General features: G+C 39.4%; 1 protein-coding gene across 3 annotated transcripts; it reads left to right on the forward strand.

The window, feature by feature from the left end:
- The first annotated feature begins 10,426 nt into the window (after window positions 1-10,426).
- Window positions 10,427-56,522, forward strand: FTCDNL1 (formiminotransferase cyclodeaminase N-terminal like). 3 transcript variants are annotated; one of them, XM_032638553.1, is made up of 6 exons: window positions 10,427-10,511; window positions 12,637-12,763; window positions 15,419-15,514; window positions 17,059-17,211; window positions 45,072-45,257; window positions 55,588-56,522. In XM_032638553.1, exons 2-6 carry the CDS (start codon window positions 12,649-12,651, stop codon window positions 56,022-56,024), a joined length of 987 nt encoding a protein of 328 aa, XP_032494444.1. In that variant the 5' UTR covers window positions 10,427-10,511; window positions 12,637-12,648; the 3' UTR covers window positions 56,025-56,522. The 3 variants fall into 3 exon arrangements, with proteins under 3 accessions (XP_032494444.1, XP_032494446.1, XP_032494445.1); XM_032638555.1 differs by having other exon boundaries at window positions 10,463-10,511; window positions 45,072-45,264; window positions 55,588-55,730; XM_032638554.1 differs by lacking the exon at window positions 45,072-45,257 and having other exon boundaries at window positions 10,463-10,511.
- The last annotated feature ends 15,567 nt before the right edge of the window (window positions 56,523-72,089 follow it).

Consider the following 72,089-nt stretch of genomic DNA (forward strand, 5'->3'; position numbering starts at 1 on the left):
TTCCATTTGAAGAGATGAACAAAGGATATGATCAAGGAACAAAATCTTTTAGTGTATGGATATGCTAAGTTTATCTCATGGAGAAGAGAAGGAGATTGTATATTGGGATGGGAAAAACAAATAAGAATTATAACCAATTAAACATTTTGTCTATACAATTAGATTTTAATTACATCTGCTAGTAGAAGTGCCTTTTCCATATCAGTAATCCCATGTAGGTTCCCAGCACTGCCCTGAGAATTTGATGATCCTGACAGTTTATGCTTGAATATTTTCTTTCAAGTCAGAAAGGAAAAATTCAGATGTTTGAAAAAGAGGAAGAAACTTCAAGTCTATTGTGTTTTGCATCATCATCTTTCAATTTTACTCTCCTTTTAGATTTAGAATAGAGGCATATAAATACATATTTAGGCCAAATAGCTTAGTATTATCTCAACAATTTTCAGAGGCTGAAGCTAGATATCATCATAGAATAAACTTTTTTGATATAAGAAGAAATGTGAAATGTAATTGCAATTACCCTTTTACAATAAAAAAATCTCAGTAAACAAATTTAAAAGTTTGATATCATGGTACAGAAACAAATATCTGTATTATTATCAATCTATTTCCCTATTTCTCAATTTAAAAACTTAAAAGTTCTTTTTCTTCTATATAAGATCATCAGCTTTCACAATCTTCCTTAATTTTGCAACACTTTGCTCTTCCAATACTTCCAGCACACAAGGAGCTTTTAATTCCAAGTTATAGCTGTGCATTCAAAGTGAATATTCAAATATTAACCAGTGCATTAGAATATCCTTCATTGTTGGCATTATGCCCTCCTTTGCTGACTGTACAGATGCAGATATGATGATGACGATGTAGGTATGTAGCTATTTGACTTTCCAAAAGCCAAAGGGCAGGCTGTAGTTGAAGCCAAATAGAAATTTAGGCCAAATATCAAAGTCAAAGTCAAACTTACACTAAGTCTCTAATTCAGAGTTTGGTAGAACATTTCAATAAGCAAAGAATGTCCTAATTTTTTAATAGTTTCTCTATTCTCTTTTTGTCCTTTTTGGAGAAATAGCTAGACATTTTAAACTGAAATCAGTGAATTCCTCTAAAATCCACAAGATGGTGCTATAAAGTGGCATTTAGAAAAATTTTAAAAACCATATGCCTTCTAGGTGCAATTTTTAGGCAGGACCAAATAAGTAGCATTTAATAGCATACAGTATAGATAAATGCTATTTTTAAAAAAGCAATGTAAACCAGATTCGTTGATATAAGGAAGGCATACCTTTACTCCTAATGTTGCTTTCTAATACTTTATCCCATAAATTATACTTCTGTTAACTCTGTTATTGACCTCAAGTTTTAAGACTATATTGTGAGAAGACTGAGAATTGAACTTGGATCTCACTAAGTGTTAATATGAAAAGTACCGGACTGAAACAGAGACCAGAGTTCTAATCTCTGCCCTCCACCTGAATTGCTGCCTCCAGCCATCATTCTGTCTATTCCTGCTGTTCCTAACCAAGGGCAGTTTTACCCCTGGGGACATTTGGCAATGGCTGGAGGCATTTTTGATGGTCACAATTTGGGCGGGGGGAGGTTGCTGCTACTGGCATCTAGTGGTGAGAGGCCAGATATGCTGCTAAATATCCTACAGTGCACATGACAGCCTCCACAACAAAGAATTATCCTCCGGTAAATATCAATAGTGCTAAGATCAAAAAACTTGACCTATCTGTTCACTCCTTTGTTGGTTTGTCTGTTCATTCATTAATTAGTTCATGCATTTATTCACTTATGTGTATACTTATCTACCCATCAGTCCATTAGTTCATCTCTTCTACAAATTTTTATAAAGTGTCTATGATTCAAGACTGGACTAAACTCTAGGGATTAAAAAGACAAGAACTACTTTATTCCTGTTCAGTCTAACAGGGAAAAGAGACACTTATGAAATAACAATAATATGTGATCAGTGTTTCAGTAGTAAGATGTTCTGAGAGCACAGAAGAGTATGATGAATTTTGGAGAAGAGGACAGAATTCAGGAAGGTGTCATAGAGGTGGAGATTGTTTATTAGGTGGGTGGAGGGTGGTCATAGAATAAAATTTTGAGCAAAGCACAAGCAAAGCCAGAGACATATAGTAGTTTAAATTGTGTTGGGTGAGCAGTGTACTGTTGTAGTATGAGATTAGACTGAGGAGGAGGGTTAGGAAAAGGAAAGGAGAAAAAGCAGATGGGGCCCCACTGAGAAGGGCCTTGGATTCCACCTTCCAGGCATTGATTTTTTAAAACAGAAGAGTGATATTAGACATGTGGCAATCACTTAAACTTTTTAGTTTCACACCCTTAGAGTGTTTGATGAGATAAATTTCAGGTTTCCTTTTAGCTTTAAAACTATGTTTTATAATTATAAAGCCAATCCATTAGAAATATTAAATACTGTATATTCTTTATATTATAACCATCAATAAAAATCACAATATCTATGAAGAAAATATCTTTCTTCATACACAAAATTTGTATTATCACAGATATTTACTTTCATTATGATGAACAAAATATAATATATTCCTATTAATATATTTCGTGTTTATTTTAAGGCTGGACATACTTGAGAAGATCAAGCTATCTTACAGAATATACAGTCTTCTGATTGGTTTATTCCTATATCAGTAACTACTTTAGGTTGACCCAGGATAAATTTTTAAAATATCTTTTCCACACACAACCTTCTCTATTATTTGTGCTTTTATCAATAAATTTTAGATAATCTAATTAGATTGGAGTAGTTTAACATATGTTTTATAATTTGAATAATTACTTCAAAAATGTATTGCGCTCTTTTTAAAAATTTATTTATTTATTTATTTATTTTTTGTGTGGTATGCGGGCCTCTCACTGTTGTGGCCTCTCCCGTTGGGGAGCACAGGCTCCGGACGCGCAGGCTCAGAGGCCATGGCTCACGGGCCCAGCCACTCCGCGGCATGTGGGATCTTCCCGGACCGGGGCACGAACCCGCGTCCCCTGCATCGGCAGGCGGACTCTCAACCACTGACCACCAGGGAAGCCCCCTAAATTTATTTTTTTCATTGAAGTATAGTTGATTTACAATGTTTTGTTAGTTTCAGGTGTACAGCAAAGTGATTCAGTTTTTTTATACATGTTTAAAATATATACAAAAGAATATATATGTATATTCTTTTTCAGATTCTTTTCCCATATAGGTTATTACAAACTATTAAGTATAGTTCCCTCTGCTATACAGTAGGTCCTTGTTGTTTATCTATTTTATATGTAGTAGTGTGCATGTGTTCCTCCCAAATTCCTAATTTATCCCTCCCCCCACCTTTTCCCTTTGGTAGCCATAAGTTTGTTTTCTATGTCTGTGAGTCTGTTTCTGTTCTATAAATAAGTTCTTTTGTACCATTTTTTTTAGATTCCACATATAATGATATCATATGATATTTGTCTTTCTCTGTCTGACTTACTTCAATTAGTATGATAATCTCTAGGTCCATCCATGTTGCCGTAAAAAACATTGGGGTCTTTTATGTCTTACATTGATAAATGAAGAAAACTCAAAGGTTAAGAATTGTTTGAATTTTACTTGAGTAAATTAGTAGCAATCAAGTGGATATTTGATTTACAAAATGTATTTTCATTACATATTTTTCATTTAATATTTTAACACTTGTAATATAAATTCAGCTTTAAAATATGGGTAGCTGAGACTGCTGCTACAGACCAGTTCTGTTGTCATTCAGAATTTAAGCCCATTGATCAAATGGCATAACATGAAATAAAAGAAAAAAAATTGGATGGGGGGGTGCAACAAAGAAAAATGGGCCCCATATCTAAATAAAATACAAAAATCTCCTATGAGGAACACTGCCATCCTTTTGCCCCAAATACAGAAATGAAAACACTGATGTCAAAAGTGACAGAGGCACTGAGAAGGGCAGGGCTGTATTACAGTCTTCTGAACTGGTTAATGATACAGTAACCAAGCCGCTTTTATCCTTGCCTGTTGTCTGACTATAATTGTCTACTCTATTTGATTGCATCTTCTTGAAGCCTTTTTTTCTCCTTCCCCCAAATCTTTATCTTCTGGTTTCTGTACCACATTTCCACAAGTATTAATTAAAACCCTTGATGGATCATTTCAGATTTGAATATCCATTCGTATTTATTTTCCTCCACAGAAATTACTATTAAAACCAATCCAATAATTTAAAAAGCAGAGTGCGACTTCCCTGGTGGTGCAGTGGTTAAGAATCCGCCTGCCAATGCAGGGGACACAGGTTCGAGCCCTGGTCCAGGAAGATCCCACATGCCATGGAGCAATTAAGCCCGTGCACCACAACTACTGAGCCTGCACTCTAGAGCCCGGGAGCCACAACTACTGAGCCCACGTGCCTAGAGCCCGTGCTCCGCAACAAGAGAAGCCACCGCAGTAAGAAGCCCGCGCACCGCAACGAAGAGTAGCGGCCGCTCGCCTCAACTAGAGAAAGCCTGCACACAGCAATGAAGACCCAACGCAGCCTAAAATAAATAAATAAAATACATAAATTTAAAAAAGGCAGTGTGGATTTTCCACAGTGCTTGTGTTTTGAGAGTGTCATGGACTCGATTCAAGATAGAAGGTTAATCTTCAAAAGATGAGAACTTTGTATAATGTTACAAAAAGGGTTTCAAGCCCCACAAAAGTAGTTGAAATAGTCAGTGGTTTTCAAAGGCACCTTAGCATTCAGAGAGGAGCCTTGGAAGAAGCAGTAATGGGGGCAAAGTGTAGGACTGCAGCGACACCCATAGTGCCCACCCCTAACCCCACTTCATCATAAACTCTGCTTCCACCTCTACTGTCTATTTGTTCCAGATCCAATATTGTTTGAACAAACATTACAAGGAGGTGCCAGATGATTTCTAAGGTCCCTTCTGACCTGAGGTTCTATGAATTTTTATTTTCAAATCTTTTTCAAAAACATAGAACTTCAAGTAAAAGCTGTCAGTAATAACTGAGAGGCACAAGGTAGGATAAAGAAAACATTAAAAACAACAGAACCAAAAAATTTAACTTTTCTACTTCTTCCTATGAAATTAGACATTTTCTATTTAAATGTGGTGAAAAGACACAATTTTTAAAAATTAAATCCCTTCAAACACTGAGATATACAGTAAAAGACAAACAGATCAGCAGGAAAACCTTAATTCGAACCTTCAGTTTGAATGTCCTACAGAGACAGACCTTGGAGATCTGCCCAAGAGCAGGAGAACTGGTTCTCTCCAGAAGGGGTCCTTTTCAAAGCAAGGGATGACACTTGGGAATTAGGGCATGCAGACATCACAGGATGCTTCTGTTCAGGGTCTCTGATTCCTGTGCATACGGGAGATTACCCTCTTGGTGTCAGTAAGAGTTGATATTCACTTAGATATACATACACAGGACATTAAACAACAGTAGCACAGAAGTGCCTACAAATGCACAGAGTGTGACTGGACACTACTGGACTGTCACAAGATGTGTCATTTTTCTTAATAAAAGTTGGCAGTCATCACCCCTGGTTGGATTTTTTTTTTTGCTGCATTGGGTCTTCGTTGCTGTGCACGGGCTTTTCTCTAGCTGCGGCGAGCGGGGGCTACTCTTCGTTGCGGTGCGCGGGCTTCTCGTGGTGGCTTCTCTTGTTGCGGAGCACGGGCTCTAGGCACACAGGCTTCAGTAGTTGTGGCACGTGGGCTCAGTAGTTGTGGCTCGCAGGCTCTAGAGCACAGGCTCAGTAGTTGTGGCTCACGGGCTTAGTTGCTCCGTGACATGTGGGATCTTCTTGGCCCAGGGCTCAAACCCGTGTCCCCTGCATAGTAGGCAGATTCTTAACCACTGCACCACCAGGGAAGCCCTGGTTGGAATTCTTAAGTAAATATTGATTAAACCTCATAATGCAACAAAAATTCATGTTACTTACGGGACAGCGTTTCTAAACATTCTCAGCATTTTTCTGGAAATAATAAATACATTTTGTGAATTATAATAGTTTTAGAAATAATCTTAATGTAGTCCCATAAATTAAGACACATTTTCAGCAAAAACTCCGTCTATTTTAGGGATTGCTCTTCATCTGCAATATAACTAATAGGTATTAAAAAAACAAAAAACAGCTTTGGAGAGAGGCTCTGGGAGACACTTCATTCCATTCAACACCTAGCCTCCATAATAAAGGAATGCACAATGGAATGACCACAGGGAAGGCGGTAAAGGAAAGGAATGAATTAAGGGGTGAATGGATCATAGACTTACTTTTTTGCCCATTTACATGAGATATTCCGGCTGTGCAGGAATAGAATGCATAACCAGTGGTTCCAATTTTAAGCTAATAACTATGCTTACATTGTACTCTACTGGTTTTTCATGATAAAGAAAAATAAAGAGATCAGCTAACTAGAGAGGAAGAATCCAGCCCATATTGTGTAAAGGGAAAGACATTTCCCAAATATTAAGAAGAAAACTTGTTAATTCTGGGAATTTTGCTGTTTTTTCCCCCTTCATTAAGACAAAAGTGGCTAGAGATCCATTTCCCATAATTAAAGATGTAAGGGCAATGGTGTTATTTCTGTTAGTTGCTGTAACTTCTTTGGATATCAAACTCCTTTTCTTCATTTAAAATAAATGAATAGCATAGCTTCCTCCACTCCAAACTAAATAAGGCAGCAGTGAAACCCATTTTCTATTTTAGAAAATGACTAATAGAACACATATTTCATAATGTCACATGATTCAAATAATTTATTACTCAGAAGCAATTAAAACCACTTCTGCACTTAACTTGTCCTAGAATGACAACTAAAGCCACTCTTTTTTAATTCTTCATTTATCAGACCACATTTATATGGAAGAAGAAACAAAATCTTCTCAGGTTCCATGAGGAGGGAAGAAGGCAGAATGAAATCTGACATAGTGTAAAAATATGGTGAAAGTGTAATCTTAGAAAAATTGCACAAGGAATTAGACTTCTGTCTTTTTTTTTCTTTTTTTTTTTTTTTGGCTGTGCTGCCCAGCTTGGGGTCTTAACCCCGCCCCCCCCCGCCCCCAACAGGAATAGAACCCGTGCCCCCTGCAGTGGAAGCTTGGTGTCCTAACCACTGGACCACCATGGAATTCCCTACACTTCTGTCTTTCTAAGGGAAATTCTCTACTCATATTTCCCTGAACACAGATAAATGCTAGAATATGAAAAGAGAAAAAAGATTCATTGTATTAATTAAAATGTTCTTTAAAACAGTATTTCAAAATTACACAGCACAGTAGGAAGCTTTCTAATTACATTCTGAAATGCATCAGGTAAGTAGGTAGTGAAATGGATTAAGTTAGTAAAGTTGATTCTTTTGCCTGTTCTAATAAGGGCTTGCCTTCTTTTGTGATAAGTTGGCCGAGTCTCCTATATATGAAACTCTTGAACAAACTGTAAATTATATGTATCCGCTGGCCTGGAAATTTCTACCCTTGATATTTTTGTTTTTGTTGCCCTCTCTTCTGGGGGCCAGAAGAGAGGATGCAGGCAAGGCAGAGTGGTGCAGTTTCCGCTCAACCCTACAAATCAGAAACAGGCTGGCATGAAGGGGAACACAACCCCAGGGCACGGATCAGGGTGAGGTGAGTGTGAGTGAGTTAGCAAGTGCAGGGTAGGATCCTGCTTCACTTAAAATTTTGATATTTTGTTTAGCACTGATTTCTTATTTTGTCTTAATTTTGACTTCTTACAATATTGCATTACCGAATTTTTTGGCACCCACTTATATTTTGTGCCCAAGCTGAATGCCTCCCTCGCTCACCCTAGTCCTGGCTTCTTCAAGCAGTACTGGGCTCTGCATTCAAGTACAGCCACACTATGGAGCCACACTAGAGCACAGTCTCTCCCTTTTACCCGCCTCGACTCTGACGGGCCAGTGAAGGCTTTTACAAGAGCTACGTTCTCCCTGCTTGCAAAACTGAAAATGAAGAGTACAGGAAAGTGTCCTCTTTGTCTCATAGGGAAGCTATGGGAGTGTTAGGAAGCAGTCGTCATTGATGGAACCGACACTGGGACTTTTAGCTGTTCTCTCTTCTCGTACTTATTTGTTTCTGGACAGGATCCATGATGAGTAAAATAACTAATGCCCTGAATGTGGATTTATTAGCAGGAGAAATGAGGAGTCAGAATAACACATTCACCCAAAAAGTATGAATAAATCCTTCCAAAGCATGCTAAGTTAAATAAAAATGAGAGGCTTGATATACATACATTGTAAATGTGACATAATCTCTTCTAAAGCACGAAATGGGCAAGATTACATGTGATAGAGCTAAACTAACACCAAGGGTACTTTTCCATTCTTGAAGAGATCAAAATAATACTTCCAATCTCATTGCTAAACTTCTCATCAGCCTTGCTGGTATCTGTCTCCTTGTCTTTTTTTTTTTTTTTTTTTTTTTTTTTTTTTTTTGCGGTATGCGGGCCTCTCACTGTTGTGGCCTCTCCCGTTGCGGGGCACAGGCTCCGGACGCGCAGGCCCAGCGGCCATGGCTCACGGGCCCAGCCGCTCCGCGGCATGTGGGATCTTCCCGGTCCGGGGCACGAACCCGCGTCCCCTGCATCGGCAGGCGGACTCTCAACCACTGCGCCACCAGGGAAGCCCTCCTTGTCTTTTAAAAAAAGATAATGCTTACAGTCTTCAGGCAGGGGCAGATGCTGCCCCCCTTCCAAAAGAACCCTGGGGCCCTGTTTCCTCTCCATTTGTGTTTGACATGAGTAGAGTGGAGAAAGGGACTAAAGTTTACTGAGTAACTCCTCTGTGTTGATGCTTTCGGAAGCATTATCTTACTTGATGCCCTGGCAGCCCTGGAAGAGAGAGTGGTTCTCACAAAGAGGATTAGGAGATGCAGGGAGGAAGATTTAGTCCTGGCAGGTGCTCCAGCTAGAACCATGAAGCCCCTAGGTGTCATACTGTTTTCTCTGGAGGGATATGATAAGTCTAGGTGTAATATTACTACTCTGTCTTTCGTTTTAGCAAGTCATCTCATCATAGGATTGTTGGAAGGGTGAAATACAGGGGCTTCAGTTCTATTGTCTTCCATGGAAAGAAACTTTGAATACTGCAGAACTTTTTGGAAATTGAAAGTTAAAGCTATAGGCAATAAAATTTCTTGAAAGAAGAGAAAGTTGGGGATGTTGATCTGGTTAAACAGCTCTCAAAATTATCTGCTGACATTAGATGGGTATTGGTTTTTAGGCATTAACATGAGTATAAATCTATTTTATGCATTTCTATGCAAAGTCAATAGAAAAAAACCCTAAATATATATTTAATTCCTTAGGGTCCCAAAGCATTTTGAGGATTTAAACTGATAAACCAACCTCAAAGGGACTGATTCTTGCAACTAAAACACAGACACCTCTGGGGTGAAATGTGGCAACAGTTTGACAGGCATAGCAGTAGCTTAGGCCAGAAAGGATTTATCCAATTAAAATTATGGGATGAATTCTGGCTGGCAGAATGTAATTACCAGCCTTGGAATGGATCCAGGATCCTGAGGTTAACACCCCTCCTCTTGCCAACAACCCTCCTACCTGCCAACACTCTGAGATGGAGAAGGCTGGATCTGACACAATCGCACATAATACTGTTGTGACATCTAAGTACAATGATGATGATGTGAGAAGCATCATGAACCTGATTTTTTTTAACACTCATTATGTTACTTATTTTTATGCCACATTAGGCTAGAAACCAAATGTCCACATAAATGTTAATTTCCTCAAATCTGTGTTTAAAAAGTATAATTAGAAAATAAAAAATAGATTTAAAAATTAATTTATTCTGCCAAAGTAGTTATTTAGTGATTATTTCACTTCAGGAACGAAATTGGATCAAAATGGTGACATTTAATCCTTGTTACATTAAAAAAAAAAAAAAGCAGGTCCTGATTTTTTGGAAGAGAAATGTATTCTCAAGGTTCACTGGCCTAAAAAAAAGGGAAATGCTTAATGCCTGGTTCCTACTAGCTGTAACTTAGAGTAAATGGGTATATGCTTTTGTCTTGGGGTGGGTCCAGATCATATTCGAAATCGCTCGCGGGCAGTATTTCTCAGAAGGGAATTTATTAAAGATGCGTTTGTGCGTAAACCGGAGAAAAGAGCCCCCTGCTGGTGTAGGATCAGTGGGTAATGACCTCATCATTAGATTCTAATGCCCTTTTAAAAAGTCACTCATTTACGAGAGAATTGTGGAGAGTTACAGGTTAAAGCAGGTGGGGCGGGAAAGCACTTCTAGAGAGAACTTTAAGCCCTCCGGGCCGCCGGCACGCGGTCAGGGCCTGTGGGGTCGGGTGGGAAGGAGCTGCAGATCAGAGCCGGCGGGCGGCGGGGCTGGAGCGCGCCCGGGCGCCCGGGAGGCGGGGCCAGCGACGGAAGCTGTGCGCCGGTCACGCGCGGCGACTCCGGTTTGGCGCCGTCCTACCCCGCCGCCCTCCGCGCCAGCAGGTGGGTCCCCCAAACCGCGGAGCAGCCAGCGTGGTCGCACGTTCGAGGCGGGCCTGGGGCAGCGCCGCCGCCGGCCGCCCTTCGCTCCGGGGCCCGCCGCCCGCGGACGCTGATACCTCTGCTAGAGTCTCCCGGGGCCCTCAGCGAGTCCCTCGGGTTACCCTTCGGCCCACGTGGCTCTGGGCCACCCCACACCAGAACCTGGGCGGGACCGCGCAGGGGGTCCCAGCAACGGTGTCTGCCCCAGACCTCGCACTACAGCCTCCTCGGCGAGCCTCTGCCGCCCTAAAAGTGCCGGCGGTGGTGCGTGCGCAGGACACAGGTGATGTGGCAGAGCCGTCGCGAACTGCTCAGCTCCTCAGGGGCCCAGCCGGTTCCTCCGGGGGAGGCAGGTTTTAGGTCTCTCGACGGAAGTAATCCCAAAGGTGATCGAAGTGGTGGGAGGCCTAGGATCACACTCCCTCAAACCACAAAGTGTTTGGGGTCTTGCTCGGGGTCACATTCTTAGAGGCGGAGGGAGAGAAAGACTTCCTCTTTTTACTAACAAGCCTGACTGCTTGCCAAAAGCTTGATATTGCCCCTAGTTTCAGCTTTTGCAGTGAAGGTGGATTTTTCTAACACCATCTTTGTGTGATTTAGCTGTCCACAGGGAATAAAAACGTGGAATGAGAGGATGAAACTAATCTTTTCTTTTGCACTGTTAGGGGTTGCCATAAACACCATTTGTTAAAAAGCATAATTATGTTGGGAAAGTGCCTGATGAGACAATTAAGCTACATAAACACACTGAAAACAAATGAAAGCCAGAAGACGCCCACACCCCTTGTGTAAAGCAATTTTTTGTTTACATAAAAACGAGATGTCTGAGCTGCTTTATTACAACAGTGTTATTAATGTCTACAAAATCCTAATGACCGTATTTTTTATGAATTTTCAATCATGAGATGATGGTCATGATATGAAAACCTGAACTAACCATGAAGCCCTGTATCCCCTCTTAGGTTAAAGTGATCAGGCCAACGAACAATCCTAGTGAACAGAAGCCCGTGGATTTATGCATGGAGAGCACTGTTAATGGCACCACAGCATGTTAGCTTAAACTTACGAGCTTAACGTGTGTCTCAGAGTTGGACATCATTCCCTGCAGTATCCCCACACGGAGAACATTATGTGGCACAAAATGACCCTCATCAAACATTTGCTGATCGAGTTCATGAGGTCCACATTCACTTTTAGCTATATTTAAAAGAGGCTGAAATATGATGACCTGATCTTAAAAAGGGGAATTATTTTCTTTTTGTTTTGAGATATTGAAATTTCTTTAGTTCATAGTATCATTCGGGGTATAGAAAGATAACTAGTTGAAAATGCCATTCTAGAGTACTAAGGAGAATCAAAGCAACCACCAAAACTTGTGTGGAATCATTCCATTTTCAACAAAATCAGTCACATTTTTGGCTGATTATTGAGTAACATATCAGAGTAGTCCATGTCAGCTTTCAGTTCAAGGTACAGAGTCCTGTGAAACAAGATTTTAAGCTGTTAAAGGGACTGTGGAGATCAAAGTACAAGAGAAATTTAGTCATATAGTTGTCATTTAAAGCCCCCAAATGAGCCCCTTTTGTTAGTTCATATACTGCCCATGGCATGGCCTGTAGAGATACCCTTTCTCTCTGTCAGAATAGTTTTTGTAAGAATCAGCATATTAAGTAATCTGCCTCATTTCTCTTTTCTGCATTTCCCCAGTAATCTCATTTAACGAAAGTATCATGCCTCTTTGAAAATAGGATTAAACTGTGGAAGACAATTCTTAAAAGGAGTAACATACTTTAATGAAGAAGTTTCACAGGACAGAATTCAGACTGAGTAACTTGATGGATATTTTCTAGTGTTGTTGCTATCTTCATATGTTCATATGTGCATGACCACATATACATGGTTTCCTGGTTGAGTCAATCTGAGGATTTTATCCTTTAGGTGTTACTGAGGAATGAAATAGTGAAATATTCATATTATGACTGCCTGGTTTCGAAAAAGCTATGATTTTTTTAAAAAGTTTAATGAACATGAAAATATGAATGAACTGTAGAAACCAAAATGAAGGCTTATTTTTCTCCTATTCTAGAAGAAAATTACCATGTCTTCTTCCAGACTGGGGCTCCGTTTGGCTGTCTGTTTATTAAACATTTCAGAAGCCAGAAGAAAATACATTGTTGAGAATGTAGCGAAAGCGGCTCTTCTTAAAAAAAATGGTAGGAACAACAGGCAATTGAAGTGAATATGTAGTGTTTTGATAATACAGTAATTTTTGTACTCTGCTAACAATGTCTATAGAACGCTCTTCTTTCTTCCTGAATTTCCCCCCTTGTTCTTGGGCTGTTATAGCTTCTGCAGGACTCCAGGATACTGAGATAGACGACTTACTCAGATGTGCACATATGCTCTTCTCCAAATGCCTGCATACAATCCCCAGCATATTTCTTCACATTGGAGAGAGTGTCTGAAATGCACATTATTCAGGATATTGTCAGGCTCCTGAGGAGGATATATTTACATAAAGGTTTAATGTTTCCCTTATGGGCCATTTATATGATCATTAATGGAATGAGCATAATTGTATATTATGCTTTTAATTCAGCAGGTTAAATAAAAAATAAACTTACCAAATACCAAGTCCTCTTCAGAAGCACTCCTGCCATCAAAGCCCATGCTGTCATTGCAGCATTAATATTTCTACTGCATTTTCTACGCATAAAGACTCTTAGGCAGTTGCATTTAAGTGTTGTGTGTATGATTACTCTGCGATTCAATTCAGAAGACTGAAACTCAAGCCTCCTTACTCCCTGGGCCAGTATTTACTATAAGACATACTACTCTCTCTTTTTTTTTAACCCTTGTTAAAATGTTCATGTGATGACATACAGTTCTAGACATTTGTTTTTACTTTCACACATACACAGAACATAGTGTATTTACAGACTTACAATCACTTAACTTTGTTATTTGAAACCAACAGCTTTTTGGCAACAGGTGAACGCTAGGGTCACAGCCCTAAAGCATTTGAGACAGTCGATTTTAATTTCTGATTGTCATTTTTTATTTGGTTATTGCTTTTCATGAGAGAGAAGTGTTTTCCCCCAGCCCGTTGCTAACACTGAGCACATTTAAGTTACTGTCTTGCAACCTTGAGGGAGCTGGAAATGTCTGTGAAAATTCCTGATAATTTCTAATAAGAAAGCTCCTCTGGAGTCAGTGTGCAGCTGTGCTTTTGCATTCTCTTTGCAGTAAGAGCCAGCTTGGGCCCCTCATTGTCAGATAGTACATCTAGTGGGATTGGGTGAATGTGCAGACATATTCCGTGATTAAGTGACTGGGCAGAGACATTTGTGGAAGCCACACACTGATGGACGCCTGGGTCTCAACTCACAGTTTTGATCAGCTTATTAGTGACAGCAGCTCAAACGGAATTATAGCTATTACACTGCATTACAAATACCAAACAATTTACTTCTGCTGAGGTTCATACTGACAGCTCCTCCTGCCAGCAGTAATTTTTTTTCTATATGCATGCTTAAGAAATTTCAGGAGTGTTTCATTCTTTCAGCATTTGATTCAATTGAATCATATGAAACTGAGAATAAAAGCTTTTCAGAAGAAGATTTAGAATGAAAAAATCAAATCAAATCTTTTCTTCTAAAAGCTTAGGTATGTTGAAAAAAATACATAAAAAGAGGTTGTATGATCGTGTTGCTACCCATCTTTCATAGTTTTAAAAATGCAGGGAAGGTAGCACTAGTTAAGAAAATGACCTGCTGTTTTACAAATACTTTAAAGGCATTTATTTTTAAGTGAGTGGAATAAAACTATATCATCTATATTTTTTCCAATTAAGCAATGTGAAAACATTTAAATGACCTAAAAGGTCTTATGGAAAGAAAGCTGAATTATAAATTTTAGACCTATACCAGGGCAGGTCTCTGTAGATTCTCATTTGGCTATGAGTGAGTGACATAAGTTTATCTTTTCATGTTATTAAAATTAATAGTGCGGGGCTGCTGTAAGCTCTGTAGTTGCTGCGTGTAACTTATTTTTCCTCTCCTCTGAAAAGATTAATTGTTAAGCTGCCAGGGGACAGGGCGACAAAGATATCATGGCATAGTGAAAGGTTTAATTACCGTCTGAAAACTTTTGTCCTCCACTCTGAATTTGCTTTTGTAGGCATACGAAGAACTTTTAAGGAGCCTGAACCAGGCTTGTAAACTTCAAAAATAACTAGAGGGTTATGTGTGGTTGCCATACAAGGGTATGGCAGCTTTCTCCTTCAGGTTACACATTCAAGTGAGTCACAAGCTGCTGAAGGCTGGAAGTCATTAACATCTGAAGGCTGTTGGTGTCCTTTGAAAAGGAGATGGTGGAGTCACAACAGTTTCTAATAGGCAGGTGCATGTATCCCAGAAACCTCTGCTCCAGGCACTAATTGGCCTATCCTAGTTTTTCCAGATGTTAGATTTTGATTTCTGGGTTTGGAAGGAAAAATTGACAGGGCCTAGAAGATGAGATTGATAAGGAACAGAATTTAGAGTGATATGATTTGGCGATTGAAAGAAGAGCTACTGTCTTAGACTGAGTTAAGAGAACTCTGGCAAGTTCAGAAGCAAGTGCCAGAAAAGTTCTCTCATAGACACCAAAGCCTCGTATCTGAGCTGAGCCATCTGCTTGTATAGGAAGCACTGTAAGAAGTGGATGTTACCGTCTACAAATTTCATGATTAGTCAGTGTCCCTTCAGAGGTCACCCCCCAGAATTTTTCTCTTAAACTATTTCTATTTAATTATATCAGAGGAAATAAAGTATTAAGATTTCATCACAGAAAAAAATTATTGCATTGATGTGTTGCTTTCTTTATAGGACAGAAACATCCTGAGGTATCAGTGCTCAACGTATTTTCTGATCAAGGGTACAACAGATCAGTCATTACAATAGCAGCTTCTGTTGATGAGTTAGGTAAGATTTCAGTTTCTATTTTTTTACATATGTCTTTTGGCGAAGGGTGAGCTTCAGGTACACCTGAATGCTCTTTAATCACTGATTACCTGTGTTAATCTGGATACTCCCCTCCATTACATAGGGAGTCTACCTCAAAACTGCATTTCATCATTTTTGTGAACATGTACCTCTCAAACATTTCCCATTTCCTCTTCATTAAAATGAACCTTGGGGGTCCAATATTTAATAACATTCTTTCCTTGAAGATGATCACATATCCTTTGTGGTTAAGAAAAATATCTTCATGTTTTAACCTGTGAAGTAATAGTGTTGAAGTCAGCCTTGATTTCACTGATAAGTTGACATGGAATGAAACATGCTAAGCAGTTGTGTTTTAGGTTGGGAGCCTGACATCGTGAGTTGGTCCACTGGGTGAAATGAAATGGGTTTCAAGTCTTCTGTTGTAAGGTTTAGTGGGACAACTTGAATTTGAAGTTTCATAATTGTTTAAACAAAAACCTGTATTATTTTAGTATTGCTTGGTAAAGGGTTTAAAATATTTTCTTTTTTAAAAAAAATTAATTAATTTATTTATTTTTGGTTGCGTTGGGTCCTGGTTGCTGTGCGTGCATTTTCTTTAGTTGCTGAGAGCGGGGGCTACTCTTTGTTGTGGTGTGCAGGCTTCTCATTGTGGTGGCTTCTCTTGTTGGGGAGCACCGGCTCTAGGTGTGCGGGCTTCAGTAGTTATGGCTCGTGGGCTCTAGAGCACAGGCTCAGTAGCTGTGGCTCACAGGCTTAGTTGCTCCACGGCATGTAGGATCTTCCCGGACCAGGCCTCAAACCTGTGTCCGCTGCATTGGCAGGCGGATTCTTTACCACTGCGCCACCAGGGAAGTCCTAAAATACTTTCAAATAAACTTGACTTCAACTTAGCAGATTGTCTTTTTTCAAAAGGTATATTTGTTTGGAAAACAAAGAGCTGATGGATAGTTCCCAGCAGATATAGGACCGATTATCTTCCTTATTGTTTAGCTCTCTTGCCAAATGGTCATACTGCACTGCAAATAAAAACTCAGAGTAATAACATAACACTCTGATGTGTCTATAATATGTATTTAGATAGAATAATTTAATGAAAAATCTAATTATAAGAGCAGAACTAAAATACTTATGCTTTTAAAAATTTATGTTTGTGTGTATATTTTATTATAAATTCATAAAATATTCTGAAAATAACAAGGAATTTTATCAGATTAATCTGATAAAATTGAAAAAATTTAAAGTAACCAATTGTAAAAAAAAATACAATACAAAGTTTCTTAAGACTGATAAACTTTGTATACTTCCTCCACTTTGGGGAGTAAGGAGTTAGAAGAAATGTGAAACTTTGTGACACTTGGGAGGTGGGGAGAGGGGAAATGTTGGGTCTTTCATTTTTCTTTATTTTGGATGGATAAACAATCTTCTATACATATTACAGAAAAACAACTGGTGGGGCAATAATAAATATAGCTACTTCTTTAGATGAGATTGAAAGTTTAATTTTTTTTTTTTTTTTTAAGGCAATTCCATTCTGGCTGCCTGCCTGGAGGCCTTCCAGTCAATTGATATGGAGGTTCAAGAGGGGATCCATCCTTGCCTGGGAGCAGTGGACCTGATTCCCATTTACCCTCTCTCTGGTGTTGGAGTGGAAGAGTGTGGAGCTGTGGCCAGAAGTAAGAGAAAGTTTGGGGTAGTGTGTTATTCCTTAATGGAAACCATTTTTACAAGTCAGAATAGCTTGTGACAATATAATCACTCCTCAGTTCCCTGGGAAAAGTCAACCTTGAAGAATTGTATCAACAGTAAGCTTCCATGGGTTGCAGTGGCACACTGTGTCGCTGTAACTCATCCTTCCACTTTCTACCCCATGACGCTGTGGAACACTAAATGCTGTAGGATGCAGCAAATCAACCATTGTGACCCTTGCAAATTCACGATAGACCATGAGGAGACAGCAGTAGTCTCTAATGAGTTCTTTAGACTCTTCGGGGCAGGACGATGGTGTGTTTCACCCATCTTTGTCCTATTTTCTTGAGCAGGAGTAATGATGAGGTTGAAAACCCACTTAAATGTTAACTCCTACCCCTTTTTCCTCTGATTTTTTTTTTCTTTTTTCCTTGTGCACAACGCTCTTTAAGGTTTTCTTTAGAACTGAACTGTCACATGCTTGATTTCAGCCCCATGGGCAAGTTTAATTTGGAAAATTTGAGCTATGTCACTTGAGGTGTTTTTGAATTAAGCAAATTGGGAGAAAAGAAAGACCTTTTGCCTGGACTGTCTAGCTGGTTAATTATGAGATGCAGAGACTTATAACCTTTGGGGAAAAGTCCGCCTTAGGATGACTGCAAACTTCTCTGTATGACCTCAGAAATCCTCTGTGGTGGTGCCTCACTTTTAGGTAATAGGGAAATGTCTAACATTTGGGATGTAGATTTGGACTCTAGCTGAGCTCCATCAAGCGCTAGAAATATGAAATGAGACTTGTTTCCAAAGGTGTATCTCATTCCATGTGTTGCATTTTAACATGACCTGACTGACAATCGATGGATTATTTCCCAGAGAAATCATGGCCCAAAATTTGCTTTACTTTTCATCTAAGAAAGAGTTCAAATTCAGCATGGGGGAAAATGCATTTCACACAAAAATGAAGAGTTCAGAATTGTCCAGACCAGAATAATGATTTTAATGTCTTCAAAAAAATTATGTTCAATTACATTAAATCTCAAATTAGCTAGTACATGAAGTTCTTCATTACATCAGGACTAGTCCACCCCAGATGTTTGGCCAGAGTAAGAGACAGTTGACAACAGGAGGGTCTGGACACAGTATTTCTCCCTTCCTTTGCCCTTTTGCTTCATTGGCAGCTACTGTACCTCATGATTTAAACATGGACATTTCTAATTAAATGAGAGCTCAGCTGCATTCTTGAACTAATTTATAACATTCGATTTGAAATGTAATAGCTTCAATCTTCATCTGATTAAAACCAGTCATATACTGTACATGGTTACTATTTTGATGCTCCAACATGCAGTTTTTATTTTTACATTCTCCTTTCTACACAGCTGTTCATCTAATATCACCCAATTTTTTTTTGTTTGTTTTTTTTTTGTTGTTTTTTTGGTAACAGCATGCTTAGGCATTCGTATGAGGCAGAAGTATTCATGTTCTAGGATCTCACTGTTTTCAGAACAGTGACAGGATGTTTTTCACTAGAGTAACCCCTTGTCAGGGAAACCATGTTAAAATAATAATTTAACTAACTTTCTTTGGGAGGAAGAGCAATGGAGAACATTCCAGTGACATAGAAGATAGTTGATATTGACATGTGTAATTCATGTATGTTTTATATGCAAAAATTCTGGAGAATATATATTTTAGAGCTTTTTTTTTAAAAAAAATTATTTATTTATTTTTGGCTGTGTTAGGTCTTCGTTTCTGTGCGAGGGCTTTCTCTAGTTGTGGCAAGTGGGGGCCACTCTTCATCGCGGTGCGCGGACCTCTCACTGTCGCAGCCTCTCTTGTTGCGGAGCACAAGCTCCAGACGCGCAGGCTCAGTAGTTGTGGCTCACGGGCCCAGTTGCTCCGCGTCATGTGGGATCTTCCCAGACCAGGGCTCGAACCTGTGTCCCCTGCATTGGCAGGCAGATTCTTAACCACTGCGCCACCAGGGGAACCCTATTTTAGAGCTTTTTGATAGCAGCTGGAAGCTTGCTTATTCCTTAAGCAAGGGATTCTTAAAGTGAGGTCCAAAGTTGATGTTCAGGGGACTTATAAATAATGTCAAAATCACTTGTAAGTTTTTATGATGTGCACTTGTGTATACATACATAGATACACTCATAATTTTGCATATAATTTTAGTTTAAGAACTTCTAGAATAAAGGGCACAGCAATGCAGAGTCCTAGAGGTGGAAGCAGCCTGGGCTTGAGGACCTGAAAGGACTGCAGTGTTGCTGGCTGAAACTTACAGATGGGGTGGGGTGGGAAGGTTAAGAAATGAAGCTCCAGAGGTAATCAGAGGCGAGGTCATGAAGTCTTATATGCCAGGTTAAGGTTCACACTTTATCCTAAACGCAGTGGAAACTGTTGGAAGAGTTTTAAGAAAGAAAGTCTATGATTGGCTTTGAACATTAGAAAGATAACTTTGTTTGTATGATAGAGAATGGACAAGGAGCAGGTAGATCAGTCTGGAAAGGTGATGGTGGCCTAAGATAATAGAGAATGGAGAGAATGGGGAGACTCCATAGGAGGTTGGGGTATGAGCAGTGGTATGAAAGTGTCTTCACTTACAGATGCTGCCATGTAAAAAAAGGTGACACATAGATCTAGTCTATATTTATTTAAAGCTTATAATTAAAAAAAAATGTTTTGGACTTTGGTTTTCATTTTCTATAAAACCACATTTGATCTATTAGGCTCCATTTCATTTTTATCTGTATTATGTCTCTAAAATTTTTCTCCTCCTCCCTTTTTCCCTTCTCCATTCCATCCTTTTCTCTCTCCCTTCTTTCCTCCTTCCGTTCCTCTCTTTGCTTCTTTTTGTTGTTATCAAAATGATACATGAACATGGTTAAAAGTCAAATTTACAGGGTTTGTTCCCCAAACTCTAGACCTACGTAACTTGCCTTTCCTCCTCACTCTGTATACACTTCAGTTTCCTTCTCCCCTGAGCCAAGTACTTTCAACTCTTTTATTATTTAGGATTCAAATCCAGATATCTGAATATCATACCTGTATTGGTACTTCTTGTTTTTTTAAGTTTTAGGCATTAGCTGTTGACTTCTCACTGCAAAAGATGAGAATTTAGCTTCCTTTCACCCACCTCTCACCCCCAGCGCGCACACACACACACACACACACACACACACATTTCCCACTTACTTCCGAATTCTCCCTCCTCACCATATAGTTATATCTTGGAACAGTATTTAGTGGTCACATTATTATAACTGTGTAAACATTATTTATAATGAAGCATTTAGAATGTTATTATTTTACCCTTCTCTACAACTTTTTCTTTTTGCTGCAATTGATCATTATCTTTTTGATTGTTTGCTTACTTTTTTATATACTTACCACTGGTTTAACCCCACACTCTGTCACTAATGACATCTCTCCATGCATTCAGATAGAACACACCATGTATTGACTGTTCTATAAATTTCATCTTCTTAAAAAAAACCTATCTTTTAGGGGAATTCCCTGGTGGTCCAGTGGTTAGGACTCTGCGATCTCACTGCTGAGGGCCTGGGTTCGATCCCTAGTTGGGTAACTAAGATCCCACAAGCCACACAGTGTGGCCAAAAAAAACCCCAACTTTCTTCTAGAACTCTCTGATCTGGTTCAGTTAGGACGATTTACTCTCAATTTGTTGAGGATGACTGTCATCATGGCATCTCCCATTACTTTTTTCCTGGGTGTTCCCTTCATCTTTCTCTATTTTGGATCCCCTGGTTCCTGAATCCCATATCTTCTCTTTTTTTCCCCCTTCTTCTATGTCCTTGTTTTGGTGGAACATATCCCCTACTAGCTTTCCAAAAAAAAGTGGGGTGGGGGCAGGGAGAGTACATTTTTGAGAACTTACATGTCTGAAAATGCCATTATTCTACCTTCACACTTAACTTTTAGTTTAGCTAGGTATAGAATAATAGGTTAGAAATAATTTTCCTTTATTTTGATGATGTTGTATCAATTCTCATTTCCATGTTGCTGTTGAGACTTTTGAAGCATTATGATTCCTGATCTTTGTATGTGACCTGTCACTTCTCACTGGAAGCTTGTAAGATCTTCACTTTGTTCCTAGTGTTCTGGAATTTCTGTGATGTGCCTTTGTATACGTCTGTTTTCATTCATTATGCTGGATAACTGGTAGGCCCTTTGAATTCTTGAAACTTGTCCCCCAGTGCTGGAAGTTCTCTTGAGTTATTCCATTGATATTTCATTTTTTTAAACATCTTTATTGGAGTATAATTGCTTTAAAATGGTGTGTTAGTTTCTGCTTTATAACAAAGTGAAGCAGCTATACATATACATATATCCCCATTTCTCCTCCCTCTTGCATCTCCCTCCCACCCTCCCTATCCCACCTTTCTAGGTGGTCACAAAGCACCAAGCTGATCTCCCTGTGCTATGCGGCTGCTTCCCACTAGCTAGCTATTTTACATTTGGTAGTGTATATATAAGTCCATGCCACTTTCTCACTTTGTCCCAGCTTACTCTTCCCCCTCCTTGTGTCCTCAAGTCCATTCTCTACGTCTGCCTCTTTATTCCTGTCCTGCCCCTAGGTTCTTCAGAACAATTTTTTTTTTTTTTTAGATTCCATATATATGTGTTAGCATATGGTATTTATTTTTCTCTTTCTGACTTACTTCACTCTGCATGACAGTCTCTAGGTCCATCCACTTCACTACAAATAACTCAGTTTTGTTTCTTTTTATGGCTGAGTAATATTCCATTGTATATATGTGCCACATCTTCTTTATCCATTCATCTGATGATGGACACTTAGGTTGCTTCCATGTCCTGGCTGTTGTAAATAGAGCTTCAGTGAACATTGTGGTACATGACTCTTTCTGAATTATGGTTTTCTCAGGGTATATGCCCAGTAGTGGGATTGCTGGGTCGTATGGTAGTCCTATTTTTAGTTTTTTGAGGAACCTCCATACTGTTCTCCATAGTGGCTCTATCAGTTTACATTCCCACCAACAGTGCAAACCCTCTCCAGCATTTGTTGTTTGTAGATTTTCTGATGATGCCCATTCTAACTGGTGTGAGGTGATACCTCATTGTAATTTTGGTTTGCATTTCTCTAATGATTAGTGATGTTGAGCATCCTTTCATGTGTTTGTTGTCAATCTGTATATCTTATTTGGAGAAATGTCTATTTAGGTCTTCTGCCCATTTTTGGATTGGGTTGTTTGTTTTTAGGATATTGAGCTGCATGAACTGCTCGTAAATTTTGGAGATGAATCCTTTGTCAGTTGCTTCATTTGCAAAAATTTTCTCCCATTCTGAGGGTTGTCTTTTCATCTTGTTTATGGTTTCTTTTGCTGTGCAAAAGCTTTTAAGTTTCATTAGGTCCCATTTGTTTATTTTTGTTTTTATTTCCATTTCTCTAGGAGGTGGATCCAAAAGGATCTTGCTGTGATTTATGTCAGAGAGTGTTCTGCCTATGTTTTCCTCTAAGAGTTTGATAGTGTCTGGCCTTACATTTAGGTCTTTAATCCATTTTGAGTTTCTATTTATGTATGGTGTTAGGGAGTGTTCTAATTTCATTCTTTTATATGTAGGTGTCCAGTTTTCCTGGCACAACTTATTGAAGAGGCTGTCTTTTCTCCATTGTATACTCTTGCCTCCTTTATCAAAAATAAGGCAATCATATGTGTGTGGGTTTATCTCTGGGCTTTCTATCCTGTTCCATTGATCTATATTTCTGTTTTTGTGCCAGTACCATCCTGTTTTGATTACTGTAGCTTTGCAGTATAGTATGAAGTCTGGGAACCTGATTCCTCCAGCTCTGTTTTTCTTTCTCAAGATTGCTTTGGCTATTCGAGGTCTTTTGTGTTTCCATACAAACTGTGTGAAAAATGCCATTCGTAGTTTGGTAGGGATTGCATTGAATCTGTAGACTGCTTTGGGTAGTTTAGTCATTTTCACAATGTTGATTCTTCCAATCCAAGAACATGGTATAACTCTCCATCTGTTTATATCATCTTTAATTTCTTTCATCAGTGTCTTATACAGGTCTTTTGTCTCCTTAGGTAGGTTTACTCCTAGGTATTTTATTCTTTTTGTTGCAGTGGTAAATGTGTTTCCTTAATTTCTCTTTCAGATTTTTCATCATTAGTGTATAGGAATGCAAGAGATTTCTGCACATTAATTTTGTATCCTGCTACGTTACGAAATTCATTGTTTAGCTCTAGTAGTTTTCTGGTAGCATCTTTAGGATTCTCTATGTATAGTATCATGTCACCTGCAAACAGTGACAGTTTTACTTCTTTTCCAATTTGGATTCCTTTTCTTTCTTTTACTTCTCTGATTGCCGTGGCTAAAACTTCCAAAACTATGTTGAATAATAGTGGTGAGAGTGGACAGCGTTGTCTTGCTCCTGATCTTAGAGGAAATGGTTTCAGTTTTTCACCATTGAGAACAATGTTGGCTGTGGGTTTCGTCATATATGGCCTTTATTATGTTGAGGTAAGTTCCCTCTATGCCTACTTTCTGGAGGGTTTTTATCATAAGTTGGTGTTGAATTTTGTCAGAAGCTTTTTCTGCATCTGTTGATATGAACATATCATTTTTCTCCTTCAGTTTGTTAATATGGTGTATCACATTGATTGATTTGCATATATTGAAGAATCCTTGCATTCCTGGGATAAACCCCACTTGATCATGGTGTATGATCCTTTTAATGTGCCGTTGGATTCTGTTTGCTAGTATTTGGTTGAGGATTTTTGCATCTATGTTCATCAGTGATATTGGCCTGTAGTTTTCTTTCTTTGCAATATCTGTTCTGGTTTTGGTATCAGGGTGATGGTGGCCTCATAGGATGAGTTTGGGAGTGCTCCTCCCTCTGCTATATTTTGGAAGAGTTTGAGAAGGATAGGTGCTAGCTCTTCTCTAAATGTTTGATAGAATTCGCCTGTGAAGCCATCTGGTCCTGGACTTTTGTTTGTTGGAAGACTTTTAATTACAGTCTCAATTTCAGTGCTTGTGATTGGTCTGTTTATATTTTCTATTTCTTCCTGGTTCAGTCTCGGAAGGTTGTGCTTTTCTAAGAATTTGTCCATTTCTTCCAGGTTGTCCATTTTATTGACATATACTTGCTTGTAGTAATCTCTCATGATCCTTTGTATTTCTGCAGTGTCAGTTGTTACTTCTCTTTTTTCATTTCTAATTTTATTGATTTGAGTCTTTTCCCTCTTTTTCTTTTTTTTTTTTTCCCTCTTTTTCTTGATGAGTCTGGCTAATGGTTTATCAGTCTTGTATATCTTATCAAAGAACCAGCTTTTAATTTTATTGATCTTTGCTATTGTTTCCTTCATTTCTTTTTTATTTATTTCTGATCTGATCTTTATGATTTCTTTCCTTCTGCTAACTTTGGGGTTTTTTGTTCTTCTTTCTCTAATTGCTTTAGGTGCAAGCTTAGGTTACCATTGATATTTCTTCCATTTTCTCAATTCTTTCTGGAAGCTCCATATTTGAATATTGGAAGTCTTGTATTGGTTCTCTACACTTACTTTCTCTTTTTTAAAATCACTTTATATTTTTATAATAATTTCTTACAAATTTCCTCTACTTTATATCCCAAGCCTTCAATAAGTTTTTCATTTCCTCTATATTAGTTTCCAAGTGCTTTTACTCTCTGAATGTTCATTTTATTTTTTTATTCTAAATAATGTCCTGGTCATGTCTCATGAATACAGTGTCAGTGAATAATTTTTTTTTTTTTTTTTTTTTTTTTTTTTTGGCGGTACGCGGGCCTCTCACTGTTGTGGCCTCTCCCGTTGCGGAGCACAGGCTCCGGACGCGCAGGCTTAGCGGCCATGGCTCACGGGCCCAGCCGCTCTGCGGCATGTGGGATCTTCCCGGACCGGGGCACGAACCCGTGTCCCCTGCATTGGCAGGCGGACTCTCAACCACTGCGCCACCAGGGAAGCCCCATAATATTCAGCTTTAAAAGTCTGGACCATAGCTATAAAATTTGTAAATCATATGGAAACTTGCTGTTTGTTTTATGTCATTAATCAAATGAAATAAGGTTTATATAATGCGTTATAAATTAACATTATTTAGGATATTGGAAAGATAAAATGCTAGTTAAGTAAGTTACATAAGTAAAGATTTAGCTCTTACATGATTGAGTTTTTTTGGATTTATCTTAAAATAGATACAACATTAATGAATTTGATTAGAATTATCAGCCTTGTTAGATGATTTTTTGAGTATTTTCATGGCTTGGAGGACATGTGCCATGACAGATTCACACAACATCAACACTTGTGTGATAGTCTTAAGACCCTTCGATTACCTTATTACGGATTGTCAAAACATGGGCTGATCTGGCAAATCAGGAACAACTTTTCACTTCAAGAATTTTCTACTCTGATTCTCCAGTTGCTATGGAGATTGTCTCATAAAACAGCCTTGGATTTTTGTTGAGATTAGTCAGTTTAGATGTTGGGTTCTGATATAGTTCTCTCTACCATGAGTACTACCTTCATTGCCATAGCATAAAAGCAATGGTTGATTTTACAAGCATATGTTAACATAGTTTAAGACATAGCATTTACTTTGACAATTATAGGATACTGCCACCATATAAAAAGCTGAAAAAAAAAAAGGGATTGCGCATTGGGAAAGTACATAAAATATCAAAACTGATTTCCAGCAACTTAAGTGCATTCTATCTATGAAGGAGAGTTACCAGGTGTTCATAAATGCCTATTGCTACAAGCTTAATAAATGCAACAGGATAATATCAACCACTGTAAAACAGAGCTACTAATGAGAAAGGAAAAGACCAAATGAGAGAACTAGGATAAACTAACCTATTCTTCCATGACCAGCAATTACTGATGCACACATCCATACTTGAAAAAGCTGCTCTCTTTCTCTCACTTTGGCTCTGCAGCAACCTGAAGTCCAAGTAAATCAATACCCCACAGGCACCCCTTGGCCAGTGGGAGACCTGAGCTGGTAGACAGACAATTCTAAGGCCCATTCCAGCAAGACCAAGCCCCAGTTGCTCGTAGCGATGACTAGCTTGATAACACACCCTCGTATTGGCTTTCCCTTCTTCCCTGTTTTACTCTTGGTATATACTGAATAGACTTTATTGAACATTTTGACAGGAATAAATGTACCATAAGAATTTTCTCATTGGGATGAGTAGGTGGAGTGCATGAAACCTTTGCCGTCTGACTGTACACTTCTTGTAATTCTTCCCCAGTCTATAAGTCTATAGTTTAAAACTGGGAGACCCCCCCCCCCAACCACTTCACCTAGGGAAAGGGTCTCCTAGAATACTCAGGATCAAGCTATGGGTCACTGTGGGAGATGTTAAAAGTTTAGGGGTTCTAAGTTTTCTGATTTTCAGTATATATATATATATATATATATATATATATATATATATATATATGGCGCCCAGAGATTAAATTTATGTTATTGCTAATGGTGTTTTAGAGAATGGGGATTTATAGCATATGATTGATAGGATGCTAACTTTTTCAGCCCAGACTCCTAACCTTGGCTACGCTTTTCCTGAATTCCTTTTCCTTTCCATCTCTCCTTCCTAGCATATACAGTGACTTCCAGTGTCAAGACCACTAGGATCAGAAAATTCTAAGGAAATAATGTAGTCATGCTAGTGGCTTTGATGGACCTATAAGATTAAGTGCATCAACCCAAGTCTCTGCACACCCTCATGCGCCCACCACCTGGTCTCCAGCGGGCAAGTAAGGGTGTGCTTCTCAGGAGACCCAGGAGACCCCAACACATGGTTATCATGATGTGCTATTATAATGATTATAGCATTATTATTAATTAGGTTCTCATTTATTGTGTGACTCAAAATTGCATATATGAAATAACTCACTCTCCAATTTTAATTAACCAAGAAATACATAGTAGGATAATATCTCAAGATGATAATTGTTGTGCCTCTCTTTCCCCCATAGCTTATGCGTGACTGTTTCCTGGACAGTCTTGAGTTATTTGCTACCTTGAGGGGTATAGAATTGTTATAGTGAGAATGAAGAAGTAACAGTCAGTGTTCATGTTTGAATTTTTGACAACCAAAAGGAGAGGGCTTGGAAAAGCAGGTTACAAAGTTTATTCCATCGCAATAGAATAGAGAAAGAAGGAAGGCCACCTCACTCCCTGCTCCCAGGAAGATGAGGACTCAGGGTGGGGTTTGGGAGGAGAGCATTACAAATAGTACACTTCTTCCTTTCCCAAATCTTGAACCAATTCGACAGTAGAGAAAGGCAGATGAGAAGTGGAAATACTAACTTTACTACTGTTAAAACTAAAATGACAGCTAGGCTTCCCCACCTGGAGAATTAGACAGACTCATGCAGCCAGTAACAGGCAGCACTAGACAGCACAGGCCCGACCCTGGCAAGCTAATGGCAAGGAGGGGGTGGAGCGGAATGTATGTTTCCTGCTGACAGCTAGCTCCTAAGAAGGAAGAGGGGAGAGGGGAGTAGGCCTATGCAAACCCAGCTTCTCTCCCAAACTCCCCATCAGGGAATGGATGTTGGAAGGAAGCAAGGCCAATGTTTTAATTTTCTAAGGCTGCAGTAACAGAAGTGCCTCAGACTGGGTGGTTTAAACAACAGAAATTTATTGTTTCACAGTTCTGGAGGCTAGAAGTCCGAGATCAGGGTGTCGGCAGGGTTGGTTTTTTCTGAGTGCTGTGAGGGAAGGATCTGTTCCATTTTGGCTTGTGGATGGCCCTCTTCATGTTCACATGGCATTCTCCCTGTATATTGTCTGTGTCCAGATTTCCCCTTTTTATGAGGACACCAGTCATATTGGATTAGGGCCCCACTCCATTCCAGTATATGACCTCGTGTTAACTAATTATATCTGCAATGACCCTATTCCCAAATAAGGTCACATTCTCATGTCCTGGCGGCTGTGAATTCAGCAGATGAATTTTTTCACGGGGCACAGTTTAACTCATAACAGCCAGCAAGACCAGCAGGACTCTCTCCATGTGGAAGGAAACATCAGTAGTGGGCAGGAAGCCTTTTCCTTCAAAAGGAGATTTAATGTGGTGGGCATGGGTACGTGGAAATGAGCATCCCCTGAGAGGTGGTAAAAAGGAGAGGGATTGTGGGCAGGGGGGTGGGAGGATTTGATCTGTTTTGGGGGCAAGCGGCAAGAATTAGGGCTAGGCTTGAGACTACTAAGAGGTGGTTGAGTGGTGTCAGTGGCCAGTGGCCAGGAAGATGGAGGATATAGGGGAGCCGAACACATACAAGGAGACCAGGCTACCTCATGTGAACTAGTTGTTTGGCATTTGGAGAGCTGTAGTTGGATGGAAGCGCCACCTTAACTCTTCCTTGCTGTGGGGAGTGGGCTTTATACTGAAGGCTGTTTACACATCGCTGATACATTGGCCAGCAGAAGGATTCCTGACCATCCCCAAAGCTTAGTCATGTCCCATCTGAACTACTCTTTGGGGTAGTCCCAGCTTCTTGATATCCCCCCTGAAGGAGAATGAGAAGTCCTTACAAAGAGGGTGCACTATATGGAAGCGACAGGCCAATTCCAATGCCCCCACCCTTTACACATGTGTATGTATGTGTGTGTGTGTATATATATATATATATATATATATATATATATATATATATATGCACATGCCCATAGTTTTTTTGTGTGTTTGTTTGTTTGTTTTTTTGCGGTACATGGGCCTCTCACTGTTGTGGCCTCTCCCGTTGTGGAGCAAGGCTCCGGACGTGCAGGCTCAGTGGCCATGGCTGACGGGCCCAGCTGCTCTGCGGCATGTGGGATCTTCCCAGACTGGGGCACAAACCCGTGTCCCCTGCATCGGCAGGTGGACTCTCAACCACTGTGCCACCAGGGAAGCCCTGCCCATAAGTTTTTGATCAGTGTGATCTAAACAGTTACATTACATTGAATGGCTAGACAGGGAAGCCAAACGGTAAGTGGACAGAACAAGAATTTTGCAGCTGAACAAAGCTGAGTTCAAACCCCAGGTCTCCTACTTATTTGCTAGCTGACTTTAGGAAAATTGTTTAGTCTCTTTTATAGTCTTTTTGGTTTTGTATCTATACAATGGGGAATAATATCATCCTGTCAGGATGGTTATAGAAAATAATGCCCACATGTAAAGCCCCTGGTCCCCTACCTCCCACCAGTAAAGAGCTGTCACTATTTTTAGTGATTCTCTGTGGCCTTATGGAGAGGGTTGCTGAGCAGTGGGGACCCAAGCTATTCCCCTCCCCATAAAGAGAGTGGATCTCTCTTCTCTGTTTTATGTTATCAAGATCCCAAATAAAGTCACCTTTCGAGGAAAGGGATTGTGCGACAAGATGTTTGAAAACCACTTGGGCAGGAGATCTCTGAAGTGCTTTCAGCTCTAAAATTCTAAGTCCTAGAGCAGACAGCTTCTTGCATATCAGTTCTTCATTTGCAAAATGGTATTCAGCACATATTTCAGAGAACTGTTATGAAGATAAATGGAGAGGTATTTGTGAACATCCAAACAGTGTTGGAGTGCCTGTTATGTTTCCGTTTACCATAGTAAATGCTATGGTGACTATAGGAGAAGTATAATAGAGTTCCTTCCCCCAAGAAAGCTGGACCATAAAATCTGTACCTGAAACAGGAGAGAGCACCATAGGACAGAATAAAATAAGTGACTGGATACAGTGTAAGTTACATATGTGAGGTCACTCAAGAAAGTGTAATTCTTTAAACAAACAATATCGTGTCCTCACAGAGTGGTAATTATATCAGCATATTCCCTGCAAAGGAATAACAAGCTCTTTGTATACACATCTCCATGAAAGTATATGTTATATACAAGGAAATAGTAAGATTCTTGGATTCTTGGATATAAAGACATATGTGTGGGGCAGTTCCCTGGTGGCCTGATGGTTGGGATTCTGGGCTTTCACTGCTGTGGCCTGGGTTCAGTCCCTGGTCGGGGAACTGAGATCCCACAAGCCATGCAGTGCAGCCAAAAAAAAAAATAGAAAGAAAGGAAGGGAGGGAGGGAGGGAGGGAGGGAGGGAGAGAGGAAGGAAGGAAGGAAGACATATGTGTAAAATATGTCCCAGACTACTAATATACCATATTTTTATGGATACCTATATCTCCATGAAATTGTGTGGTTTACTAAGGGTTTGGGGGCACATAATTCTTATGTTTTTGATAAGGATAGAGGATAGGTCCAATTTTTTCATTCTATAGCTAGAAAACAGACCTAGAAATATTAAGAAACTTACTCATAGTTTTCCATCTAGACAGCAGCAGAACAAAGGATCCTCACAACTGTTTATTTGCCAGACCTTGCCTGGAACTTTTTATTAATTCTCTTTTTCAGAATTTCAAACATTACAGGTAAGGTTAAAGTTCACCTCTGGCCACCAACTATATTCCTGGTTCCCTGAACCACCCCTTCTGAGTTATGGTATCGTATGCTCACACTCAATCCAGAATTTCCCCCATGCTTTTATTTATACCTATGTATATACTCATAAATCCAATATAGTATTTCTTGTACGTGTTTGTAGTATAAATGCTATTGTACTATACATTTTAAATTTTTTAATTTAATTTAATTTTTTTATTGAAGTATAGCTGATTTACAGTGTTGTGTTAGTTTCAGGTGTACAGCAAAGTGCTTCAGTTATATATATATATATATATATATATATATATATATGTACATTCTCTTTTCAGATTCTTATACTATAACTTTTATTCGGCAAGATATCTTGGAAATCTGTCCATGGTGTTACATATAGCTCACTCCTTTTAACAGCTGTATAGTTATCATAGTATGCATATATCACATTTTTTCTGTTCCCCTATTTATAGACACTTAGATTGTTTCTCATTTTTTCCAATACAAATAGTGTAGCAGTGAACACTCTTGAATATACTTTCTTGTATACAAATGTAAGGATTTCTCTAGAGCAAATAAAAAGGAATGGATCATTAGGTACAAACATTTCAAAATATTTTTACAGATTAATTTTTATATGAAAATTAATCAAATGCCTATCCTGACCTCATTTCCATTAATACATAACAAGTTTCTTCTTTGCATTTTATTTTTTACTGCCATGCCAATGGTAAATTGACAGCTCAGAAACACAGTAAAATTACTTTCTCTTAGCAAGTACTGTTCGTTTCGAATTATAGATGCTGTTATCAGCATTGCATTATTTGTAAGTTTATTTGTCCTTTAGAAATGAAACGTGATAGAGTAAACAGTAGCATCCAGTGATACGCAGTAGAGTTTTGTTTTACCCCCTAAATTGTTTTCTGCTCCCTCAAGAAAGAACAGGCAACAGAATGTGTCAGTAGAAATGCAATTTAGGAATTGCACTTGATCTTGTTTTTCAGTCTAATGTTTCTGTTCTTTCATCATAAAGATCAGCTGCATTTTATTTTTTTCCAGTCCCTTAGAATAACATCCAGTTCTAGTCAGCATGTTTAATGTACTTCTCAATGATGTTCTAGCACAATAAATTTTCGTATCTCGTGCATGTGTACATATGGTAAAAATTTCTTCAAGTTCTGGCCATGTGGGGGAGGAATATTGCGGTTACTTTGTTAATGCAGTGTGTGTGTTGGAGTGGTTAAGGCCCCGTGCTTTAACTCTCAGCGCTGGGTGTAATGAGATGGCTTTGATGGTGGCGTAAGAGTCTGGTAGGATGGTCACAGCTTCACACTTCAAAGCCGAGCATATGGGGTGAATACTGGGTAGCTTTGTGCTCTTTGGGGATGGTTGGGAGACAATTCTTAACAGCTCTGTTTAATGAAGACATTGGAAAAGAAACACTCCATCTTTAAAATAATTTTGAATTGCAAAGAGAAATTTCCACCACCTCCCTTCCATAGACTAAACTAAGAATAATTTTTCCTAGTCTGCACTTAATTAGAGGCAGTGCAGCATCACAACTACACTGTATTTTCAAATGTCTTCTTTTTCAGAGTACTGTAGCAAGATTAACCAGCCAGTTTTATTTTAGGTATGCGTATGAATTTAGGCAAAAACTTTTAGGGCTATCTGTGTTACCATCTGAGAGATTTTTATGGCTCTGGTAGAGGATCTTATTTTTCCTTTTCATTAAAAAATACATAAATAAAAAAATCAACTAAACAAAAAACTTGGCTATATTAAGAGAGCTATACTAAAACTAGAGGATGCTTCTAAGATTTCAAGTCTAGCACCCAGTTTAATTTTTAGATTCTGTGCTTTTTTCCCTTTGCTTTTTGTTGAGTATGAGGTGATGGGGTTGAAAAATACCCTTTTTGATTGGTATGTATGTACTTATGAGAATGTGTCAGTAGACTTTTTTGAGTATCATTAGAGTTCTGGTTTAAAAAAAAATTAATAAGCTACACTGTCATACCATGGGCCAGGGGAAATAGAATTTATTCCTAGAGGAAAGGGAGTGACAGGCTTGAGGTTTTTCCTAACTGTGCATTTTGACTGCTATCAAAAATGTAACAAAACCAAGCATATCAGTTATGTTCCTTGAACTGCTGAAATGCAATTCTGTTTAACAGTTAAATCTCAACTCCATTTATACCAGTAGTCCTAAAATGCTTCTGAAAGAAACAAAAGCAGAAGGGGAAAGAATGATATCAAATACCTCTGTAGACATGAGGTGCGTGTTAGCGTAAGGCAGACAAATACATTTAATGAAGGAGATTCTTAAATACTGTCTTAAATATTGTACATTCTCAATATAATACTACATTTCGGCCATAGTTAGGTCTGTTACAGGCTCAGAAACAAACATTTGTGTTGAGGATATGAAGCTTGAACTTTCCTGTCTCATTGTGCTGATCCTCCTTTTGCAAAGAGGAATAAGCAAACTCATAGAAGTCTCTAAAGTTAAGGCTGAAAGTGATAGATATACATGTATAGAAATGACTAAAAATCATTTTCGAGTACATGTAATCAGCCAACCATAAAGGTTAAATTATATTAAAAAAAAATTGTCATTAAATTAGCCTTTTTAGAATATGACTTGTGAAAATGGAAAGATCAGAAGTGCTAATAATAGTGGTGGGGAAAACTTGTCAAGAATGGAAGAAAAACTAGAAAATATTTGTCTTTTAATAGCAATTTAGGAAGCTGCTTTACCTGTTTCAAGCCGGCATGATGACATCATACTCTGTCAGAACAAGGTGATTCGTGTATTTTTCCTGTCTGACATTACTTACTGTCTCAGGTAGACCACAGCTGCAGGTGACTCTGACAGCTGGGGGCTGAAGAAGAGCTCATAAAACATGATGCCGGTAATGGGAAATTGATTGCATGGTTTCTCACTAGGGGTACATCGTACACCTGCTGGTCTTAAACCCTGTTCTCATTTTGTTAGCATAGCGACCCCTTACTCTCCTGTGTAGGTTTGGAATGGATGCTGCTATTTCAGGTTTGCAGCGTCCAGCATCTGCAAAGTGCTTAGGAACCAAATTCAATTCATTCACCTTAACAGATGTTGATGGTTTTAGGAGTTTGAAACCTAGATGGAGAAACAAAAGTCCATGATTAACTATATAATACAAGTAGATTAGATTTGGTGTTCTATCCATAAAAGCTGTAAAATACTACATGAACATCAGAGGGAGAAATGAATTTCAGTGGAGGGGGAGCACAATGACAAAGCAGGGACAAGCTCAGAAATTCTGGTTTCTTGGGACTCATTGAAAATGTGAAAAGTTCCTGCTCTGGAAATGCTTGACTTCACTGTCGGGGGAACAATCGCTTTATGGGAAATGCACACAGAACTGTTGCTTTAAATAATAATGTCACTTATCTGAAAACTGTGAGACTTGACCTTGAAGATTCAAAATTTTTATCTCCTTTAACAGGCCTGTTTGTTTGCATGATGTGAGCATTTGAAATTACAGTACAGGGGATAATTTTTACATAGATTAATTGTGAAAATAAAGTGATACAATTAAAACCAGTTTTTTTGAATGCAATTTATATAACAAATAAAATAGCTTGCTAGTAACTATTCTTCTAAATTTGAGACATTTCTTTGAAATGCAGGCTATCTCAATTTTACTCTTCAGCTACATTACAAATACCTACCTTGGGCTCTTGGCTTGCAATCATTAGAAACAAAAGATATTTCCTTGAGTATGAAGAGTATAATGTGCTGTCTCTATTGCTAAATATCATTTTGGCTTTGGTGGTCTTTTCATTGTATGAGAATAATGAAATATCTTTTTTTCTTCACTGGAGAGTAAAAATTAAATTTGATTCCTTCTACCATGAATTGGTATAGAAGAGATAATGGAAGAGAAGTGTTGTTAAAATATATGGGGATTTCTAGTAAGTAGGGACACACCAGTCCAGGAAGGTATTCAGAATTTTCAGAATTTAGAACAGTGGTGTAGGCTTACAGAAGGGAAAGGAAGCAACATACCCTGGCTAATGTGCACCAGGCATTGTGCTAGATGCTTTTCTTAGTTTATCTAATCTTAATCTCTGTATCCATTCTATGAGGTGGTTTCTTTTCTTTCTTTTTTCTTTTATTATTTATTTATTATTTTATTTTATTTTACATCTTCATTGGAGTATAATTGCTTTATAATGGTGTGTTAGTTTCTGCTTTATAACAAAGTGAATCAGTTATACATATACATACGTTCCCATATCTCTTCCCTCTTGCGTCTCCGTCCATCCCACCCTCCCTGTCCCACCCATCTAGGTGGTCACAAAGCACCGGGCTGATCTCCCTGTGCTATGCGGTTGCTTCCCACTAGCTATCTGTTTTACGTTTGGTAGTGTATATATGTCCATGCCACTCTCTCACTTTGTCACAGCTTACCCTTCCCCCTCCCCATATCCTCAAGTCCATGCTCTAGTAGGTCTGTGTCTTTATTCCTGTCTTATCCCTAGGTTCTTCATGACATTTTCTTTTCTTAGATTCCATATATATGTGTTAGCATACGGTATTTTTCTTTCTCTTTCTGACTTACTTCACTCTGTATGACAGACTCTAGGTCCATCCACCTCACTACAAATAACGCAATTTCATTTCTTTTTATGGCTGAGTAATATTCCATTGTATATATGTGCCACATCTTCTTTATCCATTCATCCGATGATGGACACTTAGGTTGTTTCCAACTCCTGGCTATTGTAAATAGAGCTGCAATGAACATTTTGGTACATGACTCTTTTTGAATTATGGTTTTCTCAGGGTATATGCCCAGTAGTGGGATTGCTGGGTCATATGGTAGTTCTATGTGTAGTTTTTTAAGGAACCTCCATACTGTTCTCCATAGTGGCTGTACCAATTCACATTCCCACCAGCAGTGCAAGGGGGTTCCCTTTTCTCCACACCCTCTCCAGTATTTATTGTTTCTAGATGTTTTGATGATGGCCATTCTGACCGGTGTGAGGTGATATCTCGTTGAAGTTTTGATTTGCATTTCTCTAATGATTAATGATGTTGAGCATTCTTTCATGTGTTTGTTGGCAGTCTGTATATCTTCTTTGGAGAAATGTCTATTTAGGTCTTCTGCCCGTTTTTGGATTGGGTTGTTTGTTTTTTTGTTATTGAGCTGCATGAGCTGCTTGTAAATTTTGGAGATTAATCCTTTGTCAGTTGCTTCATTTGCAAATATTTTCTCCCATTCTGAGGGTTGTCTTTTGGTCTTGTTTATGGTTTCCTTTGCTGTGCAAAAGCTTTGAAGTTTCATTAGGTCCCATTTGTTTATTTTTGTTTTTATTTCCATTTCTCTAGGAGGTGGGTCAAAAAGGATCTTGCTGTGATTTATGTCATAGAGTGTTCTGCCTATGTTTTCCTCTAAGAGTTTGATAGTTTCTGGCCTTAAATTTAGGTCTTTAATCCATTTTGAGCTTATTTTTGTGTATGGTGTTAGGGAGTGTTCTAATCTCATACTTTTACATGTACCTGTCTAGTTTTCCCAGCACCACTTACTGAAGAGGCTGTCCTTTCTCCACTATACATTGCTGCCTCTTTTATCAAAGATAAGGTGACCATATGTGCGTGGGTTTATCTCTGGGCTTTCTATCCTGTTCTATTGATCTATATTTCTGATTTCGTGCCAGTACCATACTGTCTTGATTACTGTTGCTTTGTAGTATAGTCTGAAGTCAGGGAGCCTGATTCCTCCAGCTCCGTTTTTCGTTCTCAAGACTGCTCTGGCTATTCGGGGTCTTTTGTGTTTCCATACAAACTGTGAAATTTTTTGTTCTAGTTCTGTGAAAAATGCCATTGGTAGTTTGGTAGGGATTGCAGTGAATCTATAGATTGCTTTGGGTAGTAGAGTCATTTTCACAATGTTGCTTCTTCCAATCCAAGAACATGGTATATCTCTCCATCTATTTGTATCATCTTTAATTTCTTTCATCAGTGTCTTATAATTTTCTGCATACAGGTCTTTTGTCTCCTTAGGTAGGTTTATTCCTAGGTATTTTATTCTTTTTGTTGCAGTGGTAAATGGGAGTGTTTTCTTGATTTCACTTTCAGATTTTTCATCACTAGTGTATAGGAACGCCAGAGATTTCTGTGCATTAATTTTGTATTCTGCTACTTTACCAAATTCATTGATTAGCTCTTGTAGTTTTCTGGTAGCATCTTTAGGATTCTCTGTGTATAGTATCGTGTCATCTGCAAACAGTGACAGCTTTACTTCTTCTTTTCCGATTTGGATTCCTTTTATTTCCTTTTCTTCTCTGATTGCTGTGGCTAAAACTTCCAAAACTATGTTGAATCAGAGTGGTGAGAGTGGGCAATCTTGTCTTGTTCCTGATCTTAGTGGAAATGCTTTCAGTTTTTCACCATTGAGGACATGTTGGCTGTGGCTTTGTCATATATGGCCTTTATTATGTTGAGGAAAGTTCCCTCTATGCCTACTTTCTGGAGGGTTATTATCATACGTGGGTGTTGAATTTTGTGGAAAGCTTTCTCTGCATCTATTGAGATGACCATATGGTTTTTCTCCTTCAGCTTGTTAATATGGTGTAGCATATTGATTGATTTGCGTATATTGAAGAATCCTTGCATTCCTGGAATAAACCCCACTTGATCATGGTGTATGATGCTTTTAATGTGCTGTTGGATTCTGTTTGCTAGTATTTTGTTGAGGATTTTTGCATCTATGTTCATCAGTGATATTGGCCTGTAGTTTTCTTTCTTTGTGACATCCTTGTCTGGTTTTGGTATCAGGGTGATGGTGGCCTCGTACAATGAGTTTGGGAGTGCTCCTCCCTCTGCTATATTTTGGAAGAGTTTGAGAAGGATAGGTGTTAGCTCTTCTCTAAATGTTTGATAGAATTCACCTGTGAAGCCATCTGTTCCTGGGCTTTTGTTTGTTGGAAGATTTTTAATCACAGTTTCAATTTCAGTACTTGTGATTGGTCTATTCATATTTTCTAATTCTTCCTGATTCAGTCTTGGCAGGTTGTGCATTTCTTCCAGGTTGTCCATTTTATTGGCATAGAGTTGCTTGTAGTAATCTCTCATGATCTTTTGTATTTCTGAAGTGTCAGTTGTTACTTCTCCTTTTTCATTTCTAATTCTATTGATTTGAGTCTTCTCCCTTTTTTTCTCGATGAGTCTGGCTAATGGTTTATCAATTTTGTTTATCTTCTCAAAGAACCAGCTTTAGTTTTATTGATCTTTGCTATTGTTTCCTTCATTTCTTTTTCATTTATTTCTGATCTGATCTTTATGATTTCTTTCCTTCTGCTAACTTCGGGGTGTTTTTGTTCTTCTTTCTCTAATTGCTTTAGTTAAAAGGTTAGGTTGTTTATTCGAGATGTTTCCTGTTTCTTAAGGTAGGATTGCATTGCTATAGACTTCCCTCTTAGAACTGCTTTTGCTGCATCCCATAGGTTTTGGGTCATCGTGTCTCCATTGTCATTTGTTTCTAGGTATTTTTTGATTTCCTCTTTGATTTCTTCAGTGATCAGTTCGTTATTAAGTAGTGTATTGTTTAGCCTCCATGTGTTTGTATTTTTTATAGATCTTTTCCTGTAATTGATACCTGGTCTCATAGCAATGTCGTCAGTAAAGATATTGATATGATTTCCATTTCCTCTAAATTTACCAAGGCTTGATTTGTGACCCAAAATATGATTTACCCTGGAGAATGTTCCATGAGCACTTGAGAGAAATGTGTATTCTGTTGTTTTTGGATGAAATGTCCTATATCAATTAAGTCCATCTTGTTTAATGTATCATTGAAAGCTTGTGTTTCCTTATTTATTTTCATTTTGGATGATCTGTCCATTGGTGCAAGTGGGGTGTTAAAGTCCCCTACTATGAATGTGTTACTGTCAATCTCCCCTTTTATGGCTGTTAGTATTTGCCTTATGTATTGAGGTGCTCCTATGTTGGGTGCATAAATATTTACAATTGTTATATCTTCTTCTTGGATGGATCCCTTGATCATTATGTAGTGTCCTCCTTTGTCTCTTCTAATAGTCTTTATTTAAAGTCTATTTTGTCTGATATGATAATTGCTACTCCAGCTTTCTTTTGGTTTCCATTTGTATGGAATATCTTTTTCCATCCCCTCACTTTCAGTGTGTATGTGTCTCTAGGTCTGAAGTGGGTCTCTTGTAGACAGCATATATATGGGTCTTGTTTTTGTATCCATTCAGCCAGTCTGTGGCTTTTGGTGGGAGCATTTAATCCATTTACATTCGAGGTAGTTATTGATATGTATGTTCCTATTCCCATTTTGTCAATTGTTTTGTGTTTGTTATTGTAGGTCTTTTCCTTCTCTTGTGTTTCTTGCCTAGAGAAGATCCTTTAGCATTTGTTGTAAAGCTGGTTTGGTGGTGCTGAACTCTCTTAGCTTTTGCTTGTCTGTAAAGGTTTTAATTTCTCCATTAAATCTGAGTGAGATCCTTGCTGGGTAGAGTAATCTTGGTTGTAGGTTTTTCTCCTTCATCACTTTAAATATGTCCTGCCAGTCCCTTCTGGCTTGTAGAGTTTCTGCTGAAAGATCAGCTGTTAACCTTATGGGAATTCCCTTGTGCGCTATTTGTTGTTTTTCCCTTGCTGCTTTTAATATGTTTTCTTTGTATTTAATTTTTGGCAGTTTGATTAATATGTGTCTTGGCGTGTTTCTCCTTGGATTTATCCTGTATGGGACTCTCTGTGCTTCCTGGACTTGAATGAGTATTTCCTCTCCCATATTAGGGAAGTTTTCAACTATAATCTCTTCAAATATTTTCTCAGTCCCTTTCTTTTTCTCGTCTTCTTCTGGAACCCCTATGATTCGAATATTCATGCGTTTAATGTTGTCCCAGAGGTCTCTGAGACTGTCCTCAGTTCTTTTCATTCTTTTTTCTTTATTCTGCTCTGCAGTAGTTATTTCCACTATTTTATCTTCCAGGTCACTTATCCGTTCTTCTGTCTCAGTTATTCTGCTATGGATCCCATCTAGAGTATTTTAAATTTCATTTATTGTGTTGTTCATCATTGCTTGTTTCATCTTTAGTTCTTCTAGGTCCTTGTTAAATGTTTCTTGCATTTTCTCTATTCTGTTTCCAGGATTTTGGATCATCTTTACCATCATTATTCTGAATTCTTTTTCAGGTAGACTGCCTATTTCCTCTTCATTTGTTAGGTCTGGTGGGTTTTTACCTTGCTCCTTCATCTGCTGTGTGTTTGTCTCTGTTCTCATTTTGCTTATCTTACTGTGTTTGGGGTCTCCTTTTTGCAGGCTGTAGGTTCATAGTTCCCTTTGTTTTTGGTGTATTTCCCCAGTGTCTAAAGTTGGTTCAGTGGGTTGTGCAGGCTTCCTTGTGGAGGGGGCTAGTGCCTGTGTTCTGGTGGATGAGGCTGGATCTTGCCTTTCTGGTGGGCAAGTCCACGTCTGGTGGTGTGTTTTGGGGTGTCTGTGGACTTATTATGATTTTAGGCAGCCTCTCTGCTAATGGGTGGGGTTGTGTTCTTGTCTTGCTAGTTGTTTCGCATAGGGTGTCCAGCACTGTAGCTTGCTGGTCTTTGAGTGAAGCTGGGTGTTGGTGTTGAGATGGAGATCTCTGGGAGACTTTTGCTGTTTGATATTATGTGGAACTGGAAGGTCTCTTGTGGACCAGTGTCCTGAAGTTGGCTCTCCCACCTCAGAGGCACAGCACTGACTCCTGGCTGCAGCACCAAGAGCCTTTCATCCACACGGCTCAGAATAAAAGGGAGCAAAAGTAGAAAGAAAGAAGGAGGATAAAAGAAAAGAAAATAAAGTAAGATAAAATAAAATAAATTATTAAAATAAAAAATAATCATTAAGAAAAAAAAAATTTTTAAGTAAAAAAACCCCACAAAAAGAAACGGATGGATAGAACCGTAGGACAAATGGTGAAAGCAAAGCTATACAGACAAAATCTCACAAAGAAGCATACACATACACACTCACAAAAAGAGGAAAAGGGGAAAAAATAATAAATCTTGCTCTCAAAGTCCACCTCCTCAATTTGGGGTGATTCGTTGTCTTTTCATGTATTCCACAAATGCAGGGTACATCAAGTTGATTGTGGAGATTTAATCCGCTGCTTCTGAGGCTGCTGGGAGAGATTTCCCTTTCTCTTTGTTCTCACAGCTCCCGGGGCTCAGCTTTGGATTTGGCTCCGCCTCTGCGTGTAGGTCACCTGAGGGAGTCTGTTCTTCGCTCAGACAGGACGGGGTTAAAGGAGCAACTGATTCGGGGGCTCTGGCTCACTCAGGCCGAGGGGAGGGAGGGGCACGGAGTGCGGGGCGAGACTCCAGCACAGAGGCCAGCGTGACGTTGCACCAACCTGAAGCGCGCCGTGCGTTCTCCCGGGGAACTTGTCCCTGGATCCCGGGATGCTGGCGGTGGCGGGCTGCACAGGGTCCCCGGAAGTGGGGTGTGGAGGGTGACCTTTGTTTGTACACGGGCTTCTTGGTGGAGGCAGCAGCAGCCTTAGCATCTCATGCCCAGCTCTGGGGTCCGCGCTGTTAGCCGCGGCTCGCACCCGTCTCTGGAGCTCCTTTAAGCAGTGCTCTTAATCCCCTCTCATCGCGTACTAGGAAACAAAGAGGGAAGAAAAAGTCTCTTGCCTCTTCGGCAGGTCCCGACTTTTCCCCGGACTCCCTCCCGGCCAGCCGTAGTGCACTAACCCCCTGCAGGCTGTGTTCACGCCGCCAACCGAAGCCCGAGCCTCAACTCCCAGCCCCGCCCGCCCCGGCGGGTGAGCAGGCAAGCCTCTCGGGCTGGTGAGTGGCTGGTGAGTGCGGGTTGGCACCGATCCTCTGTGCGGGAATCTCTCCACTTTGCCCTCCGCACCTCTGTTGCTGTTCTGTGCTCTCCTCCGTGGCTCCAAAGCTTCCGCCCTCCAACACCCGCAGTCTCCGCCCGCAAAGGGGCTTCCTAGTGTGTGGAAACCTTTCCTCCTTCACAGCTCCCTCCCACTGGTGCAGGTCCCGTCCCTATTCTTTTGTCTCTGTTTATTCTTTTTTCTTTTGCCCTACCCAGGTACGTGGGCAGTTTCTTGCCTTTTGGGAGGTCTGAAGTCTTCTGCCAGCGTTCAGTAGGTGTTCTGTAGGAGTTCCACATGTAGATGTATTTCTGATGTATCTCTGGGGAGGAAGGTGATCTCCACGTCTTACTCTTCCGCCATCTTCCCCCTCTCTCCTCTTTTTGTTTACTTCCTTTATTTTTTCTCCTTTCCTCCCTTTTTATCTCCCTCTTTTTTCCTTTAGTTTTATTATAGGTTTTTTAAAGCAAGTTCCAAAAATCATATTATTTCACCCCTGCATATTTAAAATATCTGTAAGCAATATGGACATTTTCTTATATCGCCACAATGCCATTATCGCACCCAAAAAAATGATCGTTTTTTGGTACCATCTAATATCCAGTGTATAACCCAAGCAAACGTCTTTCTATGATGGGCTTGTCTGAATCTGGATCTACACGTGGTTCACATATTGAGGTGATTGTTGTATCTCTGTCTCTTTTGATCTAGCCCAGTTCACTGCCCCCCTTTTTTCCTCCAATTCACTGGTTGCAGAAACTAGGTCAGTTGTCCTATGGAATTTCCACATTCTGGATCATCTGTTTGCTCCCTTGTGGTGTCATTTAATTTGTTTCTTTATCCCTCTCATTTCATACAAACTTTAAGTTAGCCCCTTGATCGGGTTGAAGTTCTTTTTTTTTTTTTTTTTTTTGGCAAAACTTCTTCAAAGGTGGGTTGTGAGCTTCATATATGTTCTATCAGGAAGCCACAATGTCTGATTATCTCACATCTGGTGATGCAAAGATGAATTGCCCTTGTTCCTATTTGACTTTTCATGAAGGTTTTATCCATTGATGATCTTTGCCTGAAACAGTTATTTTCTTAGGGTCTCCAAAATGGTGATTTTCTAATCATATCATTTCTTCCACATTTATTAGTTAGATTTTTTTCTATTAAAAAATCTTTACCTCATCAGTTCAGGCTATTTGGCTACCCTGAAATGCAGTTTATACAGGAAAGGCAGGATAAATGCTTATTTTTATTCCTTTTAATTGCCAGATTACTAGATAAGGAGTTGGTGCTTTAGAGGAAGCTTTTTTTTTTTTTATTTTCACTTTACAGACAAAGAACTTGAGGCTCAGAGATGTCAAAAAAAATTGCTCAAGATCCCAAACAGGTATTAAGGAGCAGAAATGGTGTTCAAACCGATATCTTCTGGCCTCAAAAGCATATGCTAATTCTACTAAACCAAAATGTACCCCTGCCCTCAACCCCCCAGCTGCTGACAGCTGGGAGTTGCTACTGCAAATATCTCCCCCTGCTCTGCCCTTTAAGAACCAGGCTCCAAGAATCCTCCTTTACAGCATTCTGGGCTTTATAAACTTATGCCATACTCCAGAACTGTAGTTCCAAATGGAGGTGCTGGCCTGGCTAGGCCAAGAACTGAGCAGAGCCAGGAAATAGGTCACACTATTTCTATTTAGAAGGAGGGGCTTTAGCATCACAGTTTGTGTCTTAGGCTCCTGTGACAACCAAAGTGTGAGTCACTCTAAGTTATGGCTGGAGCAGATAACGGTGATCCAAACAATTTGGAGAGTTGTCAGATGTTAAGATGTCTTAACTAAGTCTCCTAAACCATTTTCCCTTTCTTCTGCCACCCCTGCTCTCTGCCATTCCAGATTTGAGGGGAGTACTTAGGTAACTGCCTGAACATTATTTTACAAGTCCTAAACCTCTGTTAACTGTGTCACTGGCATCTGCCCGCTCCCCCGCCCTGAAGCCCATGGTCCTTTAGTATCTTAAAGTAGTGTTAAAGAAGTAGAGTTCACTTAGTAAATTTGGGAGATGTTCTTGGCTTTGTGGTGTCTACATATCACGGGCTTCTAGTGCTAGAGTCTCTACCTGACTCAGAGAAAGAATGTTTCTCTGGGACTTCCCTAGTCGTCCAGTACGTAAGACTGCACTCCCAATGCAGGGGGCCTGGTTCGATCCCTGGTCAGGGAACTAGATCCCGCATGCGTGCCGCAACTAAGAAAGATCCCACATGCCTCAACGAAGATCCCGTGGGCTGCAACTAAGACCTGGTGCAGCCAAACTAAATAAATAATAAATACATAAATATTTTTAAAAAAGAACATTTCCCTAGACTTGATACAACCCAGAGGTACAAAATTTTTTTAATGCCCTCCACATTTCACCCCTCCCATCAGCATAGCAGTCTACATTAGAAACAAACAAATAACCAACCTTCAGAATTGTAGTTGGAGAGGTTTCCTGTGCTTATGGGGCTAAAGGCCCCATCTCAGCCTCTGATGTTCCATGATGGGCCTCCAAATAGGGGAGGCCCACAGTCCTGCTGTCCCAGGCCAGTACCCAAATTCCCAAATACCTGCATCTATACATCAGAAAAAAATTTATGCTATCTCTATCCTTGCTTACAGGGGACTGTGATTAGTGCCATGAAAACATGCTGTCAGCTGCAACCAGCAGTCCCCTAAAGCAGTTCTCTAGAAAAAACAGGAAGGTAATTCTGTAATCTGCCTTGAAAAGATAAGGTCAGAGACAGAATCTAGATATAAAAATGGCAGAAGAGAATGAAAAAACGTCATTCAGAGAGCAGCCTCCATAAAATTATATTTAAATACTAGGCTTCCTTACAGAATGTCTGACCCAATACTATCCAGTAGAACTTTCTGTGATGATGGAAATGTTCTGTATCTGCAGTGTCCAATAGGAAGACCACTGGCCACATGTGGTTATTGAGCACTTGAAATGTGGCTCATGCAACTGAAAAAACTAACTTTTATTGCATTTCATTTAATTAAGTAAAATTAAAATTAAAATTTAATGGAATGTGTAGCTAAGGGTTACCATATTGGACAATGCAGATCTGGCCCCTGTATTCTTAACTTTTTCTTTCTCCTAACAGTATACATAATTTGGGGCTGTTATAAAATAGTTAAAAAATTGAAGGTACCAATTTTATTAATCTTAGTGATGAATTTTCCTTATGGAATTAGATTCATAATGGCTTAGAAATTCTAGCCTCCTTGTACATAGACAAACTTTTTATTATGAGACTAACTTCAAGGGAAAATTAATTATGCTCAAACTTTGATTTTTAAAATTTGTGTGAATTATATGCTTTAGTGGTGATGGTTATAACAGTGATGGGAACGCACTTAATGCTACTGAACTGTACACTTAGAAATGGTTAAAATGGTAAATTTTGTGTTAAATCTGTTTTACCACAATAAGAAAATTATGTGCTTTATTTTCTTTCATTAGGCCTGATTTTAATTTAATTTTGTTAAAATTTCCCACTGTCCATAGACCTTGCTGAGAATCTGGTCCAGCGTATTCCTGGCTGCAGTGTGTTTCTCTTTGGTGAGGCCGACCTGCCTGAGAAGCGCACTCTTGTCCAGAGAAGGAAACAACTGGGCTGGTTCACAAGGAGGGATTTCAGTGCTCTTAAACCTGACCTGGGAGTTGCACCTGCCCGAAGATGTGGTTTAACAGGTTCACAGTATGGTTTTGTTCTGCTTTTGTTGTTGTTTTTTAATTTATTTATTTTATTTATTTATTTTTGGCTGCATTGGGTCTTTGTTGCTACACACAGGCTTTCTCTAGTTGCAGCGAGCAGGGGCTACTCTTTGTTGTGGTGCGCGGGCTTCTCATTGCGGTGGCTTCTTTTGTTGTGGAGCACGGGCTCTAGACGCGCGGGCTTCAGTAGTTGTGGCTTGTGGGCTCAGTAGTTGTGGCTTGTGGGCTCTAGAGCGCAGGCTCAGTAGCTGTGGCGCACGGGCTTAGTTGCTGCACAGCATGTGAGATCTTCCCGGACCAGGGCTTGAACCCATGTCCCCTACATTGGAAGGCAGATTCTTAACCACTGCGCCACCAGGGAAGCCCCTCTGCTTTTGTTTTTAAACTTGAGTATCCCGAGGTCACCTTCATTTGGTCCCTCCCACATAATACAGGAGGGCTTTAGCTGGAGCTCCTTCTTGACTTGGTTGAAGGTCTCCTCATGCCTCTTTCTTACCCATGCCTTCATGAGCTGACCAGAGAGGCTGGAAGCCCTCATCGTATATTCCATGAGAGCCCCCAAGAGTGATGTTCAAGATAAATAACGAGCCCTGCAGCGTGGCCACTGATGGTGAGAATGGTTGACACCAGGACAGGTCCTGGAGGCCCGCTGCTGTGCTGGGCATGAGTGTGTATCCTGGGGACACTTGGTGGCTCAGGACTTGGGTAGAGCTTACTTTTAGCTGGTAGGAAAGTCTTTCAGCACTTAAACATCCAGTGTGTCCAAGTTGATGCTTACAGCTGGAAGTCAGTTCTAGAGGCACCCTGGAGACAAGCTTTTCTACACAGCAGGCTCTAGGCCAGAGAGAACAAACATGGGGAATGGTATTCTTCCTTCCCCTGGATCTCACCAACTCTTACCTCTCTGCTACTCCAGTCGCACTCCTTGCTTAGAGCTTACCTCCGGAAAAGGCAGTAGCACCCCATCCAAAATGCCATCCCCATTCACTGCACTTCACCATCCTAGTGCCATTTATTTGAGTCTTAATTCTTTCACCCTCAAGTATCTTCTGTAGGGATCACAAATTAAACCATGCTAGGTAACATTTTCATAGCCAGTTAATATTTTAGCCGTTACTAAGATACTAGGTCCCCAAGGAGCAAGAGGTGGGCAACCATATGAAACACATTTCCCCATGGTGCAGTTACCCATAGGCTTTTGGTTACTAATCCCTGGTGCAGAATTCTGCTCTCAAACCAATATCTGTAATCAAGCAGAGCAGTACAGTGAAAACAGTGCAGGCTTTGAGGCTATGCTCGAATCCTCGCCTTGCTGTTCATTGGCCGTGTGACTTCAGAGTGTTCCTTAACTCATTAAGCCTCAGTTCCCACATCTATAAAATCGACATAATAATTATATCTCCCTCATGAGACTGTGAAGTTGAAATAATGTCTATTAAGTGCCGAACACAGTACTAAGGGGCCATTTTTTCCTTCCATTTAGAGAAAAGATTTATAAAAAAGTGTGTGTTAGTCTTTACTTATGGAAAAAGGAAGAAGCTGATTGCTCACTGCCAATTTGAACCTCACATATTTTCCCACGATTTGTCTCACAAATGTAGAAGTGTAAGTTTGTGACTAAATTTTCAGACAGCTATTTCCTGGCTTCTAATTTGGGCCTCACTGAAGACTGAAAGGATTATTTCACAAACCTTGTCAGCACAGTGCCCAGTGACTAGGATTACAGTCAGTGGACAGGAATTAGAAGCAGGGATCCTAGTACTAGAGAACAGAACTGGCTTTAGTATTGGATTAGGCAGTCCCTGGAAAAACTTCATTCTCATTTCTGCATTGCTATGAGACTGAATGGGTCGGTATTTAGGGAGAACTTTAGAGAACTCTAAAAAGCATATCTGAGTTAAAGACTAAATGTTCATGTTATCACTAATCATATTCAATCTTCTAAGAACAAACTTGGTTTGTAATTGTCTAAACCAAAGTGAACACTGCTCCCCCATCTCACCTAATGGTTGTCTGGTGTTGGGATAATCTCACCCATTTTACATGGTTTGATTGGAATGGACAAGCCATTGGGATTTCTAATTTCTTCTCTATTTTTACTCCATGTGGAGATCTGTGATTTACATGGAGAATTTCATCAACATCTGAAAATCCTAAGTTTACTTTAAAATGCCAAGATTGGCACAAAAATGTTTAAAGATAGTATTTTAAAGGTAAAATTTGATACTGATAAAGATTTAGTTAGAGGCACTCATGCTACTAATGGTAGCATCAATTGGTATAAACTTTTTGGAAGTGAGTTGGTGATGTGTATTAAGAGCTCCAAGAATATATGTAACTGCTTTGCAGAAATTCTAGTTCTAGTGATAGATTTATCTTAAGGAAATAGATTTATTCCTGAGGAAATAATAAAAGATACATGTACTTATGCACAAGTGTGTTTATCAAAGAACTATTTATAATAGTAAATACGGGAAACAATGTAAATGTTCAGTATTTGAGAGTGATTATTAAATAAGCTATACCTAGGTGAAAGACTATTATGCAAGCAATTAAGTGTGAAGGTTTGGAAGAATTTTTAGAGGCTTGAAAAATACAATACAATGTAGAGAGAATTTGCAGTTTATTAATTAATGCAACAAATATTTATCAAGTACCTAGTATGTGCTAGGCACTATCGTCAGTGGAGAAAATAGAATTTATTTGCCCTCAAAGAATTTACATTCCAGGGACTTTCCTGGTGGCGCAGTGGTTAAGAATCTGCCTGCCAATGCAGGGGACACAGGTTCAAGCCCTGGTCCAGGAAGATCTCACATGCCGCGGAGCAGCTAAGCCCGTGTGCCACAACTATTGAGCCTGCACTCTAGAGCCCGTGAGCCACAACTACTGAGCCCACGTACCACAACTACTGAAGCCCGTGCACCTAGAACCCGTGCTCCGCAACAAGAGGAGCCACCGCAGTGAGAAGCCCGCGCACCGTAACGAAGAGTAGCCCCCGCCCGCCGTAACTAGAGAGAACCTGCGAGCAGCAACGAAGACTCAACGCAGCCAAAAAAAAAAGAGTTTACATTCCAGTGGGGAAGGGGTGAAGAGAGTGACAGTAAATAACAAGCTTAATAAATAAAGAATTATATAGTATGTTAGAAAATAAGTGCTACAGTCAAAAAAACAAATAAAACTGTAGTTCACTCCCATCCCAGACACATGATTCCCATTGTCCTGTTCAGTTTTTTTTTTTTTTTTTTGCGGTATGCGGGCCTCTCACTGCTGTGGCCTCTCCTGTTGCGGAGCACAGGCTCCGGACGCACAGGCTCAGCGGCCATGGCTCACGGGCCCAGCCACTACGCGGCACGTGGGATCTTCCCAGACCGGGGCACGAGCCCGTGTCTCCTGAATCGGCAGGCGGACTTTCAACCACTGCGCCACCAGGGAGGTCCTGAACTACAGTTTTTAAATGGGATAAACCAAAGTAGGCCTCATAGTGAAGGCAGTGTTGGAGCAAAGACTGGGAGAGAGGCAGTTAGCCACGTGGAGATGTGGACAGTAGTCTCAGGCAGAGAGAAAGCCAGTGTCAAGGCCAAAGGATATAAAGTAATATAAACAGTATGATCTCAATATTGTAAAATATATGTATGCATCTATTTATTTTATTTATGTTATATATTTGTAAGAAAAGTGTTTTTAAATTCTTAAAGCTTTCAACTTATTTTCATTATTTCTCTAAATTGATTTGATCTTGTGATTACTTTCCATCATCTTTCATAAAGGGTAATTATTGAGGTTTATCAATGATCAGTTTTATAAAAGCTGGGTGTCATTGCATTTATTCAGATTGATGATGAAAGATTTAAGATAAGAAGGGAAAAGTAGCACAGCTTTCCCCTCCGTGTGTCTTTTTTGCTAATATCTCCTAAGTGGCAGAATCCTCAGTTTGTGCAAAAAACATGAAAATTATAAGTTGCCAAGGCTAGGTAGACTGTTATTCATCGAGAGACACCTCATTTAATAGGCTCAAAGCAGATTCTAATAGAAAAGTAAAATGTTTCAGAGAGGGACAGTGAATAAAGGATATGGATAAACAGTTTCTAATATTTCATGAACAAGATTATAATTCGAGTTTAAGACACATAATCAACCGAAATCTTAGGTTACCTTACTTGCACGAATTATCTCTTAAGAAACACTTACGTAAGAAGGAGTAAAATGTTTTCATTTTTAAAAGTAATATCTACTGAAGGAGAATTTCTAGCACCTCTGTCATTAGGGTAGAAATGTTATTCATCTAATTTTTCAGTGAATTTAGTTCCTAACTATGGCGATTTCCCTCATTTTTAAATTTAATGGCTTTATATATTTTTCTAACATTTTTTATTTACATCAATGTTTCTCAACATAGTTTTCCACTCCTCCCATCAAAACAGAAAAGCTTCAACACATTGCTGTATTTATTTCTTTTCCTAAAAAATTAAATAGAAATGATTGGTGCTATCAACTGAACACTTACAGTTAACTTTCCAGTGACAAAGTAATCTACACAGTACCCAAGAGGAAGCAGAATCTATAAGGGAACAGGTTTCTGTTTTGAAGTTCCCTGAGAATATTATAAACAGAAGAGAAAAAAGTGAGCTCAGAAATGATTAACACCCATAGTCAGTGCCAAACACACAAAATCTTTTAAACCAAATTCCTTTTAAAAGTTTGTAGTTGGCTAGCTCATGAGGAACATAAATAAGGACAAAGCAGTAATAGTTGATACTTTCAGATCTATAAATAAATACTTTATACATATATATTTTAAAACCCTAAACATTTATAGGATAATTTAAACACCACTGGCTGATATATGACTGGCCTGCATATATGCATCATTGTTTAAAAATAGAGGGACAATTCTTTGAACTATAGTTTCATATGATGCCTTAGGAATCATAGATGGAGGTAATTGGCACATCTTGGAATCAAGGACTTCTGTTTACTTATTTCAGTGGGTTAGTGAGAGCTGTCCCTGCTTACTTCTGTCTCAGTAAATGAGAAGTTGCAGCATCAGGCACTTTTCTTGACATTGAATAATGCCGTTTACTTCACACCCAAAACTTTACCTAGTGTTTGAAAAATAATTTCTAGTTTTAGAATGAGTCCTGTTTTGAGGAACCTATTTTCATAATTTTCTGCATTTGCTTGTAAATCTAGTTGGAGTGATGGAAGATGAAAGGCTCAATGTATAATTAAGTGTGTAACCTGTAGTAGAAGCATGAAGGACTTTGCTTTTGTCTCTGCATGAGCTGGTGAAAGGCACTGTTCTATAGAAAACCTGGGAGCAGGCAGGTCACCTGAGGTTCCTTTCAACTGGACTGGCTTCATTCCATTATGATATTAACATGTATCTACCTCTGTGATTTCCTCTCTGAAGTACTGTTACTCTGAAAGATTCAGAGTTGAGAAATTGAGGCTCACAATTCCTTGCAGAGTGGGAAAACGTCATAGCCATTTTGCTGAAAGACAGCTGAGCAGAGGCAGTGTCCCTGAAGAGGTAGAACTTGAATTCAGACTCACGGGGAGCCACTGCCGGCCCTATGCCACACAGTGTCACTCAGCTTTCTTTTCTGTGGATTTGGCCACATGCATAAGAGTCCTGCATTCTTCCCGCCATGGGAGTATTGGACTTAGCAATTATGTTTGAGTTTTATGGCTTTAGTCATCAAAGGTCCTGTTTCAGCTGTGGTTTCTCTTTAGTACATGTTCTAAAAAATTTAAAATACCAATACGTAATGATGACTAATTGCTTTTGGTGTAATAACAGCTGTTTATATTTTTGAACCTGAGTTCCAAGTCTGTTTTCTTGCTCTGTTTGTTAGTCTGAAGCAAGGACCACATTTAGGCTAGGTTTTATGTTATTTTAACTTTCATGTTTTTACACCCAGTAACCTGCATGGTTCCTGGAACTCAGCAGGTTTTCAGTAAAAACATATTTAATGAGGGAGTCGCACATTAGTTCATGAGAATCTCTTTATTTATTCAAACTGTAATGTAATCCACAAATTTGCAGTTCTCTCTTCAGATATAAAAATGCCAAATATCCCAAAGCACCACCTCGGCTCTCTCCTCATGCATCTTTTAAAACTAAGCCACCAAAGAGGAACCTAATATGTTAAATAGAACTTCTAAATACATCCCTTAGCAACTTCTGACTCCCTAAAATGAAATCCTTTCTGTGGAGGAAAATATATAGAATCTTTTCACCATTTAATTGATTGAAGATGATGGCACCTGGAACTATTTTTGAGAATAATTTTGATCTAAAGGGGGAAAAAAAATACATGTGTTTCTTTTGAGTGCTGCTTTTTCATTTTTCTAATGGCCTCTTCACTATTGTTTTGTCTGAATGCAGTTTTTTATTTGTGTTATTCCAGACATGGTCCTACCGCAAGCATCTTTAAACCAGACATTAATAGCATAGTTCACAGTCATTACTGCCAGTGCTCAAACACAAATATTGCATTTGTGTTTGCAAAAGCTACACATCAGATGTTAATTAAGTGCATTTGTTTTTTTTATGCTTAAACAATCTGGCATAAAGAGTTTACATCTATATCAGTTCACCATAAGGTCTCTACAATATCTGAATCACCAGCCGTACAGTATATGATAAATACAGTGTTTCCACACAAGAAAATAACAGAATTGTCAGGAAAACATCAGGCCTGTTATATTTCCCTGTGAAATAATAGCAACTGAATCTCAGTTTCTTTTTCTTTTTGATAAAAAAAGTATATAACTAGGAGTAAACACCAATATTTAGAATGATAAATTTTTCATTAAAGAACACATGGAAAGTGAAGTCATACCAAAGATTTTTTTCCTTGTTTTTAGCTTGCTTCAGGGCGTTGTGACAGTTGCGTTGGAATAAAATTGGAATTTCAGCTTTGCAGTGAGGAGATTCATGCTGCCGCCAGAGAAGCCGAGTGCCAATCTGCGGGAGGCAGGAGCGGGGCGAGACCGCAAACTGAGAAACAAACTTTCACATCAGGTTTCTAATTTTAGAGCAAAAAATGGAATTACTTTAATTATATGACATTTAACTAGAAATACGATTTTCTGGGATTAATTACCTCCCTTATTTAAAGAATCTTTACTAAGTTTAAACTAGCATAAAAAAAATCAAATTCAGCATTTCATATAAGGTCAGTGGGACTGCTGGATTTAAATGCAGAATTTGATTCATTAGAATTGGATCACCATATTGGTGTCGGACGTGGGAAGGATTAAATGGAGGAATTCGAAATGCGTGCATTTGGGCAGAAAGCAGTTTCTCTTCTTCTTTTTTTTTGCAGTACTTGGGCCTCTCACTGTTGTGGCCTCTCCCGTTGCAGATCACAGGCTCTGGACGCGCAGGCTCAGCGGCCATGGCTCACGGGCCCAGCCGCTCCACGGCATGTGGGATCTTCTGGGACTGGGGCACGAACCCGTGTCCCCTGCATCGGCAGGTGGACTCTCAACCACTGCGCCACCAGGGAAGCCCTCTTCTTCTTTTCTTTTCTTTTTCCCTTTCTTCCTTGCTTTCTTCCTTTCTTTCCTTCTAAGAAATGGGTCATGACCTCACAACCCCTCAGGAAGGGTACTACTACCTAATTAGGTCAGAAACTTCTCAGCTTCATTGACTGTCTCTGTTTATTCACTGCTTGAATAAGATATAATGATAAAACAAAATTAATTATTGTATAATTAAAGTTTAATAGAAGTATTTAAGGGACTTCCCTGGAGGCGCAGTGGTTAAGAATCCGCCTACCAATGCAGGGGACACGGGTTTGATCCCTGGTCCGGGAAGATCCCACATGCCATGGAACAACTAAGACCGTGCGCCACAACTACTGAGCCTATGCTCTACAGCCCGCGAGCCACAACTATTGAGCCCGCGTGCCACAACTACTGAAGCCCACGCACCGCAACGAAGAGTAGCCCCTGCTCAACACAACTAGAGACAGCCCATGCGCAGCAACAAAGACCCAATGCAACCAAAAATAAATAAATAAATTTTAAAAAGAATTTAAAATACATATAACAAGAGCATACACAAAAGAAATGATTATTCTGTGTTGTTTGTGATTACTCTTATTTTATTTAGAAGAGAATATAAAAGTTACTTCTAATGTTCAATTTTATTTTTCTAAGAAATAATTAGCTTTTGAAGGAATTTTTTAAGTAGAGATTTATTTTAATTAAGTAAATCAGTGTTGGGACAAGTGAATTCTTTATGGCACTCTTGTGCTCTGGACTTAACATCTAAGCTTATTCTACATCTAATAACTTATCTTAGGTAATGAGTTCATTTATTAGCAAGAATGATCAATTTTAGAAATTCTGTGACAAAAGGTACAGTTATTGGGCACATGGTGGTAACAGGTGCCTTGGAATCTGCTGGATGGGGGATTCAGAAAAAGTTCCATGTCTTTAGGGATGGAATGGTCCATGCCACCATACTGTGGGGAGGAAGAGCCCTGGGTCCATATGAACGAACTTGCCTTGGAAGTGACTAGCTCCCCCAAGCTGATAACTTACATATGAATATCTGAATGTTGACTGGGCATATCAAAGTTCTGGTATAGCAAAGCACAATAGGCCCAATAAGTATTTTGAATAGTATCAATACTTAGTATAACCCAATATATGTATACATACTTTTCAGCAAAATCTGAGTGTGATCTAGCTATTTGTTTGAATAATGATAAAGATGAGGCCACTTCTTGAGTCAGAATAGGGTATGTATATCAGATATGAGAAAAATGGGACTGTTTGTAACATTACCTGTTGAGGGGTAGAGGGGAGAGAAACCATGCTTGAATGCTTTCCATTAATGAATGACATTAGCATTGACAAGAAAAATTTCCAATTGTACTCTGTGAAATGTTAAAACTGATACAATTCTCAAAGATATTTAGAGTAAGTGATTGGTGTATGAGGTTGAGAGAGATATGTATTGACTGTTAGGAAATTTAATTTTTATGAAATAAGCATTATGGAGAAATACTGTAATCTGATTCATTCCTGCAGAATTCCCAGTAGGAAGAGGCCCAGCCTCGGGAGTTGAAATGTTTCATTATGTACATGTGTGGGAAAAAGATGAAATGTGGTTTCCGTGTGCTGATTTTCTGTAAAGCGTCTATTAGTGTGAGAGTACCCAGGCTAGGCAGCAAAGCCCCCAAACCACGACTGTCTAGGGGAAAGTGAATTCAGCAGGATCTCTCACTGGATACTGACACCATGAGCAATAAGTTTGAAAGTAGCAAGAAAAAGCATTGACAGTAAAATAAGGTTGGAATAGTAACTAAAGAATTGTCTTATGCTGAAGGTGAGGTCAGCCTTTTATCCCTCATCAGTCCCTAGTCACTTTGCGTTTAGAAATGTAAAGTTCCCCCAAAATGAAGAAACTGCAAACCTAAGCTTTTTATACCAATGCTAATTTAACCAAGTTGTCCATCTTATAATGTAAACTATAATTAGAGCAGGGCTGTTTATGTAACATGAGCTGCATCTTCCCCAAGGCAGGGAAAAGCAGGACAGTTGCCCCTGGGCTCTAGAGTAACCAGGCTCTGGAGTAGCAATGGCAGTCCCAGTCCCTTGGGAAGCTGGGGATAGAAGAAAGGGATGCCTCCAACTGGTTATACCAAGAAGGTATACATAGTGCCCCAAACCCTGCCCTGCCAAACCCACATGGTCATGAGACACAAGAGTCCCTTTGTCCTTCCCAATTCCAAGACTGTTTGTCACTTTTTAGTGACCTCCTTTCCTAGCCAAGACTGTTGCTGAGGTTCATTTGAATCCGATCTTAACCTAGCTCAGTGATGATGGGTCTGTGTTTGGGGTGGAAGGGATGGGTACAGAGTGTGATTTATTCCTGTCTCCCAGACCCGTAGTCCTGGCACTGAATTCCAGCCCCTGTGGAGATGGCCTTCGAAATGAATGGAAGGCCAAGACATTTTGCTGCTGTTGATATTTAATTTTCAAATGTGCCTTTTGAAATATCTGTTGATACTTTAGAAAGTCTGGGCTTTTCTTAACCATTCTAGAAAAAACATCCAGATACATTTAGAGTAGATAAAAGTATCTGCTTATAGCTCAGCTAACTCTGTTATTAAAAATATGTATGACCTTTAGACAATTCTGGAGTTGATAATGAGGAATATTTGTGTATTATTTTAAAAGTAAAACCAAGTAAAGGAAACTCCTTGGATTAAAATTGGGTAAAGAATAGAATCTTCAAAATGAGGCTTTCACTTTGCTTGATTAACATGCTTTTCTAATGATTTAGGCATCGGCGCTAGCCCATATGTGATGAACTGCAATGTTACCATAGATTCTCAAGACTTGGCTCTGGGAAAAGAGATCGCTAGTGCCATTCGGGGCTCAAATGTGAATGGATTGAAGGGTGTCCAAACGATGGCTTTTCCTCACGAAGGGAAAATTGAGATAGCTTGCAATGTAGAGAGTTTTGAAGATCAAGAAGTTACAGAAACCTCAGAAGGCTCTCAATACATGGCTTACAGTGTCCTTGGGGACCATTTTTATTATGTATCTCCTCATTACATAGAAGCTCAAGTTAAAAAATTGGCAAGTGATCAGGGAATTGGCATTAAAGGAAGAGCATTAATTGGATTTACACCCCAAGAGTGCAAGAACTGTGCTGAATATGCTATTAAGGAAGGTATTGGGGAGTTCTGGAAGATACGCAGAGGCATTTTCATGTGATCCAATCTAAGGCTTCATTGAAATTGTAAGGAAAAAATATCAGCCATTACAAAGTTTTCTTTTGGCCAGTGAAGACGAGTGGAAGATCCAAGAGCTTGGTTCCAGCTGTGAATTGGAAAACTGGAAGCATTCTCTCTGTCCAGTGACAACAACAGGTGTTGATAGATTGTCCATCATCGCCTTATGATATTTCTAGTCGTCATTAAAACTTCGTGAAATCCTCCTCTGTATCAAGTTCATGCACTTGCATGTACTAGAAGCCCTCCTGAATCAGCTGGATAAAATGGCCATCGTTGCCTAATCGTCTTTAATTATCATGAACAAAACTAAAAGCGGACTCAATTTATTTGGTTTTCCTGACCTCTTTATTCCAGAGTCCTGTATTCAACTCTCATTTTTTAAGTAATCATTTTTTTAATGTGCACTTTTAAAACTCAAGTACTAAGTAACTAAAAAATGGAGAGAATTATAAAATAAAGTTACTCTTTCGAAGCATGATTGTTCTTTCCTGCCTTGTTTGGGATGACCCACTGTTCATTCTGGAGCCAGATTTGTCTAATTTTTTTATGTTTATGTGGAGAAGTGGAGTGATGGTGTTGGGCATGACTTCAAGGGATTGTATTTATCCTTTTTGGAATTTAAATGGGAAGTCTGAAGGTTTAGGGAATTTATTGCTCTTGAGCAAAGAGAAGGGTTTTGGTGGGAAAATGTTATTTGAAAGAAATCAGAATAGGTTGCCTCTCTGTGAACTGAAAGAAGCCACCACTTGCTGATTCTGGCAATTTTATGTAAATCCTTAGTGCTTATCATTCTTTGGTACAAGATGCTTTCTGTTCGTAAAGCACAAAGAAATGAATTTTTCCATAGGCTTTGTTTAACAAGAAAGATTATGGTCTTGTCTAATAAGAGCACATAATGTGAGTTTATTTTAAGTAATTAAAAATGAAAAAGAGGTTGAACTCAGTCTTTTTATAGGATCCAGTAATCTATCCTAGTATATTTTTTTGACTTACATTTGACTCTTGACTGTGATTGCTTTAATTGTGTTACAGAATTGTGCTTTTTTGGGGGTGTTTTCCTTTTGCTGTTTAATATAAATACAACAAAGATGGAGAAATGATGAACCAGGTGTGGTTTTCAGGCGTAAGGAAGTTTAGTTGCTGTGATGAAGAGAGCAAATGCTCTCCAGTTAGACCCAGTGAGTCTGGGAGAGCTGAGAAGTAGTCATGCCTCTGTTTTCTCTTGCTTTGGCAGAGGCCATGTGGCCTAGTAGGATAAGCGATGGACAGTGGATTCTGGCTTGGGTTCTGGTCCTTGCTCTTACCTTCCCCGTAGGCATAGTTTCATTGCCTATAAAACAGGGAAAAGAGTTCCCACTCAGATTGTGTTCTAGGGGATAAATGGAAGTACTTTGTAAGCTGTAGTGTAAAAATGAAATATATTAACACTTTTTCCAGATCTCTTCTAGAGCTTTGCTTCAGTTTTGGTCATCAATATTAAACACATGAGAGAGGGTAAAAGCACAGGTTGTCACTGAGTCATTTGGGGTTGTAGTAGGAGTTGATTCATTTGCCACTTGCCTGGATTAACCTCTCCAGATTCGTATCACTGCATTCTAGACTGCCAGTTTTGAGCAAGGCCTATTTATAACCAAACATCTATTTAATGGGTGTATGGAGTTTCAGTTTTTGAAGATGAAAAAATAATTCTGGAGATGGATAGTGGTGATGGTTGTACAATAATATGAATACTTAATGCCACTGAACTACACACTTAAAAATGGTTAAAATGGTAAATTTTATGTATATTTTACCACAATTATTAAAAATTATATATTAAGTTCATAAAAATTTAAAAAAACACAAAAAACAAACATGTGAATAAGACAATTTCACTAAGCCCACACTTTCTAAATAAAATTTTGTCAAATTTCTAATATCCATTAAAGTGTACAAACATATAAAATCTGTTTTTCCCTTTTTAATCTATTATGATGGACTTGGGCACTACATGTGAGGCTTAGTTAATGGTTTAAAATGGAGTTGATTAAATTTGGCATTTGATCCAGCTGTCTTTTTTTTTTGTTTTGTTTTGCTTTGTTTTGCGGTACACGGGCCTCTCACTGTTGTGGCCTCTCCCGTTGCGGAACACAGGCTCCGGACGCGCAGGCTTAGCGGCCATGGCTCCACGGGCCCAGCCGCTCTGCGGCATGTGGGATCTTCCCAGACCGGGGCACGAACCCGTGTCCCCTGCATCGGCAGGTGGACTCTCAACCACTGCGCCACCAGGGAAGCCCAGCTGTCTATTTAAGACAATAATTTACTATTTTTGTTATAAACAATTTTCAAAACCAGCGCAACCTCACTTCTTACCACTTGTTCATATTCTAATTTCGCTGTTCTATTGTCTTTCTCTCTTCTCCTTCTCCCTTGCTCCACCATGGTTCTTTAGAAAATCTGAAACAGCTGTAAGTTGCTGAAGGTTTATCCTTTGGACGGATGTGGCATCATCAGCTCTCTCTATGTATGAGCTTGCAGAAGTAGCCAGGATGGATCAATAACAATAAGAAGGATTATCAAATTGGGTTGAGAAAAATCTGACCAAACTAACAAATACCCTGATTCATATTAACCTTTTCTCATATTACTCTCTTAGAAACAGACCAACACTTTGTGCAAATGTTTCTGCAGTATTTTTTTCCATTGGACCTCAAAGTGGACATTGTATGGAATGTGGCTTCATAGCTTGTTTAACCTCCATCTCCTGCCAGATGACTTTGCCCATGACTTGTGCCAATTGTAAATGGGACAAAATTGATGTGGACAAATAGAGTTTACATTTTATTAACTCTTTAGTGTTTTTTACTCTACCCCACTTTAAATTCAAGTTTTAGTTTCTTAGAAGGGGGACAAGGAAAGCAAAAAGATAGGCTGTGAGGTGATAAGGGCTTTTGTTGTTGGTGGGGAGGGGCTGTCATTTGCTTCCAACCTGAACTTGGGCTTGACTCCACAAGTTAAAACATCTTTAACATAAGGGGGAGGGCTAAGTAAAATATAACTGTAAAATAAAACAAAATGGGGGGTGATATTTTCATTCCTCAACATAATGAAAAGCCTTGCTCTGTAATTGGTTTGTACCGTCTTGGAAGTGGCGTCCATGGACCACAAAGGACCACTCTATGAGAGATCTGCAAGGAATTTATCATTCCCTCTGGCTGAGCCAAAGCAGGCTTGATATACAGTTTTGTTTAGTATAAATATTCTCATGTTACTGTTTACTCTGTGGGGATACGAGGATCTCACTGACAGGGTACGTGCTCCACTGCCTTGCTTTTAAAAGGCATTTTATTTGACTCTTTTGTTTGTACTTGCCCAGAAACTTCAGAGAATGGCCCAGGAACTTGTTTGATAAGCATCCAGACCACGCTCCCGGAGTATGTCGCACTTGGGGGTTCGAAAAGCTTATTGTTTTAAGCAGGCCCGCACATGGCTTCGAAGGAGCCCATTTTTCATAGGTAAGAACAGTTAGGCCGCTAACAGCAATCCCTTAGAGTGCTCCTCTAAGGTACAAGGAAAGGTGCTGGTGAAGCATGGCTCTGGTTGAACTCAGCCTGACGTTGGATTACTCTGTCACTTCTTTTGCCCAATTTGCAGTATTTTGCGGCTAGTTTGTTGTGAGTTAAGATGAGCGACAGAGACCTAAACATGGGATGAATTGCTCTTTCTAAATGTGTAGTGCGTGCATGGTCCAGCTTTTGTCTCTCAGCCCCACACCAACCCTCACCTATGCTGCTTTATGCCACCAGGACTCTGCTGTTAGGCTCTGCCTCTCTGGGGAGCTGGACAGGGAGGCTGCAGGGCTGAAGGAGGAGAGGGGCTTGCTGTTTCAAGTTCCTTCCCGTTTCGGGCAGCCCCACTGCAGCAGTGGCTCTTGACCTGACAGTGGCTCTTGGTTCCAGGCTCCAGCTTTTTTCTCCTGTCACTTTGAGAACCGGCCTCAATGTGCGCTCAGAAGCACCGGCAGTGGTTGAACCCCAGCTCTGTGAGGCCTCTCTAGGCTTCTAGACTCTGAGAACCCTGCCCCCTCCCTTTGATCCTCCAGCCTTGGGGCATAGCGCTTCCTGCAGTTATTTTTATCTCTGGGCACCACATTCTCTCCTAGCTCTTTTGGTTCTCCAACAACTGTTCATCAAATTTTCAACGTTATTTCTTTTGAAATACTTAGTGTGGTTTCTGTCTTCCTGACTAGATCCTGTCAGGAATAAACCTATCAACAGACCAAATGGAAGGAAAGGAGAAAAAGGCAGAAAATATTCAGTGTGGATCTATAGTATCTAATGAAAACAGCTTGTTGATGATTACTTGCCTTTTCTTCTCGTTCGCATTGTATTCTCTGAATTTCATTGTTTTCCTATCATCACGTTCTGTGTTCCCTTTGACAATCTTGCTATTCTTTCATCTAATAGGGAGTCTGAGTGTTGAATTGGGGTAAGGATTGGAAATATCATGGTAAATCATTGGATGGAGTTTTCCAGTGAATGTCTTTCATGTAGTAGCTTAGTCCACCATTAAAAATATAGACTAATATAATTTTAAAAATTAATGTCGGGATTTCCCTCATGGTCAGTGGTTAAGAATCCACCTGCCAATGAAGGGGACATGGGTTCGAGCCCTGGTCCGGGGAGATCCAACATGCCACGGAGCAACTAAGCCTGTGCACCACATCTTCTGAGCCTGCACTCTAGAGCCCATGAGCCACAACTACTGAGCCTGAGTGCCACAACTACTGAAGCCCACGCACCTAGAGCTGGTGCTCTGCAACAGAGAAGCCACCACAATGAGAAGCCTGCGCACAGCAGTGAAGAGTAGTCCCCACTTGCTGCAGCTAGAAAAAGCCTGCACGCAGCGACAGAGACCCAGCGCAGCCAAAGATAAACAAATAAATTAATTCATTTAAAAAAAAGAAAAGAAAATTAAAGTCTTTTCAATCTTTTTTTTTTTTTTTTTTTTTGCAGTACGCGGGCTTCTCACTGTTGTGGCTTCTCCCGTTGCGGAGCACAGGCTCCGGACGCGCAGGCTCAGTGGCCATGGCTCATGGGCCCAGTCGCTCCGCAGCATGTGGGATCTTCCCGAACCAGGGCACGAACCCGTGTCCCCTGCATCGGCAGGCGGACTCTCAACCACTGCACCACCAGGGAAGCCCAGTCTTTTCAATCTTTTAATAGTTGTATGTCTTTCCTTTCATGCCATCTTCACCTGCCAGGTAGATGATGCTTTTTAGCTGGTGGTAGGCTCCTAGCTAAACATCTTTCCCAAGCCTTTTATGTACCATCCTATTAACTTTTTCTTAGGAAACCCCATCTGCAACCAGTTACTGTTTCCTAACTTCTTAGGTACCTCTGTCTTCATGAAGACCAACTGCTTTGGGAAAAGTAATCATTATGATTGATGTAGTCTAGCAATGACCAAGTGTTATAAAATTATATTGTTTCTAGTAAGTATAAAGAATTTTTGGTAATTGATAAGTATTATTCTGTCTACCCTACAATTGTGTTTAGTAGCTCACCTTCCTTTATGATATCCACTCCACTATTTCACAAGGATAAAAGCAAGATGAAAGAGCGAGATACAGAAGGATGTCTTCAGTGAACCCTTTTAGCATCATTAATCGTGGCTACCTTTCATTGAATTCCAACTAAGTGTCAAGTACTATTATGTGATTTTCACAACAACCCTTTGGAGTAGATGACTGTAAAGAAATAAAATTCCCCAAGTTCTTTTTAGCCCACTGGGTCAGTCAGGAGTTTGCTCCCACCATATCCCATATTCTGTAGATTTATACTGCTCTAATCCTAAACAGTGCCCTTGAACCCACATCCTCAGGACTTCAGGCCTCTCCTCCTAGGCCTGGTCAGCATTTGCCTCTAGTTTCTTGTGATTTAGTGAGAAATTGTACATCCAGTTGGTTGAACATCCCCTTCCATGGCAGTTCCATAGGATGGCCCACCTCAGAATCCTGAAACTTCTTCCAGACCGTACTTCTGTACTCTTTTCTCATTTAAAATCTCTTCGAGATCTGTCTTTTACACAGTTATCATATACTGAGTTCTTGCCCATTTATTCCTTCCTGTACCTGGAAGATCCATCAGCGTCCAGTTTCATAGCTTCCTCCCCTGGACTGTCAGTGTCTCCTCTGCAGGACTGATTCAGTGCTGCTAAGCACAGCCATGCCTCACCAAGTGAGGAAGTGGAGGATGAATCCCCACATCCCCAGATTTCTCCCAGATGAATTTCTGCAGATTGAGTCACAAAACTTGCTACAATTAATTGGGAGATTCCTGGAATCACTCTCACAGTCCTGAAAGAGCCACGATGTCTGTAGGACCCAGAATGGTCCCCGTCACTGTTTAAGTCAGGGAAGGATGTTGCCACCAGATGGTGCCAAAACTGCAGCTAGCACCAGGGCACATCTGGATTGTGCAGTCAATACCCCAGAACTCCTGGCTGGCAGACCGCCTAGAGTCACTTGGGTTATTTGTTCTACTCTGAATTCACATCCCCACATTTCATGCAGTTATATTTTTTGGACTTGATTTGTTGAGTTGTGGCAGGGCTTTAATTGATCTCTTGTTTGGCTTGCTGGCTAGACTGTAAAGCCTCTGAGGATAAGGCTTCATTCACTAGTGTTTATTGAGCACCTACTGTATTTTAGCGGGGCAGATTTACCACAATGCTGAGGAAGCTTAAGCTGCAAGTGCCCTCACTTGTGTGAAGCCCGGGACAGGCCCTGGTAAGGAGCTCGTAGTGTTGTACGATTTTGTAAAACTTGCAAACATAAGATATTTTAGCCACAACTTGTTGAAACTGATGTATATTCCCAATTATACTTTATTAAACTTCTCCTCATGACAGGTGGTATTGGAGTGGCCAGGGTCGGCCTCGTGGACTTACAGCCTGTGCAGTAGCACGGGGTCCTGTGCTTGTTCAGTGCTCTGCTGTCACTGAAATTCTGAATAATTTTCCATTTGCACTGAGCCCCACAAATTATGTAGCTGGTTCTGGGAGTGGCCATGGGCATTTTTGGACCCAGATAAAGGGAGGTTGAGTTGGGGATAATTAGGATTTAGTGCGATATATTTATGTGGTTCATAGTCACTTCCACGCGTAGTTAAGTTACTGCCAACTCTCCCAGTGGGGGAATGGCTTCCAGGAATACTCCTCTCTCCCACTGCGATGGCTTACCCAGTGTTGTGACACACAAAGCAGGACCAAAAGGTTGTCACAAATGAATATGTCTTCTGGTACCCAGCACCAGAAATGCGTATGTTGTGGAGGGAAAACAAAAAACGGAGGCTCAGAGAGGTTAAGTAACTTCCTTAAGGTCGTACAGCTGCTAAGTTGCAAGACCAGGTTTCCATTTAGTCTGTCCTTTCTAAAGTTTGTGCTTTTTACCCATTGTTTTCTAATTTCTGGAGCAATGAGTCATTTCCTCAGAAACATCTTCTAAGACCACTAGGTTAGGTTATAGACTTCATAATGCCTGTCCTTTCTTTCGAAGCCCACATCACAACAATTTAATTACTAAAGTAAATGTCATCATTATGCTTCACCCTTCATGGAGGAAGCCGTCTGTTTCGTTTACAGCTTAGGGGCTCAGCATGTATAGTCAGTGAATTAGATTCTTTAGGTCTACTAATTTTCAGAGGTACCTTTGAGTGGCTTCTTGCTTCAAACGCTTTCTTTCTCACCTTTCCTCCTCTCCCCACCCCGGGTGGAGGTGTTTGAAGGGGTCCTGGGAACCACAAAACATTAGGCTCAGAGTTAACACTGGAGAGTGTTGGGATGGTGCAGTTGGTAATGGAGAGGTGTTATCATTTATTCATTCTCACCTTCATGTGGCTTCCTGATACCCATTCTAGGTACCAGGTACCCATTTCTAAGGGGGCGGGGGTGCTGGTCACATGTCATAAATGTATCTGTTTCATCGTTTTATATTTTCGTAAACTGAGGCATCTTAAAATGGGGGAACACCTGTATCCAATTTTCCCCAGAATATACAACTGAGTTCTCTTATACTCCTCATTTCAGATGAGGTTTTCTGATGACACCATCTGGGAAATGTCACTTTGATTAAAGTAAATATGCAGCATAGTTAACACTGGGAGCCTATGTGAATTTCCCTAAGTAGCCACATCTTACAGAAGCAGAAGGCAGCTGGCCCTTTGGGTTGGGAGAACTTAAGAGTGTTGCATTCCACGCTTTGGTGTCAGCCGAATGGCAGTGTGTGGCCAACTGAGCTCTGAAGGGTCTTGTATATTTTTCTTTTCTTACCATTGGGCATTTTTTTTTCTTTTTCAGTTTATTTTGTCACTAAGAAAAAAATATATAAAAATAAAAAACTGAGCTTTATGATTGCCAAGTTTTTCTTCCAAACTAAGAAAAGAAACCAGTTGTTGAAAAATATGATGAATGGCATCCTTTGTTTTATTTTCAGTTCAGCACATGAGGGCACTGCTGTTGGAACGAGGCCAGATTCCCCAGGCAGTAGGGAGCCTTGGGCTGAAAGGAGACCTAGTTATTTTGTGGGGAGGGGGTCAGGTTGGTGTGTCAGGATTTCCTCTCAGCTCTCGCAAATATCTCTTTGCTTTCTCACATGCCCACCCCTCCTATCTTTCAGTCATTCTTTGTGTTTTCAGCACTTTCTACTGACGAGGATATTGTCTGTTTTTAAGGAAACACCACTGGTACAATGTGGGTCTTTCAGCCTTTAAGCTGTGGTTTTAGCAACTTCCACAGCTACTGACTTATTTGACTGTGGGGTCATGTATGGTTGAGGGCAGTAGTCAGTTTTTAATGTGTAAGCAAACCCTGCGATTGTTAGCATTATTCCTCCTTTATTGTTGTCTTGTTACCAAGTGGTTTGGGAGAGCCAAGGAGCAGAGTCTAAGTTCTTTGTCTGCAAGTCAACCCCAGAGTAGTCCCCTTCGGAACTTCCTCTGCCACCTGCCCACATGCTGGAATTAAGGGGAAGGGCTGGGTAGGAAGGACCACACTTTACTCTCAAGGCGGCAAGGGAAATGTCTCAGATGACTTCAAAGCATCCACATGTTCCTAAGAAATTAAATCTAAAATTGCTCTGTGGATTTTGGGTAAACCATAACTCAGCAGAACCTGTAGCATTTCCCCAATTCAGAAGTCCCCTCTGGAAACTGTGTGTACCTTGGCTGGCATATTTAACTCATCTGTTATAAATTTTGTTTGCAAGGGTGTTTTCCTCCCTAGACTGTGAGCTCTTTGAGACTGTTTTATTCACGTTGGTAATACCGTGCCTGGCGTGAGAAAAACTTTGTTGAATGAATTAACGGACAAATAACTGAATTCAGAACACTGGAGGTGGGTCAGAACTAGTCAACTCTTTAGGCATAGATGGCTTAATCGTTCATCATCAGACTCGAGGTTTTGTTGCATGAAGTTGAGTTACATTGAGACGTTGCATTTAAGGGAAGGAACCGTTTGGAACTTCCGGGGAACAAAGTTTGGCTCAGCTTATGTGTGAGGCTGGGGAAACAGGGTGGAGACACCAGAATTCTTCATGAAGACAGGCAATAAAGTGACTCCAGAATGCAAACACCTGACTCTAACTTCCCATGGAAAGATCAGCAGAGGGCAAAGTGTTAGTCTGAGTGCCTCCCATCTCTTCGTATTGTCATTATTCTTAGATTCAGACCGTCTCTTAAATGCCCTGTGATCCACTTGTACGCTCTTTAAGCAAAAATGATGCCAGGTTCTGTTCTGTGATTACCAGATTGGAGCTTTTCTCTCCCTGCTTCATTCAGTTAATTGAGCTGTGCTGGAAGGTTCAGTAATTTATTCGATGGAGTCTTTCTGTGCAAACAACCGCAGGCTGAGGGAAGGAGACTTAGCTAAATCTCTCAAACACTTGAAGTGCAGAATTCATGTTTTGGAAAACACCAGGGAGTCAGTGTCCTCAAATGTCATCAATAAAAGACAGTCTCCGTCATCAGCGCTTCATTCTCAACTGAGCTCAGAGCTGCCTTCTCTTATTGCTTTTTACATGTTTGCAGTATCTCATTCTTTCCTTGATTCTGGATTTTCACACCATATGGCCACATCTTTAAGTCATTTTTCAGCTGTTCTATTAAATAGTAAAATGAGATACAGAACAGATTTCTTTGATTTTAAAATAGCATTTTGAGTTTGTGACTTTTTTGTAAATAAAAAAAGAAGTAAAGCCCTCAAAAGCATGAAATTTCAGGTATTCCTACCCAGACAGTGGAAGATGTCGCTTTTTACTTACTTAGACTAAATATATGTTTATCTTGTGGAATTTCAACTGCAGTATAAATTGATTCATTCATCCTGCATATTGAAATTCATTTCTACTTAAATAAGATTTAACCTCCACTGTTGCTAATGAACATAGATTGAAAATGAAATTGAAAGTATATCTTTTATAACTATTCAATATCATATTTCTCATTAGAAATGATTACTATAGCTTATGAGCAAACATACTACCTATCAATAATGCTCTATTGCTATAATTGTAGTTGTGATTCTAATATTTAATAAAATAAAATGTAGGATTTGTTTATATTTTACTTTTTTTTCTGGAATATTTAGTGTCAGTTTCATGAGAAGCTGCAAAGGAAAGAGTATTACTGCTCACATTTAGATCTCACCAGTGTAGAGTTGATCCAGGTGGCTTAAAGCATTGAGTCCTACAATTTAATACAGTTTACTTTTTAGAAGATTAGACATTTAAAAGGCTATTAAATATTTACTGCTTGTTTTCTGAGCCAGAAGGGGCATTTTGGGGTAAATGGTTTGGTTTTCTTTTGTTTTTTTAAAGAATAGCGCTTAAAAAAAGAAAATCGCTACATGAACAAATTTTGTAATATGAGTAAATTTGCCATCGATCCAGACTTTAGCAGCAGGGACTGTGTCAATCACAATTAATCAGCGTATGAGTATATGATCCGAAATCTTCAATTACCCATTAAAATCTGGACATCGACTTGAAGAAGTGACTGACCTAGAGCTGATTGTTTGAAGTTAAAACCAAGTGCACTCAACATCCAGAAGGTCAGTAGACTCTTAATTGTAATCCAATGAAGTCAGTTTTAGGTAGTGTACAATTTGTGACTTTTATAAATACAGTTCACATATTTTTACTCCGATGATGATATTATTTGCTGGGGAAAGATACTTCAGTTAGGGATAAGTCCACTGAATGAGAATATTTTGTTTACTATTGATATTTTTTTAGTCATTATTTAATATGATACATAGGAAAGTAGCAATTTGGAGCAGCCATTCTAAATAATTCAGGTAAAATTATGCTTTTTCTGAATTATTTGGTATATTCATTGTTTTTATTGTCACCATGATGAACTTACACCAAATTTTAAATGACAGTAACAAAAAGGTAAAAAATTATTTTTAATCCTGTTTAAAATGTTAAAAATCACAGTCACTTCATGTGTTCTATTGTATCTTTTTTATAGCACAAATCTCTGGAAGACATAGACGATATCGCCCAACATGTAGTGTACCATTTCTAAAATGTAAAGATTGTCTTTAATAAGCTACAATTCAGAGGGCTGCATGTTTTCCACAAAGCAAAAATCACCTCTCAACATTTACTAAGCACCTAAAAGTTATTGGTGGTAGAAAATAATATAGACACGGTGCTTTTTCGTAAAAGCTTGAAATTAAGAGAGACAGAGGGCTTCCCTGGTGGCGCAGTGGTTGAGAGTCCGCCTGCCGATGCAGGGGACAGGGGTTCGTGCCCCCGTCCGGGAAGATCCCACACACCGCGGAGCGGCTGGGCCCGTGAGCCATGGCCGCTGAGCCTGCGCGTCCGGAGCCTGTGCTCCGCAACGCGAGAGGCCACAACAGTGAGAGGCCCGCGTACCGCAAAAAAAAAAAAAGAGAGGCAGAACCCAAACAAGTAAAAAGAGGATGAATGACAGTGTGCTATAGACAAGTCAGAGGGGCAAGCATTCCCCAAACTCTGCATTGTCATTTTCAACCTGAAAGTGAGCACAGAGATCCCCTCCTTGAAGGAAATCCCGCAGTGGGTTTGGAAGAGGTGCCAGTCTATTGGTGCTTTCATTACCTGGCAGGTGGCAGCTTATTCTTCTCAGAAAAGAATTTATTCAATAACTACTTATTGAGGATCTTCTGTGCGTCAGGCAGTGTTTGTTCTAGGACATGGAGCTGTGAATGAGACAAGGCCCCTGCCCTCAGGGAACTTGCTTTCTAGTGATAGTCTACAAATAAGCAAGTAAATAGAAAAGCTGTCATATGATGCTAATTACTACATAGAAGTGAAAAGCAGAATAAGGAGGATGTGAAAGTCTAGGGTGTGTTTGCATTTTTGTAAGATGGTCAGAGAAGGCCTATTTGATAGGTGCCTTTTGAGCTGAGATAGGACAGAAAGAACACAGTGTACTTGTATGGAGGAAAGGCAAGGCAGTAGGACAGCTGGAATAAACCAGACAAAACCCTCCTCTCTAGTTACCTTGTATTGAGTGATCATGTTTGACACGGCATCACAAGTGGGAAAGAGACAACTTACAAGAGTATTCAGGCCAAAGGGTCCCTGATTCTCCAGTAAATACCATTCTAGAAAAATAATTTTGCCCTCTACTATTTATTGAATGCCTGTGTGGCAGGTGTTGGGTTGGGCATTTTGCAACAGTCCAAGTCGAAATTTTTCTTTAGGCACACTTGAAAATATAAAAAATTTATGAGAAAATAAAAATTTGCCAGCTCCCACCTTTTCTACCAGTCTGTACTCAAACAGATAATATTAATGAGATTAATATCCATTACTATTCATCTGGAATTATACATTTTTTAGGGCATCTGTATTTTCAGTGATGAAGTTTAGGGATTTCTGTCCATCTAAGACATGTCAGGTGGGGTACTGATTCATTTGAACATCAGTGTATGGAAAAGTGATCTTCAACTGGGATGATTAGCGATGCAGATTTTCCTCTTCATGTCTCTCCTTTCTGTAAGGTTTTGGTCCTACTCTTTGAACTAACCTTGCAGAGAAAAAACTGATAGCGAAGTGAAGTGCACATATAATGAGTGTCTGTTAAAATAATAGCTCTGGAAAGAAACTGAAGTTTAATGCAACACAGGAATTTTATCTTCTTCTTTAGCAGATTCACATTACAGCTGGTTTTAGGTCTTGGCCCAAGTGGTTGTGTGTTCTTGATGTCAATGCCATATGTTTAGGGGGAAATATCGCTCCAATAGCCATTTAGACCCTCTCTTCATTCATGTGTGCTATGCACTTATTTTAATACTGGATTCTGCTTTTTTAAAATGAAAAGGTCTAGATCAAAAATTGGCTTAGAGTTTTAACTGTCTTTGTAATCAAATCATGGTTAGCTTTGAAGAATGGATAAGATTTTGTGGTAAAGATTCACAAGGGCAAAATGACTGTATAAATGTACTTCACCAAACTGCAAAAATACTTTTATCCCTTCCTTTGTTCTCTAGTTTGTTTTTGGTAATTTTATTATTTTTTAAATGGACGATGAAAGTTCATATATGTTTTATGTTTCTGTCAGTTGCTTCTCAAGTAAATATCCCCCCCCTCAATCTATTCCCAGGCAACTTGCATTAACCCCCAGAGGGTTTATATGGAAAACCAGACAAGAACTATGCCTTGGGTTATATGTCCTTTATTCCTGTCTCACCTAATTTATTATTATTTTTCAACCTCATGTGTTATTTACATTTCCAACAGTCTTGTTATGTTTCTGAGGGAACTTTGGACAGAGAGATACTTGCAGGCAGTTTGAGATGTTAATTTCACATGTACAAGTGTGGCGATTAGGATCAAGGCCTGTCTCCAATAAGAGAAAGGAACTTGAGTCCTCTTTCAGGGAGATGAAGAAAGCCTCATTTCATCATTTTCCCAGGGTCTCCTCTGGCCATTGTGTGATTCCAGAAGCATTTTGAGGTCACTCTGTTTGTGTGTGTGCCCCTGAATCCATCCATTAAACACAAATCAAAGAATTCTAAATTTAATAACATATTTGAGAGTACAATGAGAATCTAGAGAGAGAAAAAAAGATGTCTTCCTTAATTGAACCAGAATTGATGATTAAATTACTTGTGCTTGGTACTAGGATATTTGAAAATTTTAAAAACAGTCCCCATGGTTTTTGTCTAGGATCTAGCTTTGGATACAAAGTATGCACATATGGAGTAATTAGAGAGCAATTTGAAGCAGTGCATGGACACAAGAAGGAGATAAATCTCTATGCTGGGCATAAATGGCCTGTAGAAATAAGCAATCATCAGAGGAAATTCAATCAGCTTTTCAGGAAACACAAATTATTGAGAAGGGTGAGAATATTGAAGAATGAGATAACATAAGCAAGAGCACAGAAATAGGAAATAAACGGTACCTAAATGGGCTGTTGGTAGGCATGTATGCAGTCAACACTGAAGGTCTAGAAAGTCCCAGGCCTTGGTTTTAGCCCTCAAGGAGCTAGCTCATAGTCAGCAGGGAGAAGAGTATGCAAGCCACCTAATATAGCAACAGTAAATGAGAATAGATGGTAAGAGTAAAAAATCCTGTGCTGCTGGAGGGAGTCTGGGCAGGCTTCTTGAAGAAGGAAGTAAAGTTTGAAGAACGGGACAGGCACTTTCAACAAAAGGAATACCAGATTTGGTTGGATAGAAGTGAGATCTCTAGTGAGAAACAATCTTCCATGCACTTTAAAATCTAGTATCAATTATTTCTAAATTTAACGAAAGACCTACTACTTTGTGAGACCTTCTTGCACAATTGCTTTGGGACTTCATATTTGTGAAAATTGTTAATTCATCAAGTATAATGGAAAAATTATAATTTTCCCCAAACTGCATCTTCCATCATTTTTTAGGTTTTTAGGTTTTTTTCTTTTTAACAAAATTCACAGTGAATTGTTTTTTATACATAAAATCGTAAGGAGAGAAAAGACAAAATTCATAATGGAAAACCCTCCACATTATTTATCTATGTGTTTTTATCTTCTAAAGGGGGTAATATAGTTAATTCTTCTAGTACCACTATGAAAATGAACTCACATAAGTGATGTGAATTTTCAAATCTGATAGCATATACAAATACAGTGTAGCATATAGTATATATGAATAGGTATATAGGTATACCTGCGTGCATATATATGTTTGAAAAGGACACCTTATATTTGCATGTAGCCTCTCTCATCACCTGTACTGTAGCATCAAAATTTTTTCTTTATACTCTTAGTCCTTTGGAAACCACAGTCATCAGAGTAAACAAAATAGATGGCCTCTACTGTATAATATTATACGGATTTAACATAAATTTCACATTATGTACAATGACACTATTAAATGTGTTAATACAACACATAAAATGACCAATTGTTTTTAAATTTTAATGTTTAGCATATTTGTTTTGATTGTACGCGTGGGAACTATGAGAACAGCTCTGCAAAAATACTTTGCAGGTTACCATAATGACTAAATTGTAGTGCTTTATGGTGTTGTCCTTCCCCTGGGTCTTACTTCAGTTTCATGTTTTTTCTATCACAATCCAATAGGTGACGTTTAGATTTTCCTATTCAAAAAAAATATTTTTCGTATACTCACATATAGGTTTATAACTTTACATAAACGTATAATTTGATCATGTTCATACACTTAAAGTAAAATCTCCTTTTTCTCTTCCTCTTTTTGCTGGGTCCCCACATCTCACTTCTCTTCTTCCTTCCCCCAGTAGGCAGTGTTAACAAATGATAAGTATCCTTTCATTTTTCCCCTCTGTTTCCATACAACTATATACAGACCTATATATGCATTTACAAAAATAAAGCAGTATTTCATGGAAATCCTTCCAAATTAATTGATATACAATAGTTCCTATTTATTCCTTTTAATGGCTACTTAATATTCCATGTGGTAAATAGGCCATAATTTATTTAACCACTTCATTTCTGTTTTTTCTACTATAAATAATGCTTCAGTAAACATCATTGTAATTTGTCCT

Source organism: Phocoena sinus, chromosome 7 (assembly GCF_008692025.1).
Source record: "Phocoena sinus isolate mPhoSin1 chromosome 7, mPhoSin1.pri, whole genome shotgun sequence".
Taxonomy (NCBI): Eukaryota; Metazoa; Chordata; class Mammalia; order Artiodactyla; family Phocoenidae; genus Phocoena; species Phocoena sinus.

Bases quoted from the DNA above. Each gene is read 5' to 3' on its own strand.
- FTCDNL1 (XM_032638553.1), top strand. From the start codon at position 12,649: ATGTCTTCTTCCAGACTGGGGCTCCGTTTGGCTGTCTGTTTATTAAAC. The intron at 17,212-45,071 runs GTAAGAGAAAGT...CACTGTCCATAG, and splicing joins GTGTGGAGCTGTGGCCAGAA to ACCTTGCTGAGAATCTGGTC. The intron at 45,258-55,587 runs GTTCACAGTATG...CTAATGATTTAG, and splicing joins CCGAAGATGTGGTTTAACAG to GCATCGGCGCTAGCCCATAT.